The following is a 72,089-nucleotide window of genomic DNA, read 5'->3' on the forward strand; positions in this document are numbered from 1 at the left end:
CCCTCCCACCTGCAACCCTCCCCTTTCCCACTCCCTCTCCCCTTCCATTCACATCAAGAATGGTATTTTTTTAAAAAGAGCTGTTCCTATCTGAAGCCAGGAGCCAGGTGCTGCTTCTGAGTCTCCCACATGAGTGCAGGGACCCAAGGACTGGGGACATCCTTTGCTGCATTTCCAGGCACCTTAGCAGAGAGCTGGATCAGAAGTGGAGCAGCCTATAGGGGCTTTAGCCTGCTGTGCCAAACTGCCAGCCTCAGGAAAATATCTTAATCAAGAGGCAGGAGAAGTACTTTGTTTTTATGTTTATAATCTCTATAATGCACAGTTCACTGGGCTTTGAAAATAGAAACAGCCATTTAACTCTCTCCGAAAATATTTCCACCTGCATGTGGACATCAGCCAAACCCTACCAAAAACTCAAGAGTCACCTATCTGCATTAAAAAAAAATCTTGAAAAAAAAATTCCAGAAATACCTCTTTTTATTTTCCTATTAACTTGAATGGACAGAATCATTCATATATCCACTAGATTTACCACAGAGTAAAGGGAAAAAGTATTACCATTATTTGATTTGATTAATGAGTGTTCTTCCTCTGGGACTGGACACATGGATGCCCAGGCACTGTAAGAATTTTGTTGAAGGAAAAAACAGTTAATTGAGAGGTCAGTGATAGCACATGCTTCAGTTGAAGTAGGGAATCACATTATTACCTGTTTAAGATCATTACTATCTCTGAATTTTGAATGAGGTTACTTTTAATTCATTGATTTAAACTTGGGTAGTCAGAAGGAAGGAATTATCATTATATTCTTAGTAATGTATCTATGAACTATTCTGAATCTGTTAAAAACTTTAAAAAATAATTAATTAAAAAGTAAATGTCTTCTATTGTTCAAAATACTAAGATAATAGAAAAGAAAGACATAATAATTATCCCTGTTATTCTAAAATAAAAGATCAGATAAAGCATATTTTATTTTTCCCAAATAAATCATGTGCATAATATGTCTATTTAGTTTGGTTTTTGATCTACCTTAGATTTGACTTTGTTGAATTTACATCATTGAATGTATATTGAAAAATATTTTTGTCTATGTAAAGCTAATTCCAAAAAACAATATTCAATAAAGTTCAGTAACAAAGTTTAGTTTCCTTCTGAAAGGGTAGATTTCTTCAATATATTTCTACTTCTTTGTGATAGAAAAAAATAGTTTTGCTAGGATAATTACAGAATCCATAAAGGACAATTAAAATTCAAAACATGATCTTGAATTCCATGCTTTTTTCTATTTTTGTTCTACAAAACAAAAATGATTTTCTGGAAATAATCAGTATACACTAGACATTGAGAAATTTGTAATACTATATCAACAGGATTAAAAGATAGGAAAGGTGTCATAAATTAAAACTTTCTGATTTGATTAGCAAATAAAAATGAATTTAATAAAATATTGAAAGTTTTTTAACAATTTAATTATTGACTGAATCCATAACTAATCTTCAAAATAAAAATATTTATCAATATTTATTTTATAGTTGTAAACCATTCAAAAATGTCATTTTAACACATCATTTTTTAACTTTTAATTCGTAAAAATAAATTTCCAAAGTACAGTTTATGGATGACAGTGGCTTTCCCTCCCATAACTTCCCTCCCACTCACACCCCTACCATCTCCCGCTCCCTCTCCCATTCCATTCAAATCAAGATTCATTTTCAATTCTCTTTATATACAGAAGATCAATTTAGTATATATTAAGTAAAGATTTCATCAGTTTGCACCCACACAGAAACATATATTGTGAATTGAGCTGCAATAAACAATAATGTGCAGACAGTTTTTTGTTTGGTAATTTAATTTCCTTTGGGTAAATTCCAAGGAGTGGTGTGGCTGGGTTGTATGGTAGGGTTATAGACTTCCATAGTGGCTTAACCAGTTTGCATTCCCACCAACAGTGGGTTAGTGTCCCTTTTTCCCCACATCCTTGCCAGCATCTGTTGTTGGTAGATTTCTGAATGTGAGCCATTCTAACTGGGGTGAGGTGAAACCTCACTGTGGTTTTGATTTGCATTTCCCTGATTGCTAGTGATCTTGAACATTTTTTCATGTGTCTATTGGCTATTTGGATTTCCTCTTTTGAAAAATATCTGTTGAGGTCCTTGGCCCATCTCTTAAGTGGGTTGTTTGTTGTGATGTTGTGGAGTTTCTAGATTTCTTTGTAGATTCTGGTTATCAACCCTTTATCTGTTGCGTAGTTTGAAAATATTTTTTCCCATTCTGTCGGTTGTCTTTTCACTCTCCTGACTGTTTCTTTTGCAGTACAGAAACTTCTCAATTTGATGTAATCCCAAATGTTAATTTTGGCTTTCACTGCCTGTGCTTCCGGGGTTTTTTTCAAGAAGTCTTTGCCGGAACCTATATCTTGCAGTGTTTCTCCAATCTTCTCTAATAATTTGATGGTGTCAGGTCATAGATTAAAGTCTTTAATGCATGTTGAGTGGAATTTTGTGTAAGGTTAAAGGTAGGGGTCTTGCTTCATGCTTCTGCACATGTAAATCGAATTTTCCCAGCACCATTCATTGAATAGACTGTCCTTATTCCAGGGATTGGTTTTGGATCCTTGATCAAATATAAGTTGGTTCTAGATGTTTGGATTGATTTCTGGTGTTTCAATTCTGTTCCATTGGTCTATCCATCTGTTTCTGTACCTGTACCATGCTGTTTTGATTATAACTGCCATGTAGTATGTCCTGAAATCTGGTATTGTGATGTCTCTGGATTTGTTTTTTTTTTTTTTTTTTTTTGTACAAGGTTGCTTTAGCTATTCGAGGTCTCCTATGTCTCCATATGAATTTCAGCATCTTTTTTCCATATCTGAGAAGAATGTCTTTGGTATTTTGATTGGTATCTAATTGAATCTATAAATTGCTTTTGGGAGAATGGACATTTTGATGATGTTGATTCTTCCAAGCCATGAGCATGGAAGATTTTTTTCATCTTTTGGTATCCTCTTCTATTTCTTTCTTTAAGGTTCTGTAATTTTCATCGTAGAGATCTTTAACATCCTTGGTTATGTTGATTCCAAGGTATTTGATTGTTTTTGTAGCTATTGTGAATGGGATTGATCTTAGAAGTTCTTCCTCAGCCATGGCATTGCCTATGTGTACAAAGGCTGTTGATTTTTTGTGCATTGATTTTATACCCTGCTACTTTGCCAAAATCTTCTATGAGTTCCAATAGTCCCTTAGTAGAGTTCTTTGGATCCCCTAAATGAAGAATCATATAGTCTTCAAAGAGCGATAGTTTGAGTTCTTCCTTGCCTATTTGTATCCCTTTAATTTCTTTTTCTTGCCTAATAGCTCTGGCTAAGACTTCCAGAGCTATATTGAATAGCAGTGGTGAGAGTGTGCATCCCTGTCTGGTACCAGATCTCAGTGGAAATGCTTCCAACTTTTCTCCATTCAATAGGATGTTGGTTGTGGGTTTTTCATAAATTGCTTTGATTGTATTGAGGAATGTTCCTTCCATACCCAGTTTGCTTAGAGTTTTCATCATGAAAGGGTGTTGTATTTTATCAAATGCTTTCTCGGCATCTATTGAGATAATCATATGGTTTTTCTTCTGCAGTCTGTTAATGTGGTGTATCATATTGATTTATTCACAAACATTGAACCATCCCTGCATACCAGGGATAAATCCCACTTGGTCTGGGTGGATGATCTTTCTGATGTGTTGTTGCATTCTATTGGCAAGAATTTTATTGTGGATTTTTGCATCTATGTTCATCAGGGATATTGGTCTCTGACTCTCTTTCAATGCTGCATCTTTTTCCAGCTTAGGAATTAAGGTGATGCTGGCTTCATAAGAAGAATTTGGAGGATTCCCTCTTTTTTGGTTGTTTTGAATAATTTGAAAATAAATGGAGTTAGTTCTTCTTTAAATGTCTGGTAGAATTCAGCAGTGAATCCATCTGGTCCTGGGCTTTTCTTTGTTGGGAGGGGCCCTTATTACTGTTTCCATTTCTATTTCAGTTATGGGTCTGTTTAGGTTTTCTATGTCTTCCAGATTCAATTTAGGTAGGTTGCATGTGTCCAGGAATCTATCCATTTCTGATAGATTTCCCTGTTTGCTGGCATACAAGTCCTTGTAGTAATTTCTGATGATTCTTTTTATTTCTGTGGTGTCTGTTGTTTTGTTTCCTTTTTCATCTCTGATTTTATTGATTTGGGTCTTTTCTCTTTTTTTTTTTTAGTTAGTTGGGCCAATGGGGTATCAGTTTGGTTTACTTTTTCAAAAAACTAGCTCCTCATTTAGCTGATTTTTTGTAATGCTTTTTGGATTCAATCCTGTTGATTTCTTCTCTGTTTTTAATTATTTCTCTTCTCCTACTAGATTTGGGTCTGGTTTGCTGCAGATTTTCTAGATCCTTGAGATGAATTGAAAGCTCATGTATTTCATGCCTTTCCAATATCTTAATGTAGGCACCTATTGTTATAAACTTTCCTCTTAACACTGCTTTTGCTGTATCCCATAAGTTTTGGTATGTTGTGCTGTTATCCTCATTTACTTCCATAAAGTTGTTGATTTCTCTTTTGTTTTCTTCTATACATCCATTTTGACCTATATATTTAGAAAACATAAGATAGCTAACTAGCATTAAAATTGTTTTTAAATATAAAGCACTTTTATGTTACATTATCCTAATTTTTCACATCACTAGGTTTCTCAAATGTAACTTATGAACAAAAATGTGAAATAAATTAAACTGCTTTCAAAGGCTTTAACTATGCTATTTATATTTCTTTTCAAGATTAAAAATAGTTTTGTAAATGGTTTGTTTTCAAACTAAATGCTATAAATTCTACCTTGGAACTGAAATTAAAATGCATTTTAACTTAAACTTCCATTTGTCATGTAAGTATTTCAAATTGTATGATATATTACTTCCTTGTTAATATTAATATATATCCTTTTACTTCTATTCTGACACAATTGAGACTTGTAGGTAGGAGTCTAAGCAACTGAATTTAATAAAGAACACTGGAAGTGGATTTGATTTGCACAGCTAATTGAGGGGCAGTTGTTTGATATTGCCATGAAATCACTATTTGCATTTAAAACTGATTGTGCCCTTAAGCAAAAAATTTTCCAAAAATTTCATAAATGTGGAACTACTGTGCTAAAGCTAATAATAAGGACAAGTATAAGTATGACAGGCACAACAATAGTCACTTTGTATTTTTACAACAATCTTATGACATAATGTTAAAGCTGCATAAATATAAGTAGTTGACTTCAGTTAGATACTTTAATTCCAATTTATACAGTAGGATTGTTACTGCAACACAATGAGGACCCATAATGCAGAAGGAAATTGCTTTGAATGAATGTTGGGGACATGAGTTAATCACTATTTTCACTGTGGTTGGAAATATTAATATAACATGCTACACTAAAAATCACCACATCTATTTTCTAGACATGGAAGAAGATGTAATCTGGACAAAATATTCACATTACCAAGGAGGAAATTTCTGAAGCAGATAATTAAGAACTCTATGGTTCTCAGAGACCACCCAAAGAAAGGGGAGATGTTTTGGGTCATCAGTTCTAGTTTACAATAATATCTCCTTTACTTTTAAATGAATTCTGGAATTTTGTTAATTCCATTCTCTAAACTCACATAATTAGAGCTTTTTAATATCTACATTTGAGTGAACATTTCAAAATTATATGATTGTTCAAATTAAATCCTCTTGGGATAAAAATTTAAAGTTTCCTAAGATATGTCACTGCCACACAGAGGGAATGAGCCTGCCTCGAACTTCTACCTTCCTCTCAGATCCTGTTGAAATAGGGGCTCTCAAGTTTGATTTCCTGCAGAGTAAGTGTCAGCAGAATAGGTGATGTTATTAAGAAAGTTGGCACTGAAGGCACAGCCTACAAGACTGAGCTGTCTTCTTGGACTAAACATTATCATTGAAATTTTGAAGCATATCACTTGCCCTAGTTAGATATCTTCCAATGTAGAAACTGACACAAGGATTGGTGTTTACACATTTTATTTAAGGAATAATTTCAAGAAATACACAAGAATTTAGAAGACAGTAGAGGAGAAAAACATAAAATGTTTCATATTTGGCAGATTGCTTTGATTAGAAACTGGTACTCAATCAATAATATACTATTAGAAACTGGTACTCAATCAATACCATAATATACAATGCAACAATATACTATACAGTATAATAATAAACTAAGATTTCGGGCGGAGCCAAGATGGCGGAATAGTGAGGGCGCGCACCGATAGTCCGGGAAAATTTAGTTTAATAAAAGGGGAGTTACGGTAGCCGCAGAAAATAGAACCAAACAAAAATTGCAGGGGAAACCCTTCTGAATGGAGCAGGCGTGAATCGGAGGACCTACTGGGAGAACAAGGTCGCCCACCGCGTGGAAGCCAAGTTGCGGGACCCAGCCGCAGAAGCCCCAGGGTCTGCGCGACAGTGCTCCAAGGAGAGTGCATGCCACACAGAAAACAGCGGGGAGACTTGGGACGCTCAGGGCTCCGAGTCCACACATCGGCGCTGGAAGGGGAGGTGAGCTCAATAACCCGAGACATTGGTGGGGAAACGGGGGTCAGAATCTAGAGGGGGGCCGGAAAGTGCAGCAAACTCACTACCGGAAAGAAGGAAAAAAAAAAGCTTCGGGGTTTCTCTTCCCCCTAACCTTGCAAAGGTTACAAGGCCACAAGACTTAAAGAATTCCCAAGAGACAAAGAGCAGGCCTCCTCTTTGGATTTACATATCAATGGGGGAGAGTTAAGGAACTGAGTCACTACAATTCAGTAGCCTAGGCAACCCAGTGGGAGTCCAGAGGAGCCAAAGACTGGAAGCTAAATACCATCAATTCTGCACAGCCCTGCCCTGCAGTGTTACTTACCCCCTGAATAAATAAAATAAATAAATAAATAAAAAGAGAGAGATTTACCACGCATAACCTGAGGGTGTCACCTTTGCACACCCTTAACCAGGAAGAACCAGGCAGAGCTCTCAGGCCCCACCCATCTCAAGCCTCCAAGGCTCCTCCAACAGCAGGCAGTCCACTTAACACGGACACAGTATAAAAAAAAAAAGAAAAGAAAAAAAAAAAAGCGCACAGTGACGCAAGAAGAATTAACTATGCCGAGTAACAAACACAGAAATAGAGGGAGCAAGATCAACGATGACACTATGATGCCTCCAAATAAGCAAAACACCCCAAGCCAAGAGTATGAAGATGATGAGATAGAAGAAATGCAAGATACGGATTTCAAAAAATTTATGATAAGAACATTTAGAAGTTTTCAAAAGCAAATCCTTGAACTACAGAAATCCTTAATGGACAAGATTGAAAATCTTTCTCGTGAAAATGAAATTTTAAGGAAGAGTCAAAATGAAACTCAGAAACTAGTAGAACAGGAAAGTGTAATAGTCAAGAGAAATCAAAATGAAATGAAGAGCTCAATAGATCTAATGACAAACACATTAGAAAGCCTTAAAAACAGAATGGGTGAAGCAGAAGAGAGAATATCGGACTTAGAAGATAGAGCACAGGAAAACATACAGTCAAACCAAAGAAAAGAAGAGGAAATTAGAAACCTAAAAAATATTGTTGGGAATCTACAGGATACTATTAAAAAAACCAACATTCGAGTTCTAGGAGTTCCTGAAGGCATGGAGAGAGAGAAAGGATTGGAAGGCCTTTTTAGTGAGATACTAGCAGAGAACTTTCCAGGTTTGGAGAAGGACAGAGATATCCTAGTACAGGAAGCTCATAGAACCCCCAATAAACATGACCAAAAGAGATCCTCACCACGACACGTGGTAATTAAACTTACCACAGTGAAACATAAAGAAAAGATCCTAAAATGTGCAAGAGAGAAACGTCAGATTACTCTCAGAGGATCTCCAATCAGACTCACAGCTGACTTCTCATCAGAAACCCTACAAGCTAGGAGGGAATGGCGAGACATAGCACAGGTGCTAAGAGAGAAAAATTGCCAGCCCAGAATATTATATCCTGCCAAGCTCTCATTTGTGAATGAAGGTAAAATAAAGACCTTTCATAGCAAACAGAAATTGAAAGACTTTGTGGCCACTCGTCCGGCCCTGCAAAAGATACTTAAAGATGTGCTACACTCAGAAACACAGAAACACGGCCATCAATATGAAAGAAGGGAAAGGAAGAACACCTACCAGTAAAAGAGCATGGGAAGCTCAAAGCATATACTAGAAAATATTTCCGGGAAAATGGCAGGGCAAAGTCACTATGTATCAATTGTCACATTGAACATTAATGGTCTGAATTCTTCAGTTAAAAGACACCATTTGGCTAACTGGCTCACAGAACACAACCCAACTATTTGTTGCCTACAAGAAACACATCTCTCTAACAAAGAGGCATGCAGACTGAAAGTGAAAGGTTGGAAAAAGATATTCCATGCCAACAGAAACCAAAAAAAAGCAGGTGTAGCCATATTAATATCAGACAAAATAAACTTTAATACAAAAACTGTTAAGAGAGACAAAGAGGGACACTATATAATGATTAAGGGTTCAATTCAACAGGAAGATGTAACTATTATAAATGTATATGCACCTAATTACAGGGCACCGGTCTATTTAAAAGATATGTTAAGGGACTTAAAGGGAGATTTAGATTCCAATACAATAGTACTGGGGGACTTCAATACTCCACTCTCAGAAATAGACAGATCATCCGGACAGAAGATCAACAAGGAAACAGCAGATTTAATTGACACTATTGCCCAAATGGATCTAACAGATATCTACAGAACTTTCAACCCTACATCTACAGACTTCACATTCTTCTCAGCAGCGCATGGAACCTTCTCTAGGATTGATCACATACTAGGCCATAAAGCAAGTCTCAGCAAATTTAAAAGAATTAGAATCATACCATGCAGCTTCTCAGACCACAGCGGGATGAAGCTGGAAATTAGCAACTCAGGAAACCCCAGAAAGTATGCAAACACATGGAGACTGAAAAACATGCTCCTGAATGAACACTTGGTCATTCAAGAAATCAAAAGAGAAATCAAAAACTTTCTGGAAGTAAATGAAGACAACAACACAACATATCAAAACTTATGGGATACAGCAAAAGCAGTATTGAGAGGCAAATTTATAGCAATAGGTGCCTATATCAAGAAATTGGAAAGGTACCAAATAAATGAGCTTTCAGCGCACCTCAAGGACCTAGAAAAACTGCAGCAAACCAAACCCAAATCTAGTAGGAGAAGAGAAATAATTAAAACCAGAGAAGAAATTAACAGGATTGAATCCAAAAAAACATTACAAAAAATCAGCCAAGCGAGAAGCTGGTTTTTTGAAAAAATAAACAAAATTGACACCCCATTGGCCCAACTAACTAAAAAAAGAAGAGAAAAGACCCAAATCAATAAAATCAGAGATGAAAAAGGAAACGTAACAACAGACACCACAGAAATAAAAAGAATCATCAGAAATTACTACAAGGACCTGTATGCCAGCAAACAGGAAAACCTATCAGAAATGGATAGATTCCTGGACACATGCAATCTACCAAAATTGAACCATGAAGACATCGAAAACCTAAATAGACCCATAACTGAAACAGAAATTGAAACAGTAATAAAGGCCCTCCCAACAAAGAAAAGCCCAGAACCAGATGGATTCACTGCTGAATTCTACCAGACATTTAAAGAAGAACTAATCCCATTTCTTCTCAAACTATTCAGAACAATCGAAGAAGAGGGAATCCTCCCAAATTCTTTCTATGAAGCCAGCATCACCTTAATCCCTAAGCCAGAAAAGATGCAGCACTGAAAGAAAATTATAGACCAATATCCCTGATGAACATAGATGCAAAAATCCTCAATAAAATTCTGGCCAATAGAATACAACACATCAGGAAAATCATCCACCCAGACCAAGTGGGATTCATCCCTGGTATGCAGGGATGGTTCAACATTCGCAAATCAATCAATGTGATTCACCACATTAACAGACTGCAGAATAAAAACCATATGATTATCTCAATTGATGCAGAGAAAGCATTTGATAAAATTCAACACCCTTTCATGATGAAAACTCTAAGCAAATTGGGTATAGAAGGAACATTCCTCAATACAATCAAAGCAATTTATAAAAAACCCACAGCCAGCATTCTATTGAATGGGGAAAAGTTGGAAGCATTTCCACTGAAATCTGGCACCAGGCAGGGATGCCCACTCTCACCACTGCTATTTAACATAGTTCTGGAAGTTTTAGCCAGAGCCATCAGACAAGAAAAAGAAATCAAAGGAATACAAATCAAGAAGGAAGAAGTCAAACTATCCCTCTTTGCAGACGATATGATTCTGTACTTAGAGGATCCAAAGAACTCTACTAAGAGACTATTGGACCTCATAGAGGAGTTTGGCAAAGTGGCAGGATATAAAATCAATGCACAAAAATCAACAGCCTTTGTATACACAAGTAATGCCATGACTGAGAAAGAACTGCTAAGATCAATCCCATTCACAATAGCTACAAAAACAATCAAATACCTTGGAATAAACTTAACCAAGGACGTTAAAGATCTCTACGATGAAAATTACAAAACCTTAAAGAAAGAAATAGAAGAGGATACCAAAAAATGGAAAAATCTTCCATGCTCATGGATTGGAAGAATCAACATCATCAAAATGTCCATTCTCCCAAAAGCAATTTATAGATTCAATGCAATCCCAATCAAGATACCAAAGACATTCTTCTCAGATCTAGAAAAAATGATGCTGAAATTCATATGGAGGCACAAGAGACCTCGAATAGCTAAAGCAATCTTGTACAACAAAAACAAAGCCGGAGGCATCACAATACCAGATTTCAGGACATACTACAGGGCAGTTGTAATCAAAACAGCATGGTACTGGTACAGAAACAGATGGATAGACCAATGGAACAGAATTGAAACACCAGAAATCAATCTAAACATCTACAGCCAACTTATATTTGATCAAGGATCTAAAACTAATTCCTGGAGCAAGGACAGTCTATTCAATAAATGGTGCTGGGAAAACTGGATTTCCACGTGCAGAAGCATGAAGCAAGACCCCTACCTTACACCTTACACAAAAATCCACTCAACGTGGATTAAAGACCTAAATCTACGTCCTGACACCATTAAGTTATTAGAGAACATTGGAGAAACCCTTCAAGATATTGGCACAGGCAAAGAATTTCTGGAAAAGACCCGGGAGGCACAGACAGTCAAAGCCAAAATCAACTATTGGGATTGCATCAAATTGAGAAGTTTCTGTACTGCAAAAGAAACAGTCAGGAGAGTGAAGAGACAACCGACAGAATGGGAAAAAATATTTGCAAACTATGCAACAGATAAAGGGTTAATAACCAGAATCTACAAAGAGATCAAGAAACTCCACAAAAACAAAACCAACAACCCACTTAAGAGATGGGCCAAGGACTTCAATAGACATTTTTCAAAACAGGAAATCCAAATGGCCAACAGGCACATGAAAAAATGTTCAAGGTCATTAGCAATCAGGGAAATGCAAATCAAAACCACAATGAGGTTTCACCTCACCCCAGTTAGAATGGCTCACATACAGAAATCTACCAACAACAGATGCTGGCGAGGATGTGGGGAAAAAGGGACACTAACCCACTGTTGATGGGAATGCAAACTGGTCAAGCCACTATGGAAATCAGTCTGGAGATTCCTCAGAAACCTGAAGATAACCCTACCGTTCGACCCAGCCATCCCACTCCTTGGAATTTACCCAAAGGAATTTAAATTGGCAAACAAAAAAGCGGTCTGCACCCTAATGTTTATTGCAGCACAATTCACAATAGCCAAGACCTGGAACCAACCTAAATGCCCATCAATGGTAGACTGGATAAAGAAATTATGGGATATGTACTCTTTAGAATACTATACCGCAGCAAGAAACAACGAAATCCAGTCATTTGCAACAAAATGGAGGAATCTGGAACACATCATGCTGAGTGAAGTAAGCCAGTCCCAAAGGGACAAATACCATATGTTCTCCCTGATCGGTGACAACTGACCGAACACCAAAAAGGAAACCTCCTGAAGTGAAATGGACACTATGAGAAATGGTGACTTGATCAGCATAGCCCTGACTGCTAATGGACAACTTAATACATTATCCCTCATAGTATTTTTTTTTGTCTGTTCTACTTAATATGACTGGTTTAATTCTGTAATTATCACACAGTTATTCTTAAGTGTTGAAAATTAACTGAAATGTGATCCCTGTTAAACATAAAAGTGGGAATAAGAGAGGGAAGAGATGTATAATTTGGGGCATGCTCGGGCTGACTTGCCCCAATTGGTAGAGTTGGAAACATACCAGGGGATTCCAATTCAATCCCATCAAGGTGGCATGTGCCAATGCCATCTCACTATTCCAAGTGATCAATTTCTGTTCACAATTGATCATAATGAAAGGACTAAGAGTCAAAGGGAGCACATAAACAAGTCTAGTATCTGCTAACACTAACCGATAGAATAAATAAAGGGGAGAGTGATCCAACATGGGAAGTGAGATACTCAGCAGACTCATAGAATGGCGAATGTCCTAAATAGCACTCTGGCCTCAGAATCAGCCCTAAAGGCACTCGGATCTGGCTGAAAAGCCCATGAGAGTATTTCAGGCATGGAAAGCCAAGACACTCTGGCAAAAAGATCTCTGTGAGTGAGATCCCAGTGGAAAGAACAGGTCTTCAAAGAGGGAGGTGCCTTTCTCTGAAGGGAGGAGAGAACCTCCACTTTGACTATGACCTTGTCTAAACAAGATAAGAGTCGGAGAACTCAAGGGGCTTCCATAGCCTTGGAAACTCATGACTGGTGCATAGGGAGATTACTGATGCCATAAACAGGAGTGTCAATTTGTAAAGTCAACAACAGGAGTCACTGTGCACTTACTCCTCATGTAGGATCTCTGTCCTTAATGTGCTGTACACTGAGGCTTAATGCTATAACGAGTACTCAAACAGTATATTTCACTTTGTGTTTCTATGGGGGTGCAAACGATTGAAATCCTTACTTAATGTACACTAAACTGATCTTCTGTTAAAAAAAAAAAAAAAAAAAGAAACTATCAATTCCCAACTTGACTCTCACTGGGATTTAACATGACAATAGGTCTGATCTGATTTCATCATCATTTAAAAAATCATCTATTATTTTTCACTTTATGTTTCTGTGTGGGAACAAACTGTTGAAATCCTTACTTAAGGTATACTAAGCTGATCTTCTGTATACTAAGATAATCGAAAATGAATCTTGATGTGAATGGAAGGGGAGAGGGAGTGGGAAAGGGGAGGGTGGTGGGTGGGAGGGACGGTATGGGGGGGAAAGCCATTGTAACCCATGAGACGTACTTTGGAAATTTATATTCATTAAATAAAAGATAAAAAAAAATAAACTAAGATTTCTTCTGTGAAGGGGCTGAGAAGCTGTATTTGTCTACCAGCTTACAGATCATATTGTTTAAAGGATCCTTGTAGGCATTAAAATATCTGCACACACAAGCAAGCAGGAACAACATCTATGTACATACAAATGGCATGAACTCACCCTTACAGAAGTGATAACAGAAATCCACACACCTATACAATTGCAAAAAACTCCAAGTTCAAAAAACATTGTGGAAAAATGGAATTAAAAGACAACTTTATTTTCGTGTAAAAATTGAAACCAATGGATATGCTTTTCGTAATATGCATTTCCAATATACTATGTGACAAAATTTTTGCACCAAAATATACTCATATTTTAGTTCCAGTTTCCATGATTTTTTGAAGTACTTTCATCTTTCAGATCTCCAAGATGAATAGGTGAGAGGTCTGCTTATTTATATCTATGTGGAGTGCACACGGCCTTTTGTTTGGTCCCTGATTCTTGACAAAAGTGAAAAATGGCAATCTCTAAAATAAAGACACACAACTGAATAATTAGTAATACAAACTGTAACAAATGTTTAATATTTTCTGATATAAATTTTTGTGAGCCTAGAAGATCTTCAGGATAGCTCTCTTCAGTACAGCAATTCAAGAGTTTTGCCTTTCCTGCCCAACATGAAATCTTGGCTTGAATTTGTGATCCAGGAAGGGAGACCCAGGAGTACTCACATGTGACCTGTTAACCTTATACCAGAGAATGGTCCATTCAAGTTTTAGACGAATCAATTGGCAAGGGGTGATATAAAAGCTTTTTCTGATGCGAAAGAGCAAGAACTTTAGTCACCAACCTCCCACACTCTGTAACATTGGCATAAGAGGTGCTCTGGCTCCAGAATGCACTGGGAATCTTTATAATAATGATTCTCAAATGATTTTATTTGCAACTTGAAAGTAATTTAAAAAGTAAATGGGAAAGTTGAGCATATAAACTTTTTTTTTTATTTGACAGGCAGAGTTTGACAGTGAGAGAGACAGAGATAGAGACAGAGACAGAGACAGAGACAGAGAGAAAGGTTTTCCTTCTGTTGGTTCACCCCCAAAATGGCTGCTATGGCTGGCACTGCACCAATTCTAAATCTCTGATGCAGGTGCAGGGCCCAAGAACCTGGGAATCCTCCACTGCCTTCCCGGGCCACAACAGAGAGCTGGACTGGAAAAGGAGCAACTGGGACTAGAACCCAGCACCCATATGGATGCAAGTGCTGAAAGGCAGAGGGTTAGCCAAGTGAGCCACGGTGCCTGCCCCAAGCATATAACTTTTAAAACAAATTTCTGGGCTGGCGCCGAGGCTCACTAGGCTAATCATCCACCTTGCGGCGCCAGCACACCGGGTTCTAGTCCCGGTCGGGGCGCCGGATTCTGTCCTGGTTGCCCCTCTTCCAGGCCAGCTCTCTGCTGTGGCCAGGGAGTGCAGTGGAGGATGGCCCAAGTACTTGGGCCCTGCCCCCGCATGGGAGACCAGGATAAGTACCTGGCTCCTGCCATCTGATCAGCGCAATGCGCCAGCCACAGCGCGCTGGCCGTGGCGGCCATTGGAGGGTGAACCAACGGCAAAGGAAGACCTTTCTCTCTGTCTCTCTCTTTCACTGTCCACTCTGCCTGTCAAAAAAAAAAAAAATTTCTAAGATACCAAAGATTCGATGTAGATCTTTGTATCGTCAGAATGAAACAGTATTTTTTAGAGTGTGAGTTTGGAGCAGGTATTAACCAACACATAAGACATTATGAAAACATGAACCTAATTATAAATAGAGCTTTGTAATAGGATAGAACGTTTATTTCACACTATTAAATAATTATATTATTCTATATATACAGATACATATTTGGTTAAAATTTAGAGAAAACATTAAAAGTACAGCACAATCGAAGTAATATATTAACATTATTAATATATTAATAATATATATTATATATATAATATATAATTTATATATAGAAACTCTACTGCATATGCAGTAAGAATACACATAAATATCTTACTTTTGGCAAATGGAGAAATGTGTTGAGGCATGAGTCTAAACAAAGGATAAAATTGGACTTTAGACTCACATATAGAAACCAGACAATAAAAAAATACAGGATACTTGATTTTAAATGATGGATATTTAATGACTTCATTCTTTCCAACTGCTTTATGAGATATATTTTTTGTGCATTAATTATAAAATGTGTAAGCACTATTGCTTATAGAGTAAAAAACCAAAATCAATGATAGTTTTTAAAAGTGATTAAGTGGCTAAAAGATGATGCCTACAAAGTGTGAATGTATGTGAAGAAGTCTCTAAGTGTTGAATAATGTAAGAAATCAAAAATCCTTAAAATCAAATCATGGCAAATTCAAAACTTCCCTCTGACACTGAATACCATTTGTTCTCTGGCAAGTCACTTTAATGTTTCCATATCTCACTTTCCCTATCTTAAATGAGACAAGTGAATTTCAGGGTAGTGAATTTAAGATTCAGCAAAACAACTTTAATCACACACGACATCTAATAGAAGAAGCAGCTGATTATCTGGAAGCAGAAATTGACTAGAGGATCTTACTTAAGAACTACCAACAGCATTGCATTAATCAGTACAAATGTGACATTTTTTATTCTCTCTAAATTGCATCTTTGGGAAGTCATATTTAAATATTAAAATACTCAAACATATTATTCCCACACAAGGGAAAAACTGGCAACTCATGACAAGAGCCTAGGGTAATTACTGATGCCATAAACAAGAGTGTCAATTTGTTAAGTCAACAACAGGAGTCACTGTGCACTTACTCCTTATGTAGGATCTCTGTTCTTAAAGTTAAAAAAAAGTTTGTTTTTACTTTCCTAAAACTAGATAACAAATTACAAAATGGCCATTTTATTTTTATGTTCCCAACTGATATTTTTTTTTCAATTTGAAACTGTGATTTCAATAAAACTCTTCCATATGCATTTTTCCTTTTTGTTTAAAATTCAAGCTAGGATTGTAAAATATATTCAGAATATCATAGGTGTGTTTTATGACTTTCATGAAACAAACAGAAAGATGTCACATTTGTAACATTTTATGTGGTCAGCAGTTTAATGTTTATTGATCTTTAAATTCATTATAAAGAAATAATAACATCAGAAGTACCAAAACAAATGATCACACACAAAAAAAATCAAAAGCCAAAAAAATTCAAGTGGTATTTAGGATGAAATTTACACTTACCTTTTTTAAAAAAAAATGGACTACATTTGATTATATTTTACATCAAATATAAAATTTGAATTTTAGTTACATTATAATTCCAAAGCATATTTTGAATTTTTAACCTTCCTTGTTAGACTGAGATTACTTCTCTCTTAAACTAGTGATTGTTGTTTTGAAGTAAGATCTTTCAGAAAAACAAAACCAAAACTGACAGTATATGATTACATATCAACTCACTTTAAAACTTTGTGCTTAAAATGACAGGTACTTATTATCTCACAGTTTCTGAAAACTTTATGACTACTGTAGGGAAGATGGCAGATAATAATTCTGAAATATCTGTGAGAAATTCGGTTTTCTTTTCCAGCCTATAGCAGCTGCTTTCATTCTTTGGTCCTCGGCCTCATTACATTTTCAAAGTCATAAATAGCTGATTCAGTTTTCCTACACTGTATTAATCTAACTTTGACTTTGCTACCTCCCTGTTTCATTTATAAAAACCCTAATAATTGCATTGGATCCGTTTGGATAATCCAGAACAATCCAAAGTAACACAAGCTCCTTAATTTAACCACACTTTTTAAATCACTTTGATTATGTAAGGTAATATATTCCCACATTTAATGTATTCAAACATGGATATCTTAGAGTGATAGGTCACTCTTAGGACCCTGAAGATTCAGTTTCGTCTCACATGCACAATGAAATCACTCTACAGCAACATCTCCAAAAGTTTCAATCAGTTACATCAAAATTCCAAGTTTAAAATCTCATCTCTATGTCATCAATTCAAAAACCTCAAATCAAATTTTTATATCACTGAAATCAAGTATGAATGACCTTCTGGTTATATTTATCCTGGGACAAAACTCTGTGCCACATGTGGTCCAGTAAAAACAAAAAAAGCAATTAAAAATGGGAGAGAATGACAGGAAAATAAACTCATCACCAATTTACACTGTTTTAAAACCCAACTAAGCAAATGACACTAGATTTTGAAGTCTAGGTTCTGTGTTCATGGTTCTTCTGCCTTTGGAATTATCCTTTGTTTTTCAGAAATATTGCACATGCTTTCCACCGAGTAATTTTAGTTGTTTCTTACTTGCGGAATTTTGGGAGATCAACTGTTTTATTTAATCTTTTCTTTGTCCTTTTCAATCTGAGCTGACAGTAAAAATGTGCTCTCCCACGTATGTCATGGAAATTCGCCATATTAGATAAAACACTGTACCATGGATCTTTTTAAAATAATCCCGTCTCTATTCCTGACTTTCTTCCAAATGACAGAGTTGATCATTATTACACATGCCTAATATACCCTAAGAATATTCTTTGGTACTGACCACTGAAAACTTTAGTTAGATTTTAAGCACCAGAAAATGCCTTCTGCTGATATTTGTGGGATTCTTTTTAGAGTGTACTTTCCTATTATTAAGCTTACCAATTTAACATCATTTGTCATAGACAGTTTAGAACTTCTAAAATCATCAAGTGCTGGTTACTTATGCCCTACAGTTTTTCTCTCACTGTCCTTACCCCACATTTTTTGATGAGCAGAACAAGCAATCTGGCTGTATCTTCAACATAGTGCTTGGAAATTTCCTTAGCTTAATATTCAAGATCATCTTTCACAATTTTTTTTCTTTTCACGTAACTGAAGATTAAATCGATCTAAATTTCAGTTACTATATAACAAAAGTTATTTTCTTCCAGTAGCCAATATATTTATTTCTGATTTCTGTCTAAGAAAACCAGCAGTACATTTCCCTTTAAAAAAAAAAAAAGTTTTATTCATTTATTTGAAAGGCAAAGCTAGAGAGAAAGGAAGAGAGGAGCAGATTCACGCCACAGATGCCAGAATACCCGGGGTCATGCTTTGCCAAAGACAGGGGACTGGAACTCATACAGGTCTCCTATGAGGGTGCAGGGGTTTAAACATTCAGTCCATCTTCCCAGGCACATTCTCAGGGAGTTGGATCAGAAATGGACCACCTGAGATTCTAACCAGCTCTCATAAGGGATGCCAGCATTGGTGACAAAAATTTAAATCTGCTGGGGCACAATGTCATGTCCCCAAAAGCAGCACATTTAATGTCTTAATCATAAACCCACCTGAAGAGTCTTTTGTGACATGACATGTAAGGTTACTGAAATTTGCACAGAGACGTTCTTGAGCGGGGACGTTATTTTGCCCACCATAATATTCTAGCATCTCTCTTAAAATATAGATTATTTCTTAGGAGTGTAGTCTCTCAAGACAAAAGTCCAGTTATGTGCAACATCCTCCCAGGTCACATTGTGTTGCCCATGGGTTTGCAGAGAAAGGGAGTCTTAAACAAGCACAAATGTATGTTGCCTGCAGGTATTTCTTTTTTTTTTTTTTAAAGATTGTATTTTACTTTATTTTATTCGAAAGTCAGTTACACAGAGAGAGAAGGAGAGGCAGAGAGAGAGAAAAATCTTTCATCCGCTGGTTCACTTCTGAATTGGCCCAAAGGCCAGAGCTGCACTGATCCCAAGCCAAGAGCCAGGAGCCTCCTGCAGGTCTTCCCATGCAGGTGTGGGGCCCAAGGACCTGGGCCATCTTCCACTGCTTTCCCAGGCCATAGCAGAGAGCGAGATCAGAAGTGGAGCAGCCAGGACTCGAACTGACATCCACATGGGATTCTGACAATGCTCACAGCAGCTTTACCTGCATACAGGTATTTCAAATAAAAATGCCCTTTGTCTCTGAGCTTGGAATTTGATGTCTCCTGCTAGGATCAATGAAATTACAGCTGGCTCACTTTTTAGCTTGCTGCCTGCATTATTATAGTGTTGCTAAACTTTCTTGTACAGAGCGCTATTCCCTTTTTCCAATTTCCAAATTTACCTTACTTTGCAGCAAGCCCTCCTACATAGCATATTCAAAGATAATGCAACTTCTGTCAAAAGCTTCTTCAAAAGGCTTTTACTGTGATTCCCCTCAAAGTATTTTCCTAATTTCAAACCTTTGTCTACATTTCAAGTTTATTTCTCACCACTCCAATTATTCTAGTTCTAAGCATGTTTTAGCAACCTTTTACTGATTAATAATCTTAAATATAGTGACATAAACATTTTCATATTGTCTCTGAGAGTCAAGATTAATACTCTGAAGTGGTTTAGGTGGAAACTGGCATTCATGATGTTGTAGACCAAGCATTGGCTGGTGTTTTGGTTCGCTCAAGGCTCGTCTGAGACTCGTCAACCTGCATCTAGGCTGCTGCTTATGATTTTGGGAAGATTTTAGCTCTTTGTTGACTCTGGTCTGGGGATTTCTTATCCTTATCACTTAGGCTTATCCACATTTTTTTATAATGTGAAAGATTCTTCTCACACAGTGAGTAATGTGTGCAAGAGAGAGAAGCCGTGGAAGAGGGAAGAGAGAGAATGTTGAGAAAGCATCCCTCCTGTGTATCTTAATCTTTGGATAACATATTTTAATTCTCTCATTTACTATCATTTAGACCAACCCTACCTAGTAAAATGTGAGAGGAAGATGATCAAGAACTCTCTTATACCTGAGTAAGGGAAACCATGTTATTTGATAATAGTATCAAAATTAGTCTAAGTATTCCTGTTTCAAATATTTTGATAATTTTGGAAATATTGTTGATAAAAACATCTAGGTTTATCAAATAGTTTTGTTATATATCTCAGGTAGAACAAATCATAATCTTAAGTCTAGAAAAGATACATTTTCACAATATTACAGAAGAATCACATTTTGAAGAGCACTTAAATATCTATATCTTTATTTGTATATTTATAAATTAAATATATAAAATATATTTATTGATAATATTGAATAGACATACCTGATTGAAAGTCTGAGTAACACTGAAAGTTTGAGTAACATGACACGTGTGGCTGGAAGGGTGACCATGGACAGATACTTTCATATCCATGACGTGGTCCTTTCACCTTGTCTCTGTGACCTCTTCTGTTATCATCTCTACACCACCGTCACTCTTCACTCTCTCACTCTTTCCTTTTTATTAATCTCTATGCCCAATAGATGCATTCCTGTCTCAGAGCTTCCGCTCTCCTAGAAGTGATGCTTCTACTTCTAATACTCTTTCAAAAATAGCTTCAGAGCTCATTCCTTTACCTCTTTCAAATACTTGAACAAATAGCATCTTCTCAGAAAGAACTTGCCTTGTTGGAATTCACATTAATCCATGGCATGCAGCCAATTCCCAATTCCTGCTTCAATTTTTTTCATGGGCTTACAAGTATTTATAATGCTGGATCATTTACTTGTTTCTTATTTGCATTGTCTGCCTCCCATGCTGACATGTAACTTCTGTGAGGCAGAGCTCTGTGTGTATCTTCTCAAATCAGATATCTCTGGAAGTTAGATCACTAATTAAAACTTAATAAGAGCTCCCAGGGTGGCTGCTAAATGAATGAATATGTGGAACTGCTTGAGATAACAGATGAGAAAATTAACCTGAAGACTGAATAGAATATACTGGATATTTTCACTGGCCCTAGTAAGTGAATTGTTATATTGAAATGTATGAAAATGGAATTAGAAACATAGACCATCACACATGTTTATTTGAAAATTGTGCTTATCTTCTTGGTCATTGTCACATTGGGAGTTATTAAGGGAAAAGAAACTATTTTGACTTAAGCATCACTGTTGTTCCAATATTATTTTCATCAATTGATGCCAACTTTTGCTGGAGTATGCAGAGAATTGATGATTATTTAAATTTTATAAAAGTTCTTCTATTATTTTTTTTTTTTTTTTTGACAGGCAGAGTGGACAGTGAGAGAGAGAGAGAGAAAGGTCTTCCTTTGCCGTTGGTTCACCCTCCAATGGCCGCCGCGGCCGGCGCGCTGCGGCCGGCACACCGCGCTGATCCGATGGCAGGAGCCAGGAGCCAGGTGCTTTTCCTGGTCTCCCATGGGGTGCAGGGCCCAAGCACCTGGGCCATCCTCCACTGCACTCCCTGGCCACAGCAGAGGGCTGGCCTGGAAGAGGGGCAACCGGGACAGAATCCGGTGCCCCGACCGGGACTAGAACCCGGTGTGCCGGCGCCGCTAGGCGGAGGATTAGCCTAGTGAGCCGCGGCGCCGGCCTTCTTCTATTATTTTTAGCATAACTTGAAAGCAATAGATAGAAGTTATATTCTTAGTAAGTACAAAGTAGAATGGCTGTATAATACAGTTGATTTTTAGCTTTCCTGTAGAGCTTGAATTATTATTAAGGTTATATGATAATAAACTCTATTTCTCCTCTTGAGCATCATGCCAATATATGATTTTTTTTTCAGTTAATGGGATTTCTATTGTATTATATAGTAACATTTGCCAACTTGGTATCTCCTTTACTCAAAAGAAGATCAAAGGGCTTTTTGCTCTCTGATCTCTAGTTCTTCAAACATCCTTGAATGACAGTTCTCATTACTTTCTGAAAATAGCCATGGTAAGGCAGAATGTCTGCAGTATAATGTAGAATCACCTCCTGCCAAAAAGACAGAGCAGCTGAAATTATTAATGTTATGTTTTCCAGAACTGTTGTCAACAATTCTGTTACTACTTTTGAAGAAAAACACATTCCACATGATATTTTCTAAGTATTTTTCTCTTCATCCCTCAGATTCTGCTTAGCACAATTTCTTAAGCTAAACTCCTGTGTCTTCAGGACACTTTTAGATCAAAGAAATGCATGAGGATATTCGTGAGAACTACACATCCAAAATGTGCTTCAAACCAAATAAGCTTCGACCATTCCACTTTAATTATTGATGGCACAAATTAACTATCCTCTAATAAAATGAGACTCCTTTTGAGAGAAAAAAATTGAAAAATCTCTGTTATAAATTCTACCATTATATGACTGTTTGGCTTCAAAATAGTTATTCAAAATAGTATATTATAATGAAGTACTATTAAACCCAAATTCATGTCCACCCAGAATCTCATAAGACTTTATTTGGAAATAGGGTTTTTGCAGATGTAATTAGTTAATATGAGACCATATTGGAAATGTTGGGCACTAAATCCAAGTATTGACATTCCTGTAAATCTATACAATAATATCCAGAACTAAAATATCTTGTAACAGCAAAAGCAGAGATTGGAGTGATGCATCTGTAAGCAAAGGAACAAGAAGGACTGCCAGTAACCACTGAAGCTAGGAAGAAGCCAAAAGGTTTTTTCCTAGCTTCCAGAGAGAGCATGGCTGTGCTTACTTTAATTTTCATGTCCTGATTCTTCCATGACATCTCTATTTTGTTATTCTGTTCAGTAGTAGTAGACCTGTTTTCATTAATCAATACAAAACTATTATTTATATACACAATCATTTAACACATACATATATTTTATTATAAAAATATGCTCAGTTCAACTGCTAATTTTATATTTTTGCTTAGGAGTCTAAGGCTCCCAGACAACCTTCTTATATTGTTTATCTTAATTTCTTTGCATTGTTTGCTTCTCTTCATTAAGCATTTTCTTAAAAAAGAAATGTGAGAAATATAATATTTATCTTTACATGATACATATGTTTGAATTATATATGTTCTAAAGAACTTTATCTTATAATTCTTAATATATTTCTCCCTCATATTCAGATATTCAACATTTATGAAGGAAAAAACTGATTTTCATTTCCAAATATTTAAAGTATACTTTTTTTTTTTACTTTAAGATTTTTTTCTAAGTGGTAAGAATCCTGACTTACTTAAAGTTCTCCAACTTCACTATTCAGACTATGATATGATTTTTTTTTTTTATAGGCAGAGTGGACAGTGAGAGAGAGACAGAGAGAAAGGTCTTCCTTTGCCGTTGGTTCACCCTCCAATGGCCGCCGCGGCCGGTGCGCTGCGGCCGGCGCATTGCGCTGATCTGAAGGCAGGAGCCAGGTGCTTCTCCTGGTCTCCCATGGGGTGCAGGGCCCAAGTACTTGGGCCATCCTCCACTGCCCTCCTGGCCCACAGCAGAGAGCTGGCCTGGAAGAGGGGCAACCGGGACAGATTCCGGCGCCCCAACCAGGACTAGAACCCGGTGTGCCGGTGCTGCTAGGCGGAGGATTAGCCTATTTAGCCAGGGCGCCGGCCTATGATATGATCTTTGTTAGTTTTCTCCAAATGTTAAAGATAGAGGTTTTAAAAAATATAGAGGTTTTAATTTATCAAAACCATTTTTAGATGTATATGAATGCTTATTATTTTAAATATAATATCAATCTTATTAGCATCACTTGTATGTTGGAAAATGTACTTTCTTATCGACATAGCTTCTATTGTATTTTTCTTGGCCTCTGTTTATTCTCTTTTCATCTCTTACAATCTCCTATTCCAAGGAAGAATTGTTTTCACTTTTCTTATTAAATTCCTTGTATATTTTTGGCTAATGTTAATTGTGTTCTTTATTTTTTGAATAATCTATCTTATGCTACATAATATTATGATCATTACTTCACATTTTCTTGTTTCAATACTGCCTCAGCTTTAGCTTTGAATTATGAAATCTTGTCTTACAATGCAGTTTTTTAGAGTAGACTCTACAAGTATTCATCCATTTCAGTATCAACTGTGTATTACGTATACAAATCATATTATGTGTATAATAAAAGATTGAGGGTCAAAATAACACAAACTCCATAGTGAATATTTAATTTATATTTAAGATATTGCAGATATTAATGAAAAAGGAATGTGGACTGTAAACATAGACATAGGTTGACTGCTGGTTTTCACCAGTTGCTGAAAATTTTTAGTAGAATTGTTCTTTTTTTAAGATTTATTTATTCATTTGAAAGTCAGAGTTACACAGAGGGAGAAGGAGAGGAGCGGTGAGGAGAGGGGAGAGAGAGAGAGAGGTCTTCCATCCACTGGTTCACACCTTAATTGGCCACAAAGGTAGGAGCTGAGGGGATCTGAAGCCAGGAGCCCAGGAGCCAGGAGCTTCTTCCGGGTCTCTCACGAGGGTGCAGGGACCCAAGGGCTTGGGCCGTCTTCTACTGCTTTCCCAGGCCATAGCAGAGAGCTGGATCAGAAGTGGAATGAGCAGAATTGTTCAAGGATGAGAATCAACCTACAATTTTGTATCCATTAACTGAACATTATACAGTAAAGGGCCACTTCGCAGAGAAGTTCTGAGATGTTGTTACTATTTCTCGACATATAGACCCAGTTTCTGCTGCTGTTAAGTTCTTTTTCTGGGAAAGTGATGCAACATTCAGTTCTCCAGGACAATTTTCTTCTCTGATTGATTCTCTAAAACAGTGTCACTCCCTTTAATACAGCAGCATTCTCTGCAAAAGCAAGGAGACCTTTGCTGCCAGGAGTCTACCTTTTCAGGAATATTTGTCTCCTGCTTTTCTACACAGTCTGAGACTGCAATTGTTGTCCTTCTCTCTTGTTCCTATTGAGAATGATTTTTTTCCTTAAGAAAAATAATTTTAGATGGATATGTATTAATGATCTTAACATAAATGACGATGAATCATTATAAAATAGTTTTCAAAAATTATCCACTGCTCCTTACAGTGCTTTGTGAAACTACTCTCACTTTTAATTACAACCATTGTTATATAGTCTGCAGTGTTCTTTAAGGCATGAAATGAGAAGTATTTTATTTATCCATGAAGTCTTTGGTGATGCAATGAATAAAGGGATTAAAAAATTTTCCACTTATGTGCTTTTACAGATTAAGTGTTCTGATTTTTGAAGCTTATCAATTTGCTTCATTTATGCTGAAAATTTCATAATTTTAGCATACATTAGTCCCAGTAAATTGTATCTGAAAACTTTATGACTAGTTTAAGGAAGATGGCAGATAATGGATGCATTTTGTATCATCTAATATTCTAAGTCAACTGTTCTTTACAATTTAATGACAAATGGAGGTGCTGGACTGTTGGACCAAGTCTCTCCAGAGGAACAACTCCAGGGCTAAATGTCAAAATGAGCAAGAAAGTCTAATGAAGCTGAAATACAAGGAAACCTTAGAAAAATTGGAGAACTAAAGCAAAAAAGCAATATCTAGTTTTTTTAATTTGCATTTATTAAAGTTTTAGCTTTTAGTTTTTTTTTTATCTTTAGCTCGTACATATGAGGGAGAAGGTACAATCTATCTTTCTGCATCCAAAAGGAGACATAAACTTCAATAGAATATTAATGGGATACTTCAAAACCCCATGTTTGTCAATGAACAAATCAACCAGGTAAAAAATCAACAAGGAAACAACAAACAACCTGCACGGTTTACCAAATAGACCTAATGGATATCTAGGAAATTCTACCGCACAGTTACAGTTACACACTACATGTTCTTTTCATTAGTGTATGGAACATTGTCTAGCCTAGATCATATACTAGGTCATAAAAAGAGTCTCTACAAATTCAAAAAATCATGCATTTTTCTAACCATAATTAACAAATTGGAAATTAACAAAAAAGGAAAGAAACTCTAGGAAATATACAAAAACATGGAGATTGAATAGCATGCTCCTGAATGAAGAATGGCTAATAGAAGATATTAAAAGGGAAATAAAATTGTTCCTTGATTTGAAATAAAATAAAAACATAGCTTAACAAAACTTAACGATACAACAAAAGTAGAGTTAAGAGGAAAATTTAAAGCAATAACTGCCTTAAAAAAATTGGAAAAGTATCAAACAAATAATCTAACAATGCATCTCATGGACCTAGAACAAACAAGAACAAAAAAATTTTAAATTTGGTAGAAGAAAAGAAATAATAAAAATTAGAAAAGAAATAATCAAAATACTCGGAATTATATCTATGAAATTCATGAAATCTATTTTCTTAATACAATTTTAAAAAGAAATAAAAACCACTTTAAAATCACTGAAAAGAAAATATTTTAAAAATTAAACAACTGGGGCCAGTGCTGCAGCATAGTACTTTGGGCCTCCACCTGCAACACTAGCCAGTTCATGCCCTGGCTGCTCCTCTCCTGATCAGCTCTCTGCTTATGGACTGGGAAAGCAGTGGAAGATGGCTGAAGTGCTTGGGCCCCTGCACCGAGGTGGAAGACCCAGAAGAAACTCATGGCTCCTAGCTTCGGGGTTGGCTCAGCCCTGGCCACTGTGATTATTTTGGGAGTCAGCCGGCAGATGAAGACCTCATCCTCTGGCTCTTCCTCTCTCTGTCTGTAACTCTGCCTCTCAAAGAAATGAATAAGTCTTTTAAAAAAGAAAAGAAACAACTAAACAAAATTGATATAAACTATTGAATAACTAACCAGGAAAACAGAAAAGGAAGACCCATTTTAATAAAATCAGAGATGAAAGGAGATGTTACAACTGATAAACCAGGAACAAAGAAGAATCATTAGAAATTATTACAAACAGCTATATTCTAAAAAAAATCAATGGGTTACAAATTGGAAAGGAGGAAGTCTAATTATCCCTGTTTGCAACTGACACTTAAAACTTTTTACTAAGAAACAATTAAAACTGATAAGAGAATGTGCCAAATTTGCCTGATGTAAAGTCAACACACAAAAATTAATAACATTCCTATATAACAGCAATGATCTGGCAGTGAAATGCCTGACAAGATCAATCCCATTCGCAGTAGCTACAGACAATTTAAATAACTTGGGATAAATTTATACAAGGATGTGAAAGATTTCTGAAGTCAAAATTATAAACATTAATGAAAGAAATAGAGGAATTAAGATAAACAAAAATGGAAATATCTTATATGTTATAAAATTGGAAGAATTAATATCATCAAAAAATCAATTTGACCCAAAGCAATGTACACAAACAATGAAACCCCAATCAAAATTCCAAGGAATTCTTCATACAACTAGGATAAAAAATTGAAATTCATATAGCAACACAAAAAAACCCTAAATAAGCAAACCAATCTTCAACGCTAAAAACAAAGATGCTTCACAATACCAGACTGCAAGACACCCTACAAGGTTGTTATACTAAAAATACCCATTTACTGGCTCAAAAGTAGACATATTTATAAATGAAATAGGACAAAATCAATCCACACATCTGCAATCAACTAATTTTTGACAGAGAAGCTAAAATCATTTCCTGGATTGTTGTTTCTTCAACAGTTGGTGTTGGGAAATGGATTTTCAGATATTGAAGCTTGAAATAAGACCCTTATCTTACACCCTATACAAAATCAACTCAAAGTAGAGCAATGATCTAAATTTAAAATGTGAAACCTTCAAATTACTAGAGGAAGACATAGGGGAACCCCTGCAAGGTATTAGCTTTGGAAAAAACTTGTTGAGCAGGATCCCAGAAACAAGAGAATAAAAATCAAAATAGACAAACAGGCTTATATCCAGCTAAGAAATTTCCACACAGTAAAAGAACAATTAACAAAGTGAAGAGGCAATTGATAAAATGAGAGAAAATATTTGAAAACCACACATCTGATAAAAGATTATTATCCAGAATATATAAGAAGTTCAAGAAACTTGACAGAAAAAAATTAATAATCCAGTTAAGAAATGGACAAGGGATATTAACAGAAGTTTTACAAAGGATACCAATGGAAAACAGACACAGAAAATTCTGTGGATCACTAGCCATCAAGGAAATGCAAATGAAAACCACAATGAGATATCACTTTAACTCTGGTTGAAATTGTTATTAGCCAAAAAAATCAAAAAATAACAAATGGTGGAAAAATTGTGGGGAAAATAGTTTCCTAATACCCTGTTAGTGGGAATGCAAATTGGGATATCATTTAGGAAAACCACATGGAGATTCCTCAGAAACCTAAAAATAGATCCAGTGTAAGACCCAGCTATTCCACTCCTGGAAATATACCCAAAAGAAATGAAATCAACATATGAACAGCTCAGTTCACAACAGCAAATGTATGGAATCACCCAAATTTCCATCAATTGATGACTGGTTAAAGAAAATGTGGTATATATACATGATAGGATGTTACTCAGCCATCAGAAAGAATTAAATCCTACCATTTACAATAAAATGGATGCAAGTGGAGATCATATGCTAAGTAAAGAAACCGAGATCCAGAAACTGAAATATAGTATTTTTGTGGAAATTTTATATATTTTCAAACATATACTTTTTCTTTGGAATGAAAGCAATAAAACCTAACTTTTTGAAACAGGGTATATAATTGTATTATCCAATTATGCTATGGAATATCAAAATTTATTTATCTTGACTATGTATTTCTTAACTATATATACATTTCCCTATGCTTTCCTATCCTATTTTCATCCAAGCCTCTTTAATCACTACTCCCATCTTCTAAGGAGTAAACATTTTTAAGATGAGTGATAATTGTTATTCACCTTTTAAGATGAATTATGCCATAGTATCAATCCTTTATGTTCTAAATACCTTACTTTGGAAGTCCCCATATTTCTATTTAACCATCTCTCTAGTTCTATCTTTTTCTGTTTTTCTCCCTTGTTTGTTATCTTTAACATTTACTATTATCTTATTGTTTTATTTGCTTATTTTTCTTGCTTATCAAGATTTTTTACCGATTTATTTATTTTGAAAGTCAGAGTTACACAGAGAAGGAGAGGAAGAGAGAGAGAGAGAGACAGAGAGACAGAGAGAGAGGTCTTCCATCTGCTGGTTCACTCCCCAGATGGCTGCAACTACCAGAGTTGTGCTGATACAAGGCCAGGAGCTTCTTCCAGGTCTCCCACAGGGTGCAGGGGCCCAAGGACTTGGGCCATCTTCTACTGCTTTCCCAGGCCATAGCAGATACCTGGATTGGAAGTGGAGCAGTCGGGATTCGAACCAGCACCCATATGGGATGCAGGCACTGTAGGCAGCGGCTTTACCCACTACAACACAGCACCAACTCCTTTGTTTTTGTTATTTCTAAAGGTCATTTATACTATTGGCTGCACTAGAATTCTTTAAAACCTAGAACTGGGAGCAGGGAGGTGAGGCCATTGTGGCAGGGTGGATATAAGGCCACAGCCAGTGATGCTGACATACCATAAGGCACCAGTTCGTGTGCTTGCTACTCTGCTTCTGATGGAACTTTAGCTCATGGCCTGGGAAAAGCAGCATAAGATGGTACTAGTGCTTGTGCCCCTTTCACTCCTGTGGGAGAACTGGATAAACTCTTGGATCCTGGATCCTGGCTCCTGGCTTTGGCCTGGCCCAGCACTGGCCCATTGTGGCCATATGGGGAGTGAACCAATGGATAGATGATCTCTCTTTCTCTGTGTCTCTCCCTCTCTCTCAGTAACTCTGACTTTCAAATAAATAAATCTTAAAACAAAACAAAACAGAGAACTGGAACTTCCATATGCTATGTCATTCCCACTATCGGGTATACACCCAAAGACATATAGATACTGCATCAAAAAGGTGATTGCTCCCCATGTTTATAGAAGTACTATTGACAATAGCCAAAATATGGCATCACCAAGGAGTCCATCATAAAATGAAAGGATAAAGAAAATGTGGCATATATGTTGATGAGCAACTTAATATGCTATCCCTCTTAGTATTTTTTTTATTTGTTCTACTTAATACTTTTGGTTGAATACTGTAATCAATACACAATTCTTCTTAAGTGCTGAAACTTAACTGAAAAGTGATCACTGTTAAATATAAGAGTGGGAATAAGAGAGGGAAGAGATGTGCAATTCGGGACATGCTCAAGCTGACTTACCTCAAACGGTAGAGTTAGAAACATACCAGGGGATTCCAATACAATCCCATCAAGGTGGCATGTACCAATGCCATCTCACTAGTCCCAGTGATCAAGTTCTGTTCACAATTGATCATAATGATAGGACTAAGAACCAAAGGGATCACATAAACACGAATAGTGTCTGCAAATACTAGCTGATAGAATCAAAAAGGGAGAGAATGATCCAACATGGGAAGTGAGATACACAGCAGACCCATAGAATGGCAGATGTCCTAAACAGCACTCTGGCCTCAGAATCAACCCTTAAGGCATGCAGATCCGGCTGAAAAGCCCATGAGAGTATTTCAGGCATGGAAAGCCAAGACACTCTGGGGGGGCGGGGAACCTAAATGAAAGATCTCTGTGAGTGAGATCCCAGTGGAAAGAATGGGTCATCAAAGAAAGTGTTACCTTTCTCTGAAGGGAGGAAAGAACTTGCACTTTTACCATGGCCTTGTCTAAATATGATCAGAGTCAGTGAACTCAGGGGGCTTCCATAGCCTTGGCAGCTCATGACAAGAGCCTAGGGTGATTACTGATGCCATAAACAAGAGTGTCAATTTGTTAAGTCAACAACAGGAGTCACTGTGCACTTGCTCCTCATGTAGGATCTTTGTCCTTAGTGTGTTGTACATGGAGATTTAATGCTATAACTAGTACTCAAACAGTATTTTTCACTTTATCTTTCTGTGTGGGAGCAAACTGTTGAAATCTTTACTTAATGTATGCTAAACTGATATTCTGTATATAAAGAGAATCGAAAATGAATGTTGATGTGAATGGAAGGGGAGAGGGCGTGGGAAAGGGGAGGGTTGCGGGTGGGAGGGACGTTATGGGGGGGAAGCCATTGTAATCCATAAGCTGTACTTTGGAAATTTATATTCATTAAATAAAAGTTAAAAAAATGGAAAAAAAATTAATTTCTATAGGGAAAAAATCCAAAAAAAAGAAAATGTGGCGTATATACACAATGGATTTATATTCAAATGTATAAATGAGGGAATCCTGTCATTTGAAACAAAATTGGAGTATATCATGTTGAGTTAATTAAATCAGACACACGCAGAAAAATATCATCTATTCTCCCCTATATGTGGATGTTAAAAATCAAAACAAACTCAATTTGAACATAGAATGTTGATTACTAGAGACTGGATGAGAGGGATAAAATATTTTGGATGACAAAATAGGGGAACTTGGATAGGGTTCATTAATTGTGACAGAGATACTAATATGAGATGTCAAAGGGATGTGAGATGAGAGATATATGGAATTCTTTTTTTTTAAGAATTATTTTATTTATTTGAAAGAGTTACAGAGAGAGAGAGAGATAGAGCCAGAGAGAAAGAGGTCTTCCATTCTGCTGGTTTACTCCTCAAATGACCGCATCGGCCAGAGCTGAGTTCACCTGAAGCCAGGATTCAGGAGCTTCACTCAGATCTCCAAAGTAGGTTTCAGGGGACCAAGCACGTGGGCCACCTTTTTCTGCTTTCCCAAATACATCACCAGGGAGCTGGATTGGTAATGAACACCTGGGACTGAACCGGTATCCATATGAGATACTGGTGGCCACATGGCAGCTTAGCCCACTGTTCCAAATTCCAGCCCCTAAAATGTTTTCCTTAATCCAACATTAAAACTACTACATTAGAAAAGTTAAATTGAGGTCCGTATTCATGCATTGTCCTTTCCTAACCAAGTTTTATTTCTGAAAAGAACCTGGTTTTCAAAAAATTACTCTCATATGGAAAAATTGCCATTGACATATTCCTTGCGTTTATTTTTATCTGGAGCTGAATAGTACTAAAAAAAAAGGTTTCATGTTTCTCATTTATGGCTGTGATGTAGCAGACTAAATACCACCTGTCTAAAATGCTCTCTGGTTGTGTTGTCCAATTAAATACATTTAGGTTGAAATCACAACAGTTTTTAACAGGGAAAATGAGAACTGTGCATTTCATAGTCTTTGACAAGGACATGACATTATGTGCTGAGAGTAAGTTTGTGAACTGCATATTCTAAAACAAGTTTATTTTATAATGATTAAGTTTTTCTTTCAAATATATCTTTGGTGCTGGAATAATGTAACTACTAATATATGAAATCACAGTTATTTCAGTAGAGAATACTCAGCTATTGTACAAGTATAGAGAAGCACACTCCATTAACCTTTCTGTCCTTGGAAATCAGACTGACTTATTGTACAACTTCAATTAGCTTGTCAAATAAATGCACTGGCATTACAATTCTTTCTTTAGTTCACTTTTAGGAAACAGGGTGTGCCAAGAACTGAATAAGCGTTATAATTTTCTTTTCTGGGAGAAATATCAGGCAATGCAAAATGAAGTAACATTTAAAACTGTGGATATTTTTAAAGCAAATGTAATATGAATGATAATAGACATGGTTTTTGATTTGACATTTCATTCCATTTTTTAAAATAACCAGAATTATTCAGTACTTCTAACATTGAATAGGGATGGTGTTTCCATGATGTTGGCTACATGTGAAGTTAAAACTTGATTAGTTTTTTATTTGGTGAAGCCAAACCACATATATTATTAGCCATAATAGTGTAACGAAAGCAAAACCAAAAAGGAAGATGAGAAATGCAATCACTGACATAAGTTAGCATAGAAGAACGTTAGACACGTAATTCTTAAAATGGCCATAGGGCATTTAATTGACTAACTTTTTTTTTTTTTTTTAACGAGTACCCCTCTGTGTGAAAGTGATTTTTTTTTTAATCTTGACTGTCAAAGTATGTAAAATACGAATAACAGTTAACAGAAAATCTCTCTCTTTTTTGAAGACTTAGTTATTTATTTGAAAGACAGAGTTACAGAGAGGAAGATGCACAGAGAGAGAGAGAAAGAGAGAGAGAGAATCAACCTTTGTTTCACTCCCCAGATGGCTACAAGGGACCGATCTGAAGCCAGGAGCCAGGAGCTTCTTCTGGATCTCCCACAAGGGTACAGGGGCCCAAGGACTTGGACCATCTTCTATTGCTTTCCCAGGGTATAGTGGAGAGCTGGAACAAGAATATCATCAATCCTGCATGTATTATAGTTGCTATATAGGAGAGCAAAAATAGAGATTTCAATTTTTATGTGTAATGTCCTTTTCATAAAGTGCTTTTAAACTAATTCAGTAGAGTTTCCAGAACCTTATGATTTTTTCTTCATAGAAAAGATAAAAGTTTTCTAACAGGAACTAGGTAAGCATCTCTTTTAAAACTGAAAAGTTGCCATTGACAAATCTTATTTTATAACCATAATTTCATATAAGCATTTTTATCATCATACATAAATTTAACTGTGAATCACTAAATCAAAATGCTTCCTTTTTTATCTTGTAGGATACACCACAATCCATTTCTTATGTGATAAAACAATGTAATTTTTTTTAGTGTTCCCAACATTTTTAGACTTTTCTTAAGGCTATCAACATTAAGAGTAAGATATATTGAATGCCAATGATTTCATAATTTCTCTTATCATATCAAATGCCTTTTCATATTTTCTTATTTAAAGTTATATAAAATTAGCATTTTGATTAATTTTTCACTGAAAAATTTAAGATTAATTGACTCACTTTAATTTTTTCCTGTATTAGGATACATAGAAAATGAGTTTTTGTTTTGAAAAAGACTAAAGGACAATGTCATAAATAGAGAACACAAAATCACTTTTCAAAATTTGATGGCATATGTTCTGGACCAATTAAAAGGAATATTTAACATTCCAACATTCAGAATGAACTTTGGAATATATGTCAATAAATGGATCAGATGAGGAGAAGAATGAATTGTGTCAATTAAAATTCTCCAGTTAACACTAATTATTATATAATAAAAACAAATAAATGATGAATAAGTGATTTTATCAACAAAAAACATATTTTTAGAAAAATATTTAAACATGTTGTTTATGCTTTTAGTTTTTGATTTGGTTTTTAATTATGCAAACAGGCGATGTCCTTTTTGTGATATTTACTGAACAATATAAATATGTATTATATTAAATATATATAAGTACAAAGGTTTTTTTCAACATTTTTATTACTTGAAAAATATTTTCAACAATAGAGATCTTCTTAGTTATGTCAAGAACATTTCTACCTCCCAAATTTCTACTTGATGTTAGAAATGGAATGCCTAGTATCCAGAAGATTTTTAGGGCTTATTCTTCATATATAGTCAAATATTTTCAAACTGTGCCTTCTTTTTTAAATACTGAAGTTTATAGAAAGATACGTAAGTCTGATCTTTCCTGACATCTCAGTTTCAAATTATTTCTCCCATCAGTCTCTGTTTCTTTCTTTCCTAGATTATTTTACATAACACTTATGAACACCTGACAGTATATTACATATCTATTTATTTATTGTATATTCATCTTGTATCACTCAAGGATCTTAAGAGTAATAAATGGCATTGACTATTCTAATAGAGTAGAAAAAAGATTTCATTAAAATAAAAAAAAAAATCAACTCTCATGCTTGTTTGAGAGCTGGAGAATCTGTCTCAGAGTTCAACTTGATGAAGAAACATTGTCCAAGAAAGAAATGCCGTTATTGCCATGGCTTCACTCACTGAGGCTCAGAGGCCATCATTGAAATCTATCTGCACCCAAACTGAAACCACAGCTGCTCTTGGAACTTGTTCCTATCAAATTAACTGAACACTAATTTCCTTCTCTTTAGAGTTTTTTTTTTTTTTTTCCAATTTCCTCACTTCCAAATCAAAGTATCATACAAATAAGTCTGAACATTAAAGTTTGGGTTCAATAAAGATTTGATGCATTTTGCTTGAAAAGCATCTTTGTTGGCTGACACTGCCAGAGATCAGGCTACCGTAATAGCAGGAATATATTGGCTCTCAATTCTGGAGACTGGTGAGAGTCCACTTCCTAATTTGAAGGAGATGGTTTTGCATTGTGCCTTTACAGGGTGTGGTTTGGGGTGGGGGACCATATGAGGAAAATGACATTATGTAGTGCAAGTCATCTGGCATCTCTTCTTGTAAGGACACTAATTCTATCACTGGGACACCACATCATGAACCCTTTAATCCTGATAAACTCCCAAAGATGCTGTCTCCAAGTGTTATCATATTGGAAGTTGGATTTCAACATTAAAATGAGGGGAAACAAACTTTCAGTCCATGACAAGTAACTTATTTGGGAAAGAAGTTTTTCTGATGGCTTTATGACTTTATATTTATTAATATCTTTAACTGAGATTTATAAAATGAATACATTCTTTAAAGCATTCAAGACATTCTTTACAGAGATATTCCAAAAGATCATGAAGTGATTGGTATATTAATTATGGTTTCAAAAAATTTTAAAAATGAAGTTTTTAAGACTTATTTTATTTATTTGAAAGATCTACAGAGAGAGAAGGAGAGAAAGAAAACTAATGTAGAGGAAATAAGGCCATAACCAGAGACAAAGAAAGAGAAGCAGACCCCTCCTCCCAACACAGACCTTGAAAAGTGGCTGCTCTCAATTAACTAGTGAAACAACTGCCCATTGTTATCTTGTCCTAAGTTCTGCTTCTGTACATTCCAGTCATAAATCAGTCGTAATAAATCTGCCCCTGGTATCTCTTCTACAAACATACCTGGCCAACCGACCATTGGAAGTGTGGAACTAAGTCACGTAGATTGCAATTTAAACCCACCAATGCTGTAACAGCTAAGGTATGATGCTGATGAACCTATAAATATTGCAAGAAACTTAGGATTGTTGCTCAGTTCTCAGGCAATGATTCCAGCTGAGCCCGTTGACATCATAAATTACTTCAATCCTCCACTGTCTCTGGTGCCTGTTTGAACAAAGGGAGTCTTCCCAACTCGAATTTCTGTAACACTACCATCCACTGGTTTGCTCCCCATTTGGCCGCAATAGCGAGAGCTGGGCCAGATTAAAGCCGGGAGATTTTCTGGGTCTTCCATGTAGGTGCAAGAATCCAAGTGGTTGGCCTGTCCTCTGCTGCCCTCCCAGGCACATTAGCAGGGAACTGGATTGGAAGTGGAGCAGCTGGTACCTGAACTAGCACCCATATGGGATGCTGGCACTGCAGGTGGCGGCTTTACCCGATACACCATAATTCTGGCCTCCTAAAAAAGGTTTAAAGTTTATATAGGTTGTGTTAATTCAAGAAAGATCATGTAAAGTTTTGAGGAAATATTCAGTTATTTGCTCAACGCCTACCATTGTGTTGTAAGACAAATATAAGATTATGTTCAACTCCAATATTTTTTGAAAAGAATATCCAGCCGGCGCCGTGGCTCAATAGGCTAATCCTCCACCTTGCAGCGCCGGCACACCGGGTTCTAGTCCCGGTCAGGGCGCTGGATTCTGTCCCGGTTGCCCCTCTTCCAGGCCAGCTCTCTGCTATGGCCAGGGAGTGCAGTGGAGGATGGCCCAGGTGCTTGGGCCCTGCACCCCATGGGAGACCAGGAAAAGCACCTGGATCCTGGCTCCTGCCATCGGATCAGCGCGGTGCGCCGGCTGCAGCGGCGGCCATTGGAGGGTGAACCAACGGCAAAGGAAGACCTTTCTCTCTCTGTCTCTCTCTCTCACTGTCCACTCTGCCTGTCAAAAAAAAAAAAAAAAGAAAAGAAAAAGAAAAGAATATCCAATACATTTCCAAAATCTGTGTATGTTCAGAATTTGAATTGCATATTTATTGATATGTATGTTTATATATATATATGAGAATACTAAAATATGGAGAAAATATTTCTATTTTGTAATGACACATTACATCGAAACTTCACTGGAAATTTGTGATATTAAGAAATTTGTCTCAAAGAAAAACCAATCTGTGATTTAAAAAGTGTACAGTTCTTGTTACAGTGGGTAACTTGGACAGATGTTGGTAGATAACCAAACAGGTGCTAAATGATTCTCTTTTTACAAGACATTTATAAAGAGAAACAAAATTAAATGTCAAAATGATAAAACTACTCTCAGTGAGATGTAAACTTCCCTAAACTCATTAAACTGGAAGCAACAGCCAGAACAGGTGTTTACATAAGTAGGAATTTGTATTATATCATATATGGAAAATATATTCTTTCTAAAATATGATGCACATTCCAATTTTGCTTTTCACATGTAAACTACTTTACAGGAATATTTTGACAGTGGCTACTTTATGATATCTACCTGTGGGATAATTTAAAAAATATAATTTCAACATCACAGCATAAAACTAAAGCAAAATTTTGCATAGGCATAAAGCAAAGATGAAAAAATAGCTGTTAAAGAAAAATGAAAACATAATTTAAAAAATGACACTGCATTCATTAGATTACTGAAAATGCCTACATTTAGTTGTGATATTTAGAAAAAAATTTAGAAGTCACACATACACACACACACGTAAACATACGATTTTGTACAGCTGATATAAAAATAATACATAACTTACTGCCATTAACAGCAATAAATAACTATCTGGGTTTAGTCTTGTATCTCTTTCTATCTATGGGGAATTTTACATTCTACAACTGAAATGGGCAGTGTATTGACTTTTTCTTGTGTTTGGAATGAAGCAAAAAAAAAAAAAAAAGAAAATTAATTCCCATTTGATCCAACAAGTGTAGATTGCTATCATCTGATTTATGACTCCTACTATATTTTAGCTTCTGAACTGTGATGGTTTCTAATCTTGGATTAGACAACTAAATAGTAGATGAGGATTAGATAATAAAATAACTGGTAAGTATACTTAAGATACTTAGAATATGATGTTTAATTGAAATCAAAACTGAAGAGATAAATTATTCCATGTGTGTAAGAGGTCAATCATTTCAGTTTAGGGAAGTTAAATACACAAAAAGATAAATATTTGCTGAATTAATCATATACTATTTGTCTTTTAGTTTAATAATAATTCTTCATTTAGGAATTTTTTCCAAGAGATCTATTTTTTCTTTTAGCCTTTTAAATCTTAGATATTAATGGGAATGGCAAAAAAGAACTACCCAAAGCATTTGATTTAAAGTTTACTCCTAGATTTCCAAAGAAAGCATTAAATGTTGGACTAAAATTCATATTAATGCCACTCTGGTCATTTTTTTGCCCAAAGAATTAAAAAAATGTATGTTATTCATTATTATTACTTATCACAAGTTTATACTGAATATTGATAGTCACAGGAATTTCATGTTCTTAACTGCTCTACTAGATTGGCATCCTCAACATGCAAAGTGCTGATATGGATAACGTGAGTAGAATATAGTTAGTTCTCTTGATTTTCAACTGGCAATCTGGTTTGGCAAAATGGAGATAAAGAACAAAATTCCAATAAACTAATTGAGTTAATTCACTCAGTAATTAATTAGCAAATACTGACAGTGTGTCTGACCTTGCCCTGGAGATAGAAATGTACTGAAGTAGTGAAGAACAGAGTAAATATTAATCCCAGACACCTAGAATTTAGAGTATAGAGTGGGTAAAAATATTGAACTAATACAAAAAAAGCTAATACATATGCTTATTTGACTCAACTCTAAATTATTTCTTCCCAGATGTTTTTACATTTTCTCACCATGATTTGTTTAACGCACAATTTTGACAATACTATTGAAAAAAAAAAAAAAAAAAAAGAAGCTGTGGGCTTGGACAGATTTTCCCTAGAGTTAGGTTTTAAGACCAAATATTTATAGTGCAAGTTGAACAATGAGTGAAAAGAGAAGGATGGAGAAGGGACCACTGGCGACCCTGTGAGGTCGTGCAGCAGGTGAGGTTGCCCACATTGCAGCACTGAATCAAGTTCCAGTCACTCTTCTTCCAGTCCAGCTCCCTGCTAATGTTCTAGGGAAAGTAGTGGAACATGGCTCAAAAGCTTGGGCCCTGTAACCTACCTGGGAGAAAAAGATGGAGATCTTGGATCTTTGCTTTGGCCTAGAACAGCTCCTGCCATTTGGCCTTTCTGGAAGTGAACCAGCAGATGGAAGATTCTCTCTCTCTCTCTCTCTCTCTCTCTCTCTCTCTGTGTGTGTGTGTGTGTGTGTAACCCTGAATTTCAAATGAATAGATTAATTGACAATATAAAGGCTGAAGAAGGGAAGGAGGAGGAGATGGCTGATTTAGGTTCAGAGAGCAACAGGGATATACTCCTGGGGAAGGCAGAAAAACAGCAATTTCAGAAGTCTTAAGGGTCAATCAGCAATAATTCTAGGCATATTATTATATTATGTAAGGCCTTGTCAGTTACATTAACAAATCTATTCTTTAGCTTTATATTAATGGGAGCCTCACTGCAAGGAAGAAAGATAATGCTACCCTTGTTTACATGATAGAATTCTGTATTTGTTTATAATATGATATTAAGTCTCATTGCAATCCAAGTATGATCCAGTTGACATTAATTGGGCTATTGAGAAAACAATCTCCCAGAGAACAGAGAAAAGTACATTATTATGAGATAATGTGATTATTAAGGCAGTTAAACGCTAAAAGGAAAGATCATTTCCATTTCAGGGGACTTTTCTCAGCTGCAGTAATTAGGCTACTTCAACAGAAAAATCACTTCAATTTGAAGTTACTTTCTAGGCTCCTTGATTCCTTAGATGATTTTTCCACTGAGTCACTATGTGGAAGGAAAGTTTGAAAATCTAGATATCACAATTTCTTCATCAAATGGTTTTTAAAGAATGCTTAAGTTAATTTAAAAGCATGGAGAGAGAGAGAGAAAGAAAGAGAGAGAGATTTTCCATCCACGTGTTCACTCTTCAAGTGGCCACAGTAATCAGATCTGGTGCAAGCTGAACATCAGAGCCAATAGCTACATCCTTTTCTCCTAGATGGGCTCAATTACTTAGCTATCTTCTGTGGCCTCCCCAGGCAGATTCTCAGGAAGCTTACTAGAAGTGCCATAGCCAGAATTCAAACTGGCACTCTGACATGGGATGCTTAACCAACTATACCGAACACCACCCCGTTAAATAAAAATGTAAGATATTTTTAAAGAAATAGCATTGGATTTAGGCTCCTCACATCGTCTTTGAGAGAAACACTTCCTCAGCATCAGTGCTCTTTACTCTCAAGGATCTTGTGTCTAGTGATGAAGGTCTTCTGTCTCCTGGTTCACTCCCCAAAAGGCTGCAATGGCCACAGCTGTGCCAGGAGCCAGGAGCCTCTTCTGGGTCTCCCACATGGGTGCATGGCCATTCCTCCACTGCTTTCCCAGGCCATAGCAGAGAGCTGGATTGGAAGAGGAGCAGCCAGGACTAGAACCGGTGTCCAAATGGGATGCTGGCACCACAGGCAGAGGATTAACCTACTGAGCCACAGTGCTGGCCCCTTAATTCACGTTCAAAGGAGAGTGGTTAATTAACATAATTGGCTGGTGGACACACAGGTGTGGCCAGGTAGGGGCATGAGGTCATGCAGGGGCATGGTGAAGGCGTGGTCTTCGAACTCACAAACTTAATCAATTTTAACCTGCCTACATCAGAACCAGGCCTTATCCAAAGTCTATTCCCCCTGTCTTATCAATGATCCTCTCTAACACCCTCCTCCCAGAGAAGCAAAGGCAAGTTTGGGAAGGGGCTATCTCCATGCCTTCACCCTCTGTCACTCATCCTTCAACTGATCTTTGCCCCTCCCCCTCCTGTTTCAATTTTACCATAACAATAGCAAGGGGATGGTGATCCCATCCTTCTGAGCTCCCTGATCACTACAAAACAATCTAGGTATCCCACCCTTTCAATGGCTCTTCTGTTTTATCATGAGCAAACTAGATAGCATGATCAGGTCTTTTGATGGGTTTTGTCCTCATCTTGTAACTGAAAATCAAGCTGACCTGCCAGCTCTCCTCAGTTCCTACAGATTCAATTCCCTGGTTCCATTCGCGAGCATTTCCTAGATATTTTGTTGTCAGCTCCAAATTAACAGTAAAAGCTGAAACTCCCTCCCACCCTAGCCACCCTAGCATCTCTCCTGCCCTGCACCAAGAGGGCCATAAAGCCCTTTACCCAATGGTGTTCACATTACTCTGAGATATATCTCCAAACCTTTGTGAAATATTAAGACTACTGGCCCTTCAAACCAGCTGGCTCATTGGGTTAATTAATATTTTCAGACATACCTCCTTTTCCCTAAGTGTCACTAATTAACCTATCAGATTCTCCTCCATAAAAATCTCCCTCTCCAACCATCTACTCTGATAGATGCTCTCCACTACTAAACCTAACACAATGGTGAACAATCTCCAGTGGACGTCTCATTCCTGGCACGTGAGCCTCTAGTGCACAGTTGCCTTTGGGGCCTGTCTGGCAGCTGGATTTTGTTTCAGAGGCAGTCCCAAATGGCTGACTGTTGACTAGGACATCATTGTCCTAAAGTGTTTTTTTGGGTAAAAGAAAAGTAGACTCAAATTCAACTAAAATGTAAAAGGATGTCTTTGATAAATAACAATGTCATGCATGAAAATTTGATTCAACTATAACTAGACATTGGGTTTAGAGGGATTTCTCTCTTTCAAATCTAGGAAGATCACTGCCCTTAAAAATATTGCTTCATGGCCGGCCCCGTTGCTCACTAGGCTAATCCTCTGCCTTGCAGCACCGGCACACCGGGTTCTAGTCCTGGTCGGGGTGCCGGATTCCGTCCCGGTTTCCCCTCTTCCAGGCCAGCTGTCTGCTGTGGCCAGGGAGTGCAGTGGAGGATGGCCCAAGTACTTGGGCCCTGCACCCCATGGGAGACCAGGAGAAGTATCTGGCTACTGCCATTGGATCAGCGCAGTGCGCCAGCCATGGTGGCCATTGGAGGGTGAACCAACGGCAAAGGAAGACCTTTCTCTCTGTCTCTCTCTCTCACTGTCCACTCTGCCTGTCAAAAAAACAATTATATATTGTTTCATTACTTATTAAAATGATCTCACAAGTTGTTTTAATAGGTTTCTAATGATATAGCAATGGGTAATCAGTACTCAATGAAACAGCAATGCGTAATCAGTACTCTTTATATCCCCTATGGTTGATAATTTGCAATCTCCGGTTTAATGTCATTGATTTATATCTGGAGTTTTATAAAAGCATTAGAATTCCATAGGAATGCAATTTTGACCTTAATTCAGATAGAGATATGATGTAATACCAGCATCATCAATCATCCAGGTGTAATTGCTAAATGTAATTTGGATAAAGGCAAATGAGATAAAGTGTCAAAATGTAAATGTTGGTACTACTAACACCTTATATTCTATAGAAAAATTATTGAGTTTGCTAATGTTTTCATAATTTGTCCATATGAAAACAGTTCAACACTGCTTAAAAGTAACTAAGGCTGAAATTTGCTGTGTAACCTTATTTGGAAAATGTTGTCTTAACTTGAAGATTTGTAACAAGTTATTTCAAATTGTAAATCAAGGAAATCAGCAGATGAGAAAAAGGTCACAAGTTGAAAAATGTGTTTTTGGTAAGGAAGGTTAAGAAGGAAAGATTTTTTTTTAATAAAAAAGGACATGGTTTGCAAGAATTATTTTATCTTGATGGCTAGTTTACTGTAGACTGGAATGGAAATGATAGAAAGCTTCAACTAAGTTGAAGAAGGTGTGTGGAAGTCACAGAAGGTTATGAAAGAAAGAAATGTTTGTAGACAAAAGCTATTCATCCATTTTTGACATAGAATTAAAATCTGATCCTCTGTTAAAGTAATGAGGTTTTTGCAATACATATATTTTAGTAAATATTTTTGAATTGTCTTAAAAATTGTTTAAAACCTGTAGCATTTGTTTTGATAGTTTTGTTTAATTGGTGACCCTCTGTCAGTTTTCTAGACAGCTCCAGTAAGCTATTCTCTCTTCCCTGGTTCTGACTCTGTTAAAACTTTCCAAATTATGGGATTTGATCAATGCCATAGCTTTTAAATTTAAGGTTTTATTTCTGGTTTGGGAACAACCAAAGAGACAAAGATTTTATGTTCTGTTAGTAATCTATTATGTTCTCTTAATGTCTCTGTTAGGTTTTAATTGTTTAAATACAGCTGAGTTTTTTTTTTTTTATTAACAGTTATGGTTTGTTTAAATATATGCTTATTTTAAAACATTTGAGTAATCACCTTGTAACAATGATCCAATCTGGTCTATATTATGTCATGATGTTAAGGGATCTTATTTCAACCAAATATTTTAAGCCTTCTTGGCATCCTTGACAAGCATTAAAAAAAAAAAAAAAGAAAAGAAAAGAAAAGAAAAAGAAAGTTCCCAAGAATGTGGACTTTGATATTTCCAGTTGGGCCTCTGGAAATATCAAATGATATATGTCTCTCATCTTGTAGAGACACCAACTAATCAGGCTATTTGGATTATATTACAGGTATTGTCAAGATGTGAAGTGGTGGAATGCTACTGATACAAATGTCTGAAAGTTAAAAGTTCTAATTATCTTATATTATCAGGTGAGATGGTTATTTTTTATTTTTTAAAGAATTATTTATATAAAGACAGAATTACAGAGAGAAGTAGAGCCAGAGAGAGAGAAAGGTCTTCCATTGCACTAGTTCACTCCCCAAATGACTGCAATGGCCAGAGCTGAGCTGATCCAAAGCCATGAGCCAAGAGTTTCTTCCTGGTCTCCCATGCAGGTGAAGGGGTCCAAGGGCTTGCACCATCTTCTACTGCTTTTCTGGGCCATAGCAGACAGCTGAATCAGAAGTGGAGCAGCCCAGACTCAAACTGGTGCCCATATGGGATGCTGGCCTTGCAGGCTGGCACTTTAACCCACTGTGCCACAGTGCCAGCCTCTTTACAGTTATTTTAATAAAAAAGGCATAGAGGCCTAAAAGGGATAAATGTTTTGTAAAATCCTACAGGTGCTTTCAAAAATACTGGGTGGAGTAAGCAAGTGCCTTTTGTTGGTTAATGAGCTTATAATTGTAACTGTGACTATTTAAGGTCTTTTGTCATCCACAGTTTTGTATATCAGGTTGCTGCTCATAAAACTAACATTGTTGGTTCTGTTTTTAGCCGTCCTCATTTAGGTTCCAATGGACTTTTTCCAGCCACTTCTATTATATTCAGTACTTTGAGATGGCTCTATAAACAGATGAAGCCAATAATGCACTACAGGTTCCAACTGTGACAAAGTAATTTGAATCAATTGGTAATTTATAAAAAACAATTATAGATTTTAACAAACTATCACTGAAAATGCTTTATTGTTCTATCTTGTATGTTATGTTATACATGTATATATACTGTATGTCTATATGAGAAAATTTATTGAGAACTCTATTTTAATTGGCCTACAGATAAAATATTGCTCATAAATTTAAACTGCTAAAATTAATCCAATATATTTTGATTCATGTGACCTGAATCTCTATATTAGATATTTTAAATTTGTTGGTAGCAAGATACTAAAAATGTTTTTACATGTTTGTCCTTGAGTTTGCTGGTCAAACAAGCTACACCAAGTTAGATATTTAAAAGGCGTTTCCAAATACATGCATTTTTAATACTTCTAGAAGACATTGGACCTTCTGGTAAATGTTTTCATAAGTTGTTATTAAATGGTTGAAATTGGTTGTTAAGTTTTTATTTGGTATTATTATTGTCAATAAGTTATCTGGAAAGCCTAACTTGTTCCCTCATTTCTCTATTCTTTTTAAGATGGGAAACTGACTCTGTACTGAAGGACTCTCCAAGATGTACAGCTTGATCTTTAGATCTTATAACAGAAATGGCTAACATTTTCTGTAATAATAGCATACCCAAAAGGGGAGCTTAAATTGTGATTCCACTGCTAGATTTACTTCACCATGGGCACAGTAAACAGGCAAAACTTCCCTTTCAGACCAAAAAAAAAAAAAAAAAAAAAGAGAGAGAGAAAGAAAAATTTTAAAGTGCAGGCATAGCTTTCCTAATGGGCTTTGTCTACCACATATTAAAAACACTATCATTAAAAACACTCATAGAATGGCGGATGTCCTAAACAGCACTCTGGCCTCTGGCCTCAGAATCAGCCCTAAAGGCATTCGGATCTGGCTGAAAAGCCCATGAGAGTATTTCAGGCATGGAAAGCCAAGACACTCTGGCAAAAAAAAAAAAAAAAAAAAAAAAAACCCTAAATGAAAGATCTCTGTGAGTGAGATCCCAGTGGAAAGAACAAGTCTTCAAAGAAGGAGGTACCTTTCTCTGAAGGGAGGAGAGAACCTCCACTTTGACTATGACCTTGTCTAAACAAGATAAGAGTCGGAGAACTCAAGGGGCTTCCATAGCATTGGAAACTCATGACTGGTGCATAGGGAGATTACTGATGCCATAAACAGGAGTGTCAATTGGTAAAGTCAACAATAGGAGTCACTGTGCACTTACTCCTCATGTAGGATCTCTGTCCTTAATGTGCTGTACATTGAGACTTAATGCCATAACGAGTACTCAAACAGTATATTTCACTTTGTGTTTCTATGGGGGTGCAAACTGTTGAAATCTTTACTTAATGTATACTAAACTGATCTTCTGTAAAAAAAAAAAAAAGAAGAAATTATCAATTCCCAACTTGACAATAGGTCTGATCTGATTTCATCATCATTTTAAAAATCATCTATTATTTTTCACTTTATGTTTCTGTGTGGGAGCAAACTGTTGAAATCTTTACTTAACATATGCTAAACTGATCTTCTGCATATAAAGAGAATCGAAAATGAATCTTGATGTGAATGGAAGGGGAGAGGGAGTGGGAAAGGGGAGAGTTGCGGGTGGGAGGGACGTTATGGGGGGGAAGCCATTGTAATCCATAAGCCGTACTTCGGAAATTTATATTCATTAAATAAAAGTTAAAAAAAAGACAGAAAAAAAACCACTATCAGAACATGCCTGTGACTATATGCTTCTAGTTTAGGCCACCAAAGATTAGAGATGGGACTTGACTACCTCCTTGTCTTGAACCCTCTGGTCTGCTTTAACAAAAACCAGGAGGAAAAGAAAGCTAGGTACCAGAAGCAATGTAAAGATAGCTGGCAGGCCTATTAATGTCTCTTTGCACAGTGATCTGACATCAAGGAGACCCGACAGGCCAGTGCACTGCATTGGTTTATATGGAAAGCCAGGACTTCAGGAGAAATCAGCTTATGAAGAGCCCTGGTAGCTCTGCCAGCCAAGAGTTGGATCATTGGAAATGGAACTATCCTTGAGTCCAAAGAGGTCACAGCCACAGATCTTATTGGCTCTAAGCTGAAAAGCACTTCACTCAGCCCAGTTTCCAAAGTAACCACTACTGCTGAGGGGACAGCCAAGTAGGGTTACAGCACTGCAAGCAGAAATGTAAATTTCCTGTTATGTTAGAGATGCCGCCTGCCTGTACCTTGCCAGCTCTCCTCCCAGGCCAGCTAGGTAACACAAGTTAATAGGGTGTCTTCCCTAATGAGGTTCACACCTCCTTTATACTATGCCTCATATGAAGAAATATATAGAGCTAGGCATCATAATTGGCAAGGCCTTAAAGCCCACCTGATTATTATCGGGCCCCTTTTGTCAGTTTCTATTTGCCTCTCAATTGGAAAACATTCATGGCTTAGCATCTTTCTTAGGTCCTCCAATAATGACTCTGTCCTTTGTTCTAGACCCTATCTAGCCCACTTGGGGCCTCATTCCTTTGTAATCATAGCCTCTACTCTAACATCAATGGCTCTACTCCTGACCTGTGTGTATTGATGGTCCTCTCCCACACTTAATGTTATATGATTGCTCAGAATTTCTCTACAGACAAATCCCTCTATCAGCAAAAGATGAGTGGCCTTTCTCCCAGTCTTGGTTGAGATCAGTTTCAAACCACATCCATCAAACAGCCTTCACTATGGTCCAGGGACTGCCTGCCCCCCTCATTTACTCTCCTCTCTTAAATCCTCTCAATACTTGGTTAATGCCACTCTTAGGATCATTTGCAGCTATTCCCACCCTGTCTCTTAAACTACTGCGTCTGTTCAAGTGTTTACAGGATATGATAATGGAACAAACCAAAGCCTTCAGCAAACAGGAGGTCAACCAAATGCTGCTACAGGGATATACTTGACTCTCTACCCAGGAGGCAGCAGCTAGAGACATCGCCCCATGCCAGCAGAGAGTACCTCATTGCTCCATGTCAGCAGAAAGTAGCTCTAAAGACAGATCATTGTCCCTCCATCCCTCCTGCACTTTTGGGGCTGATATAATCCCATACAACTCCTGCTTTATAAAAAAAGGAGGGGGAGAATGTTAGTAAAATGGTGCCATCTTATCTGTGGCACCATCTATGCCATGGACACCATCCTAGGCTTTATCTCCTCCCCTGTCCCCTGCCGCCATTGCTAGAAGCCAGGTGACCACATGGCCCAACTATAGGTGTCGGCTCTACCCCAACCCTAATGGGATTCACTGCTCCTACTTTCTGGTCCCCCCTCCCTTGCAAAGGTTTAACAGGAGCTGGTCTCAAACATGTCCTCTCTCTCTTTCTTATGCTCTCTCCCTCTTTCTCACACTCTTGCCCTCTAACCTGGCCAATCAGGCTTCCACTACCTGACAATAAACCTTTCTTAAAAAAAAAAAATAAATTGGGGGACATAAGGAGAATTTTCTTTGAGGCTCATGAAAGATGACTATTACCTGATAATAGTTTTATCATGATTATGACTGGACAAATAAAAATAACAATTTAGAAAAAAATTATTGAATTGAAGACAGAATACTCTGCATAATTAAAATTTGTGAACTTTAAAATCCCAGATAAAACTCTAAAGGAGTTAACAGAAATCAAATATACTCCTCAAACATGCGCAGCAGATTAAAAAAAAAAAAAAACTTTTAAAACATATATTCTTGGGACTGTGCTGTGGTGCAGCAGGTTAACACCCTGGCCTGAAGTGCTAGCATCCCATAAATCTAGCTCTCTGCTATGGCCTGGGATCGCAGTAGAAGATGACCCAAGTTCTTGGGCCCCTGCGCCCACGTGGAAGACTCGGAAGAAGCTCCTGGCTCCTGGCTTTGGATCAATGCAGCTCGGGTCATTGTGGCCATCTGAGGAGTCAACCAGCGGATGGAAGAACTCTCTCTCTCTCTGCCTCTACCTCTCTGTAACTCTTTCAAATGAATAAAATAAATCTTTTAAAAAGTGTATTCTGTAAACAACAAGGAGTTTTTTCTTGTTTTCAGAAGAAAATTCAATCAAAATCAGTGTTGTTCAAACTTGAATTTGTTTCATTTATATGTATTCAGCACTGCCCAAGAGGACCCTAGAAGACCCTCATGAAGTAACTCTTGCCTGTGGATGGACTGCCTGGAGAACAAGCCCATCTTCCTTCAGATTTCAGATGGAACAGAATTCACCACTGTGTATGTGTGTTTAGAGGAGGGCTGGGATTGGGGGCAGGGAGCTGCACTTCACTCACTGATTCTGGCTTCCTCCCTAAAAAGTTAGTCATCCACAGTTCTCTACTCATGTGTAAATAGAGGTGAGGAAAGCAAAACACAATGTTCTCACACTCTACCCAACTGTTTTCTTCAACCTCTCTATTTTGTGCAGAGGCTTGTGTGTGTGCATGTGTGTTTGTGTGTGTGTAGTATATTGTTACATAGTTGTGGCACCAAACCTGCAAACCTCCATCATATTTCCAAGTCTGTTTATTCTAACACTTGTAACCTTTTGGATCCCAAACAACATAAATTTACATCTCTGGTGATTGTTTCATTTCTGGTGAAGGAGAAATACAACTACAATACAGACAAAGGGAGCAAAACAGGACCATCGAGACAACCTTGAAAAATGGCTTCTTGAAATTATCTGGTAAAACAGCTGCCCACGATTATCCTGTTTACCAAAGAAAAATATCCTAACCTCTGCTCTCTGTATCTGCATCTATAAATCTGCCTTTGGTATCTTCTTCCATAAACATGCTTGACCAACTGACCATTGGCAAATTTCCCCAAGTGGGTCTCAGGTCACATAGGCCATTTCCCCATAGGTGGTCCTAAACCACATAGACTGCCATTTGAACCCACCAATGCTCTAACAGTTAAGGCATGATGCTGATGAACCTATAAATGTGCTAAGAAACCTTGGCCAAAGGCTCAGTCTTCAGGGGATGAATAGTGCTGAGCCCAGCAGTGACTAAACTGTTTCTGATCCCCCACTGGATCCCTGGTACCTTGAGCTAACCACTTGAGCTAAGTGGTTTGTCTGCCTCAGATTATGGTAACATTGACAGTAAGTTAGTTGTTCACCTTTCTTTGTGACAGTGTAAACTAAGTTTGAAGAAGGAGATTGTAAACAGGGGATGAGGGAAAAAAGGTCTCATACACACACAAAACACATCAAATATCCACTAAAATCTTCAACACATGGAATATAAACCAAGTATTATTAGCTTATTTGTCTCAAAAGCACATGAAATCACATGAATAACAAAATTTAAATTTCTATGTGATCAATACAATTCATACTAAACACATTTAAAAGTATATAATAATGCTCCATTGAAGAAAATGAAATAGTCATGCTTTGTTTGAGTAACTATATTTAGGTTTCATTTGTTGTTAATTTGCTTATTTTGATTATTGATTATGAATATAACACATGTTTAAACATTGTTAATATGTTTTCTACTTTTCAGCTAAAAGTACATTTCAAAGGAATTGTTTAGATCAATACATTTGGGACAATAGTTATATTTGTGCATACAAGAATTCCAATGAAAATAACACTTAACAATAAAAATGACAACTTAATTCCCAGGTGCCTACCATTACATTAAAAATGAAACCTTCATTTTAATGATTATTTGACACAAATATTTGCATATTCACAAAAATATAATCACAACACCTATTAATGCATTTTTATAAAAAATATGCATATACATAGCATGTATTCTAACACACAAACATATCCTACATATGAAAAGATACCATATTTGGCGTAAAGAGATTATTGATCCCTAAAAGTGATTATCTCTAGTTGCTTTCTTAAGATAGTACAGAAAACAGATTACCATGATGGTCCAAAACAAATTCCCTGAACTTTTGAAAAGATATAATTACCATGGGAGATCTAAGAACTTATGCAGGGTATAGCAAAATGTTTATAGAAAAATGAAATTAAAATATAAGTTCATTTTGGTAGAAAAATATTTTGAAATTCATACATATTCTTTTAATAATAGGCATTTTCCATGAACTATTTGAACATCCCTTGTAGGGTCTGATATACTACTGGTTTGTTTGCTTCTCTGACATATTTTTTCTTAACCAAGCAATTGTATGTCATTTATCTTCTCCCTCTTCCTTCCCTCTCTTCCTTGTTTCTAGCAAGTTAGTATTGACTAGCTATTTTTTTTCAGGTAATTCAAATTAGTATTGGAAAGAAACATTAATTAATATACAAAACTCATCCCTCTAACTGCTTTGTTAGCAATCATTTATAGAGAACTTTCCACCAGGTTCACAATGGACTAAACTTAGTACAAATCTCTGTTTTCCTGTAGCTTTATATAGAATCATAGCAGTTGGGAATCCAAGTTACAGCAAATATGCACATAAAAATGAACCAAGCAGATAAACAGGGTAGAGACAAAGAGTATGCATGCCTTTAACTCCAAACCTGATAACTGAATTTATATTCCCAGCTGTCTTATTTTCTATTTGTTGTGTGAACATGGTTTTCAAATATGACCTTTTTGCTTTTCCTATTCTGAAAAGTGGGTGTACACATGATGAAAATTATTTTTAATCCAATCTTAGCAGCTCTGTAATTAGATTAAATTCTCCCAGTCTTCATCTAGCAACTTCCTTATTATTTATAGTTGCTAATAATTTCTTTATGACTCCATCTCTTTTAAGGTAATGAATCCAGAGATAGAAAAGAAACCTCTTTAGAAAATAGAGTCTGACAAGTCATTGTAGTTTTTACATCTCTCTGGTGCATTTAGAATATGATGTTGATATTTTTCTGTCTTTTTCTACCTAGGTATGCAAATTCCCAGTACTCAGCAAGGAATAGATGAGTATGGACGCACGTGAGTTACAAATGCAGAAGGAAGCTTTTATGAAGGAAGCTCTTCACTGCCTGAGAATTTTGAAGTGCCAAAGACTAGAATGAAGCAAAATGGAAAATCTATTTAGATAACTTTCAGTAGTGAAGAAACATGAAAAAAAAAAAAAAACAACATAATGTCACCTCAAAGTCCTTCTCTGGGCCATTTTCACATATATTTTATTAAAGCTTTGTTGTCTAAGGAAAAGAGGTTCTTTGACTCAAATCCCAGACCAATCATACACTAGTTCTCTGATGTTGAAAAAATAATTTAATGTGTCAGACCGTTTGTTTAGTCATCTAAAAAATTGAAATGTTCATCTTTTCCCTACCTGGATTAGTTTTCTATTGCTGTGTAGTAAATTAGCTAAACACTAGTGGTTTAAAGCAATGAGACAAACAAACAAAAACAAAAACATTACTGTTTTGATGCTTTAGGAATTATAAAATGGCTCAGCTGGATGGTTTGGGATCAAAAGTTTCCTCCTGCAATACTGTCAGGATTTTAATGAGAGTTTCCATCATCTGAAGACTTAATGAAGACTGGACTACCCACTTCCCAATGGTTCATTCATATGTCTGACAAGTTAATATTGGCCACGGCGAAGAGTCAAAACTCCTAACCACTGATCTCCATTGGGTAGCTTAAGTGTTCTCGTGAACACTTGACTTCTCCAAGAATGACTTATCCAAGAAAAGCCTCTTGGCATAGGAAAATACATGGCCCCATTCCCAATATATTTTATTGCTAACATAACTCTGAGCCAACTCTAACTCTCTGAGAACTATTCAGGGTGTGGATACCAAATCAGTGTTGATTTGGGGCTTCGATGTCCAACCCACATTATTGTTGTGATATTCAAATATTATAAAGGACAAGAAACACCCTGAAAGGTGTGACCTTCTCTTGCAAATGAAAACTAGGGCACCACACTAGGAAGGCTGTTCCACACCATGGGAGTCCAGCTCTTTCCTCAGAAACGACCTCCTTAGCAGGCTGATGGTAAAGATTGCTACAATCATCCAGAGTTCCAAGTGTGTCTTTGTGCATCCTGATTGTGTCTATACTTGTCACAAAAAGATATAATCAGGATCCTTTTTATTACTTTTTTATTTATGTATGGAAAATTAGCAATACACAAAAGTAGTATGTTAACTGCCTCACAGGAAAGGGCACCTCTGTTCAGTAACACTGTTTTCAATGTAACCATCAAAATGATGACTCTTCAAGAATAATAGTCACCATTCAGGGCATAAGAAATTAGATATCATAGTTTTTAGTTTTGTTTTAAGTTTAATGGTGGCTTTATAACTACACAACGATAGATACTATCAGTAGGCAATGAAAAAAGAAATAATTCATCTTGATTCTTGTATATTGTTCCAAGTAACATGGTAAAATCTTTCACAGGTCCACTGTGAATCACATTTGTCCAGTGTATCTACACTGTATGCACTATCCAACCATTAATTACTAATTAGCCATCCCAATTATCAGACTGATTGTCATGGTATTGCAGTGTTTTGTTTTGTTTTTTTTTTTTTTTTAAGTAAACCATATAGCACTTAGGAACAACCTCAAAGCACAAAAGTGATGATTCTTGTATTTTGTGTATGCCAAAGACAAGCTATAAAGTGCTTCCTTTAAGTGAAATGATGATAGTTCTCAGCTGAATGAAAAAAAATTATACCCTGTAGTTGCTAAAATCTACAGTACAATAAGATATTTTGAGAAATAAAGACTATATTCACACAACTTTATTACAATATATTATAACATTTAAGTATTACTTATTATTGGTAATCTCTTTGTGCCCAATTATAAATTAAATCTTATCACAGATATGCCTATAAAGGAATAGGCATAGTATTTATATAGCTTTTTGCACAATCTGAGATTTCTGGCATTTGCTGGACATCTTTCCAGGTATCTTCCATAGATAAATGGTGATGACTCATAGTTATAAATTACTTGATATGTTCCAGGTGTTGTTATGTTTTGTAGATACTTCTGCACCTATTTCACATAATAATATAACAAAATACACATGATTAATGTTCAGATGTGTGTGTATGTGTGTGTGTTGTGTGTGTATGGCTGTGTGTGTATAGGAAAGGAAAGCATAGAGTGATTAAATGACTTGGCCAAGTTCCTCAGGTATGGATTCAAGACGCTACACTTTCAGATTACAACATCTGGAAAAACACATGAATGTGGCTTTCAGTACAGAAGAAAAGAAGAGTAGATTATGACACAAGTGGATATGTAGATATTCTGCTAGTGGCGTAAGATTGCTTACAAAATTTTCTAGAATAATTTCATCCCTCCAAAACAATTCTGCAAATTTTAAGGGAAGGTTGCTATTTTGATGTAGAGAAGATCCTTATTTATTTATAAGATACATCTATATATCAAGTGCTAAAACTGGTTATTTTCATAAATAATTTCCTTCTTAATCAAAATTCAGACTCAAAATAAAACTCTGGAGGAATTAAAAAACAAGGGTTCAAATTCTTATATATTGAAGGATTTTGTAGGTAGTTTGATAGTTAACACCCACAGGCTGTGCTAATTTGGCAGTAATATTTAAACACCTCCTACTGACACAGCAGAAATGCTTTGTGATTACAAATTCTCCACAAAACAATAAACATTTCTGGTGATATCATTTTGGCTTTACAAAACAAGTGTTGTCAAAGTACTCAGTGTGCTTTACAGAAATGATTCTTGCTTCTTTGTTTTTTTTTTTTTAATGTTCTGATCAAAAGCACTAAATATCCAAATTCCATTTAAATATTTGAGAACATCAGAGAAAAGAAAACCAGTGTATTTCTGGGAGTAAAAACAAAACACTAAATATAACATTCCAGTAAGTAGTTTCCTGTCTTATGTCTGATGCATTCAAACATTGCTATGAATAGAGTTTCAATCCAATCAAACCAATTTCTGGATCCAACACATATTTATCCTGTTGACATATAGTGTGCACTTCCCTATAATCTACTTGTCTGATTTACGTGAAGATGGTAGTTACAGAATGAAGCACTGAAGCCTTAATTGTGGGGATATAGAATAACACAATTTAAAAGCTCAAAAATATCACTTAAAAATAAAAGAGAAAGCAACCTTAATGTTAGAGAAAATCTTGCTTTTATGTACTGACTTTCATTTATTTTCAATAACTTCTGATTATAGGTATTGGCCTTCAATCATTCATTCATTTACACATATATTCATTCACTTATCTACAACTCAATCTATTTGTTTGAGAGACAGGGACAGAGCACTTTTGAAATATGCAATTGCAAGAATTGAGCCATGGAAATTTGGGCAAAAAAACTCAATCTGCATGTCCCCTGTGAGTGGCAAGGAATCAAGTATTTGATTTATCACCACTGCTCTCTAGGGACTTCATTAGCAAGAAGCTGAGGTCAAGACCTGGAGGCCCAGGTTGAACCCAAGCACTCTGACAAGGGACATGGGTATTCTAATAAGCATCTTTACTGCTGGGCTGCATACCTGCCCCCACAATCCTTTCTATGAGAGTCAATTATGTTCCTAAAATTGTGCTGGATGCTGTGTGATAAAAAGGAAATTCAGGTCTTCATCACGTATACTTTCCAGTAGTCATTCAGATCTCTTTAAATTGACATATGATGTGTACTATATTATACATATTCTATAATATATGGTATTATAGAATAAGAAACTAATATCATTATACATGAGAATGAATTTAAATTATCCCCAAAAAGTAAGTCAGGAGTTTTGAATGATGGGATTTAATTCTCAAAGGATGTATGCACTTTATTGCTAAAATAGATGAAGCAAAATCACTGAGGTTAGTGAAATAAAAACGAAAAAACAAAATGTTTGGTTCTGATTTTTCTTATCCTTCTCCTTTCACTATGTCCCCAGGTATGAGTGTTAGGCTCCAAACAATTTAGAAGCTGTCACAAGGTGAAGTTATTTACAGGATGTTAGAACTCTGTGTGATTTCCCACAGGTCAGTAAGGGATGTCTACGGGTGAAGATCTCAGTCTGTGGATGCAACAGAACCCCTGAGAGAGGAGGCAGGGATCTGTAAGATATGACGAATGAACAGAAAGAAAATCAAGCTTGAATTCTTAAGAAAAGAAGATTGTTAGTATCACCTGCTATATATTTCCAACATTTGCTTCTGGACAGAAGTTTGTATGCATTCAATAAAAAGCAGCAAAATAACTAAACAATCTGTTTTATTCCCTATTTTATTTTTAAATGTTTATTGATTTACCTTATTTATTTGAAAGAGACAGAAAGAGATGGAGACAAAGAGATGTCACAACCCCTAGTTCATTCCCCAAAAGTCTGAAGTAGCAACAGCAGGGCTGGGTCCACCCAAAGCCAGGAGCCAGCGACTCAATCTGTGTCACCCATGTCCGGGACAGGGCCTCAATTACTTGAGTCATAACCTGCTTGCTTCCGTGTGTGCTGCAATCAAGGAAGGAGTTTGGATTCTGATTTTAGAAATTAGATTTTAGAAATTAATTTTATTGAGTTTTATGGTGCAGCAGGCTGAGCAACAGCTGGGTTACCCTGCATCTCAGAACTAAGCACCTGGGATTGAGTCCTTACTCCACTATCCAATCCAACCTCCTGCTAATATAACTCGGAGACAGCACATAACGGGTCAAGTTCTTGAGTCCTTGTAACGTACCTGGGAGACACAGAGGGAATTTGAGGCTCCTGGATTCAGCTTGGTCAAGCTCTGATTTTAGCGGCCGTCTGTGGAGTGAACTAGTGGATGGAAGATCTATCTCTTCCCCCCTCTTCTCTTTTTGTCTCTCTGCTTTCAAATAAATAATCTTTAAAAGCCTGTTTGATGTTAAGATTTTAAGAAAAAGAAAGATTTACTAGCACAAGCTTGTCCGGATTCTAGAGTCCTGGTGATCCCAAGACTCTTGAACAGGTAGACTGACCAGGCACGCGAATGAGACTCTTCCCTAGAAGAAAGAAATGAAGTCCTTAGCCACCATCCAAAGAAAGAGAGTGCAGATAGATTACATTAGAAAATACTGGGCATTACAGTCAGGATCACGATCTTGTTAAATAATGCTGTTTTAGTTGTTAAATACCTGTCAAGTTAGAATATTGTATTGGATTCAGCCAGAAGCTAAGAAGTCCTAATTGGAGAAGCACTTCAATGCTAGGCTACTTGAAGAAAAACAGCTTGAGTCATCCACGGAAAACACTGGATCTTTTCTCATGGCAGCCATTGTATTGAAATAGCCTCCAGATCTTTACCAGTGTTCCCAAATCAATTAAGTACTTTTAGAAACAGCATCATTCTTTTGAAATGTGATTTTAACACATTTACACAGAATTTTAAAATATTTTAGGAAAAGGGAGAATTATTTGTGTTTTACCTGATCCACATCACTATCACATTGTCTTTAGCTGTTCATCTTCATAATAAGTGTTACTTTTTGAGAAGGAGCCTGGCTGCCGGGAAAGAAAAGTACACCATCAAGTGTGCCCAGGTCTCAGGTAAACGGAAAGGCAAGTGTGAGTGTGGGATCGCCATTGACATCTCCCTGTGGAAATTTGTTTTATCAAAAACATGATTACAGGTAAATCTCAGGTTATGTTGTCACAATTCTTTCTCTGTTGAAGTTGGTTTCTCCAAGAATGGGCAGACCGGTGAACATAACCTCTGGCTTACCCACTGGCTGTGGTCATTATTGATGTTAACAAAATGGGTTTCTCTGTTGAAGTTGGTTTCTCCAAAAATGGGCAGACCGGTGAACATAACCTCTGGCTTACCCATTGGCTGTGGTCTTTATTGATGTTAACAAAATGGATTCCACTGAGCCATGCTAAGGCCAGAAAAGATGTCATAAACTTGTTAAGAAAGTCAGCATTTACATTAAGAAAATTGGCCAAGGGGACATGCACTGTGATGCAGTGGGTTAAAGCCCTAGACTGCAGAGCCAGCATCACACATGGATTCTGGTTCGAGTGCTGGCTGCTCCACTTCCAATCCAGCTCCCTGCTAACACATCTGGGAAAGCAGTGGAAGAAGGCCCAGGTCTTCTGCACCCATTTGGGAGACCAAAAGGAAGCTCCTGGCTTTAGACTGGCACAGCTCTAACCATTGCAGTCATTGGGGGAATGAACCAGCTGATGGAAGACCTCTCTCTCTCACTGTGTCTACCTCTCTCTGTAACTCTTTCAGATAAATAAAATAAATCATGAAAGAAAGAAAGAAAGAAAGAAAGAAAGAAAGAAAGAAAGAAAGAAAGAAAATTGGCTATAGCCCGGAACACAGTAGCTCTTGTGTTGGTTTCAGGTTGAAACATTGATAACAGGCTGGAACCATGTGCTAAAATGTCTTGGTTCAAGGGATGGAAAGTCACACATAAAATGGCAAGGTGAGTGGAATCACACTGCTTGAATCACTGAATTGCCCCTTGCACCAACTAGACTAACATATAACCTTTGTGTCTGCTCCTACAGGATGTCTACAAAATTGGTGGCATTTGTATTGTCCCTGCAGGCTGAGTCGAGAGTTGTTCTCAAAGCTGGCATAGAGTAACCCTTGCTCCAATCAACATCACAACTGTAGTAAAGTCCATTGAAATGCACTGTGAAGCTGAATAAAGCCCTCCCTGGAGACAGCATGGGCTTCAGTGTCAAGATCGTGTCTGTCAAAGATGCTTGCCATGATAACATTGCTGCTGACAGCAAAAATGACTCACATGGAAGCAGCTGGCTTTACTGCTCAGGTGATTATCCTGTGCCATCCAGACCAAATCAGTGCTAGCTATGCCCTGTACTAGATTGTCACACAGCTCACATGCTTGCAAGTGTGCTGAGCCAAAGGAAAAGACTGATGGCCTATTGCAAAGAAGCTGAAAGGTGAACCTAAATTCTTGAAATCTGGTGATGCAGCCGTCATTGATGTTTCCTTCAAGCCCATGTCTGTTGAGAGCTTCTTTGATTTGCTCCCTAGTTGTTTTACTATCTGTGATATGAGCTAGACAGTTGCTGTGGGTGTTAGCAAAGTAGTGGACAAGAAGGCTGTTGGAGCTGGCAAGGTCATCAAGTCTCCTTTAGAAAACTCAGGAGGCCAAATGAATAATACCTCCATTACCTGCCACTCCAATCTTAATCAGTGGTGGAAGAATGGCCTCTAAACTGTTTGTCTCAATTGGCCATTTAAGTTTAATAGTAAAGGACTAGTTGGTGATAACAACACATCATAAAACCTTCAGAAGGAAAGGAAAACGATTTATGTGTCTTTCTGTGTGTATGTGGGTGTGGAAGTTTTAAATAGCTAGTTTTGAACTCAATACTTTTTAATGGAAACAACTTACTAAAAATCTGTCACGCAGTTTTGAGACACATTTTAAAAAGTTTAATGAGAAAAAATAAATGAAAACAGCTAGGAAACATTAGTTCTCTGAGATTGTTCATTTTGATCCCCATAGACTCTCTTTAGAAGCTCTGCATTGCCTTTACAAATGTCATTTTTGGAGGTGGTAACTGTTAACTGTTGGCTGTTATTTTTAATGACAGTGTTCTTCTGCAATGAATTATTCCACCGTGTTTGCAAGCAGGGATGTTGAACATGATTTAAAATCTAATACAATTAACTTTTTTCTTACCATCATGTGAAATCTCATCTGCTTCATGTTTAATGTAATTCAGTTTGCTTAAATCTAACATTCTTGTTATCTGACTTAACTTTCTGTCTCATTTGAAATACAGGGGGCATGCTTTTTTGCTCTCTATATTTAATCATTTATATGTAGGATGATTACCTATTTTATTGAAAGTAATGATTTAAAAGTTAGGCTTATTTTGCTAATAAAGGCTCATTCCAAAGGCAAAGATCAGGCAATACAAAAATAAATTTTACTGCTTCCAAAACATCATTTTGAGGGTAAATGTGTACAATTTGAGGGTAAATTGCATGAAGTTGGAGTTGGTGTTGTTGCCAAGTGAGTTAAGCTGCTACTTGCAATGCTGGCGTTGCATATGGAAGTGCTGGTTGGAGTTCTGCCACCTTTGCTTTGGATCCAGCTTTCTGCTAAGAGCCTAAGTACTCCCCCCGCCCCCACCTCTGTCCCAGACCCAGATGGAGTTTCTGGTACCTGGTTTTAGCCTGGTCCAGTCCTGACCACTGCGGATGTTTGGGGAGTAAACCAATAGTTCTTAACTCTGTCTCTTTTCCCCTCTCTCTTTTTGTTGCTTTGCCTCTCAAGTAAATAAATAAGTAAAATCTTTCAAATGTGTGATTTTACTTGAAGGGTATTAGTGATGCTTTCAGGTAATCAAATTTTCAATTTTCAAATCTGTTCTTACACTAAGAAAATTTTCTTGTTACAAACATACATGAAGTTAAAAATCAGCAGGTTTCATTCTTCAAAATAAGTTTTCAAAGTAAGATAGCCAAGATACCTAATTGTTTTTTTTATCTTTGCAAAAAAGTATTTGTTATAGGTCATCTCTAGTAAGTCATTAATCTATTCATTTTTTGGAGAAATAGAAATAGCCTATATAAGGTAGAGAGTATGTATATGTACTGTTACTTGAAACCATATGACACATTTAGAAACTCTGTGATTTCCAACTATAGTCAGCCAAAATCAGTATTGGTGAAGAAAATTTAAACTCATTGGTTCACTTCTATGCCTTTTCCAAAATTTCCATTTAATGAGACATTTGTATCACGAGAATAAAACCTTTCTTCACAAACTAATTATTAACTATGGCATTTTTTCCCATATCACAAAAATAAAAGCTCAAATAAAGGTAAGAAAATCCAATGAGATGATAGTGGAAAAAAATAGGAAGCAATGGGAAGTAACGTCAAACACTGCCGTGGTTAGGGGCAGACTTTCAGCTGAAAGCTGAATAACAGAAAGTACTCATTTCAGAACTTTGGAAAAAGACCTCCCAATAGTGGCACCAGCAAATACTGGGTTCCAGAGTAACCTTGGAAAGTTCAAATTGAATAAACCAATCTAGTGTTTCTGTCTGGCAGCCTGATGGATTCATTCTTGTTAGCAAGAAAGTGAATTCAAGATTAGTCATTTCGATGCTCTTATTTTATCCCTTATTTAATTTCCCAACCTTACATTTGCTGTCTTCCCCCGCCTTGTCCACTATGTGTCTGTCTTTGCTATTAATGCAGCTCAAGCAAACATGGTAGGAGGCATGCTTACATCCTCAGGTTTGCACCCAGCTTTCCTGATTCTACCAGGCAGGAACTGATGACTTTTCTCAAGTGCGTCGCCCCACTCTCGTGTATATGTTTCTGAATTGGCCATCTGGGGTCTAAAGCTGGAATACAGCTATTTTCTGTGGAATCCACCCACATTCTCATTAAGGTTTACTTAATTGAGCAAGAGTCTTTTTCAGCCCTAAGGTATTTTATATTTCGAAAATAAAGATTTGTTCAAAGTTTATGTATTACTAGAAACTGTTCAAAATACTTCACCAACATTAAAAACCTTAATTTTCTTGACACCCCAGTGTATCAGACATAATTACATATATGTATATAACATGGATGAGGAATCTGGGTACAAGATGCTGGGTTATTTCTTCAAATTAATACACAAACACACACGCACACACACAAAGATGTAGCTAGAGTTTAGAACAAGGTAGTGTTACTCCAGGGCCCATGCTTTCTTTCTGTGGAAATTGCTGCGTGTTTCTACCTTAGTCCAAGGCAAACATTAGCCATGGAATAAAGGAAAAGCTAAGGAAAAGTTGAAAGCGCATTCACTTCTGATGGAGAATGGGCAACTTTGTTTTTCTGAGCTTGGTGAACAAATGCAAATAATTAATTATAATGTAGTATGCAGTACAATTAGTCTATGGGGTACGAATTTTAGCAACTGTATATCTATCTTAGGCATTAAAATCCAGATCAACTTGTTTACCAGTAAGAATTTTACTACATCATTGTATATGATACTTTTCCATTCAGCACAGAGCCACACAAATTTCTGTATCAATCCCAGAGACATGAGAGCCATTACATGTCAAATTTTCATATTTTCATATGAAATTAGCTCAGCATATGCTAAGTACTTCTAAAAGAAGCTCCCACAAACTGAGTGTTTGTTAAATTCTGCAGACAAGATAATGAAGAACAAATCTCAAACCCAACTAGTGCACATTAGAAAGTAATAGTCATCACTGAAATTAGCAAGAATAATTTCAATGGAGTTGTGTGGTCAAAGGCCAAAGAAAGATCAATTAGAGAGAGAAAATAAAAGAAAACAAATGTGAAGCATTAGTAAAAGAAAGGCCTTTGGAGAACTTATCTGTAAAAAGACATAAAGAATTGGGTTAGTGGGAAAAGTGAAGTCAAGTAATATGTCTTTTTATGGCAGCATAAGCAAAAACTTATTTGCCTGCTTCCTGGAATCAGCAGACCAAAAAGGAAAATTGATGCTATAAAGAGTAATTAATGAATGAATTCAGTTAATTAAATGCTATAGTTATGGATAAATTAAATGCTATAGGTATAGAAAAATTAATTGACCTTCAGAATGTGATCATGTTTTGTATCTAATCCCCAGTCTGTATTGCAGAACAGAAAGTAAAGTCTGTACAGACAGATATGTTTATGTATGTAAATGCATTACTGCAGGTTTGTAGAAATTCTCTTCTCATCACCTCATTTTCATTGTGAAATAAACAACAAGGTTGTTTGGCAGGATGGAAGAGAGATGAGCAGGTATTGGTGCTTTGAGGAGACAACAGAAGGCATTATGTATATTTTGTGTGAGGTATTCATTTTTACCTTCTAAGAACACTCAAAATATAATCAGTTGTTGTGGCTTAGTCTTGTAATCTACAAGATAATTCATATCAATAAAAATAATAGATTTACAGAAGCTCTCCCATATAATAATTTGATAAGGAAATTGATTGATTATTTATCCTCATAATTTAAGAGAGCATAGAAAGATCTTTCACTTTTGCACCAGCTTTCTTTTTAATCTGATTTTATGCTTGAGGCAAAGCATTGCATTGATTTCCCTGAGCAAATAGCGTATACACAATGATGATGGCAACAATTCTGGCAGTCTTTAGATCAATGATAACTAATAAACAGTGTCTGTGTCTTTGTGAGTTATTTGTTTGCAAGCTATGGGAACAGATCAGGCTATCTTTACCAAACTAAAGTCATTTATTAGAAAGATATGGGATAGCCCATAGAAGCAAAGCCAAGTCACAGAAAACAATTCTTGAAAAAGGACTGGAACAGGAGAATTCCTATAGATTTTATAAATCACTGGGTACTCGCCTTTAATAATAAGGACAGAATGGATTGACCCAAATGAATAGTTCGACATACCCATATATTTTACAGGAGTTATAAAAACAATAGAGCACTTGCTCATCCTTCTATATCCATTTAAGGCCACTGCTCTGTACACCTCATTAGCTCTAATGTTGTGAGAATTCATAACCATGAAAGATGGCTTTGTGATTAAGACTGGAAGGAAGCTGCATCTTCTTGGTTTTATATTTGCTACATTTTAGGATGGAGCCATAGATTATTCACTGTAATAATCACTGCAATAATATGGTAAATGTTTTAGCTTTAGTTCCTACATCTATTATGTTCTTTATTCAATAATAAAATGGTACTCTGGCATGTAGTTTGCAATTCACTTGCTTGTTCACCACTGATTAAAAGTAGATTTTTTTTGTCATTTCCCTACCTACCTCTGCTCATTACATCTATAAGGCCAGATTTAGTGTATTATTTTAGACAGAACCTGATGTAAAAATCTAAATGCTTAAACACAATGACAGAAAAATTGGGTTTTTGCCAACAGAATTTCAATAGTTTGCATCTACAAATATTTATGGCATGTGGTTGAATATGTTAGTATATTTGTGTATGTAGATGATGTACATCACTTTTTATTTCAATGTCAATAACAGTATTTTCTATTCACTCTTGTGTTTTTGCACATCCATCAGAGCTTATGGTGTGATGCTGTAGCTAGGTTATAACTTCTGTAAATATTTTTGGATATGATAATACAAGCATTCCAATCTTTTAATCATTAAAAATATTTGACATGCTTGGTCATCATGCCTATTGTGTTCCAACATGACCTAGGTTTTCTTATTGTCCAAATATGCTGATGGTTCTATTGGAAAGGAAAGTAATTACAACAGAGAAGGAAAATTTAGATAAAGTATTAAAGTATAATTAATAAACAGGCAAAGTAGAAGAAACAGGAGAATAAATAGATATAATTTGAAACGCTTGTGTAAAGGAAGTTTACAATGAGAAAAGGTATTTCTATTAGGAATCAAGACAACTTACCATCAGTGATAAAACCTTTCTGGCAAATTGTGAATTCATGAATTAAGAAAACTTAATATTATATCACTCTCCTTCCAATTATTTTAATTTTATGAAACAATTTACTTTGTAGTATACTTTTGATGCTTTAAGCATTTTATCATATATCTTTTAATAGTATTTCTAAATAGATCCAGAAAAATTATGAATTTTAAATGCATACTTTGGATATCATAGATCTTCGCATTTGCACTTGCTCTTTGCTTTCAAATCCTTCCAATCTCTATTTTGCTGGCTCCATTTCTCTTATGTTTCTCTTATTACTTTAAAGAAGTTCTGATATGGGCAAGAGAGAGACTTCTTTCCAATTCATTCCTCATCTGAGATATGAAATATGCCTTTAGTTGGCACTAGATTGTTGCAGGGAAATAATCTGGAGAGAAAAATGAAGAATCACATTTCCTGCTGTCAGTGTTTATGATGATGGCCTTGCCAAAGTAGTTTACTGAAGCTGGTATCTAAGGCAAACTACACACAGGCAAGGCCATTTTTATTTTCACATCACAGTTCTAGATGGGTAGGACTTCAATCTTCAGGTCTGCTCTGGAAATTTATTTCTTTTAAAGTTCCACCCACTCTTCTTTGATTAATGGTTAGGACAGGAAAGTCACTCTTTCCTTTTAAAATAAGTACCTCAGGGTCAATAATTTAATTTCTCCCACAGGTAAAAATTAATCAAATAAGTTCTTACAGAAAATAAGTTGCATAACATGCAACCTGAGTTTTTTTTTTTTTTTTTGCTTCAGTTTTTTCGTTTTAGTGAAGTGAGGCTGCCCCATTAGCAGAATATAGGTCAGTTGTCACACTTAAACCAAAATATTTGATTCAATGACTTATGTGTTACTTGGTTAACTTATAAAAATCTATAAATTTGTGTAAGATACTATGGTCTATATGTAGCAAACATGAAGCAATACTGACAATGTCCTTGGAAGGCATAATTTTGAGACAACAGAAGTCCATATATTTTTCTAACAGGACATAAAGTGTAAAATACTGTTTCAGTAGTATTTATAGCATTAATTCACATTGGACAACACATTAAGGCACAGAGCTAACAGGAAAAAAACAAGTTTGTTACCAGAACTCAAATTAGTGGTTTTCATTATTTTCCTTTTTTTTCTGATTTCTTTTTAAAACTATAACATGGTGAATTCAAAACATTTATTTACATGTGACCCCATCATCAAAATTACAGTAATGCTCACAATATCTCTTTCCTCTTCCTAAAACTTACTATCCCAATAAGATTGACAATATATTCCTGCTATTTGGATTCCTGAAAACAAGCTCCTTGCTCTCATCTTTTCAAAGCCTCAAAGAGCTTTTCCTTTCATTGTGTTTTGTTTCATTTTTCAGAGTAGGACTGCAATGTTTTGAAGGGTGAAATGTTATCTTAAAAATAAGTGAATCCCTCTGTAGCATCTACATTGGAAATAAACGTTTAGTAAAGAAATAGACTCATCCCTTCAGAAAAAGTGGGGAACTCCTGAATTTGGCATCTCCAGATACACTTTCAGTCTTACTTCCATATGTTAGCAACCCTGTTTCAGACGTGTTGTATCTGATGATTCTATTCTTAATAATAGGTGATTCGAAATGCAGGGAAAAGTCAAATGACCAGCAAGTCCTAGGAAATGTAGTATTTATCATATATGGACAAGCTGTATAAGGGTGCAACTTCATGGAATCAGAATTCTTGTTTTCATGAAACTGAAAGTACTTCCTTACCACCCCCAAATAAATATTAGATTCCTTTTCCTTCCCGTCATTCACCTGTGACTTCATATACTCTCTGATTAAAAAAAAAATCACTGGCAAATTTTTAATTACTATTGTTTCAGATTTGCATTATAGTCCTTGTAGTCTATTACATTTATGCTCTAAATCAAGTTTCTGATTCCACCTCCATTTCCTTCCAATCCAACTTTCAAACTATTATTATCAGTGCGAGCTTTTTAGCATAACTCATATAATCTTAAAAAAACATGATAAAGAGTTTAGGCTTATTTTTATAATAGAATTTACATACACTTCTCAAGGGCCATATTTGTTTTTTTTTTTAAATTAATACTATTTATTTATTTAAGGCAGATTTGCAGAGAGAGAGAAAGAGAGAAAGAGAGAGAGAGAGAGAGAGAGAGAGAGAGAGAGAGAAAGACATCTTCTATCCACTGGCTTCACTCTTCAAATGGCTACAAGGATCGGTGCTGGGCCAGGCCAAAGCCAGGAACCAGGAGTCTCTTCTCAGTCTCCCAGGTGAGTGCAGGGCTCAACCACCTAGGCCATCTTCCACTGCTTTCCCAGGTGCAATGGCAAGGAAATGGATCGGGAGTGGAACAGGCAGGACTTGAACCAGCAAGTGGGATATCGGCACTTCAGGCCCTGGCTTTCAATCCACTGCATCACAGCACTAGCCACTGTTAAATGTTTGTTAATTTTAACAGTTTGTGATATAATTTTGATGCTGAACATTATTTGCCCAATTGTATAATTAATTAAGAAAAGATGTGACTGGCATTGCTGTGCAGAGAGTTAAGCTACTCCCTGAGAAGCTGACATCACTTATGGGATTCTTTTCCATTCCAGCAGTTCCACTTCCAATCCAGCTCCCTGCAAATGCACCTAGGAAAGCAGTGGAAGATGGCCCAAGTCCTTGGGCCCCTGCTCCCTGTGTGACAGGCTCTAATGGAGTTCCATGATCCTGGTTTGCACTTGGACAAGTCCCAGCCTTTGTGGCCGTGTTGGGAGTGAGCCAGCAGATGAAAGTTAGCTCTCTCTCTCTCTCTCTCTCTCCCTCTCTCTCTCTTTGTTCCTGTCTCCTTTTCTGTCTCTGTAACTCTGCCCTTCAAATAAATAAATAAATAAATCTTTCAAAAATATTTATACTCTCTTGAAAGACAAGAATTATTATTTACAAATTCATTTTGAAAGAAGAAAAACAATGTTTTTTTTTTACATTTGAAGCTTTCAAATGTTATTTGAATCAACAAATTGGAAATATTAAAGATTCAATATAAAGTATAAAAGGTGATATTATTTTAAATTTGCCTCTGCTCTAAAGGAATACAAAATATATCTTCTTTGCAGAACACTGCATTCTTAGTATCTAGATTTAGCAATGGTAAAACAAATACCAATCCTAACAGTTTAAAAACAAGAGGCACATGGTATGGTGATGGGCACTTCATAATTAATATTACAGTGTGTAGAGGACCACCAATGAATACAGCAGTTCCTCAGTAATCAGGGACAATTGGTTCCAGGATTCCTCATAAATACCAAAATCACAGATTCTCAAATAAAATGAGGATATCAAGGATATAGACAGTTGAAGACAAAATAATTCTAACTGATGGAGGCTACCATTAATGTCTATATGGTTGGCTAGAGTATACTAGAAATTTAGTTCTAAAATTTATACAATCCAAAATAAGGGTGGTGGCCTTACTAGTTCAAACTTTACAATACAAAAAGTAATAAGAAAGCAATTGCACAGATAAAAAGTAACAAGGTTATTCATTTGTGTGTTTGTATTGTTTATATTAATTATCTGATTTAGTTTGTTTTTGGCATGAAGTATATAATTAATTAATAATAAGGAGAACACTTTATAGTAGAGTGTCTATACCCATGATTCACTGTTACTTCTAGCTGAACCTGGGGAAGTAGTTAACATTGCCAAGTGAAAGATCAAGCAGAGTCGGTGCCGCAGCTCACTAGGCTAATCCTCTGCCTTGCGGTGCTGGCACACCGGGTTCTAGTCCCGGTCGGGGCACCGGATTCTGTCCCGGTTGCCCCTCTTCCAGGCCAGCTCTCTGCTGTGGCCAGGGAGTGTAGCGCAGCGCACTGGCCTCGGTGGCCATTGGAGGGTGAACCAAGGGCAAAGGAAGACCTTTCTCTCTGTCTCTCTCTCTCACTGTTCACTCTGCCTGTAAAAAAAAAAAAAAAAAAAATGCATTTTTCATTTTTTTTTATTTGACAGGTAGAGTTATAGACAGTGAGAGAGACAGAGAGAAAGGTCTTCCTTCTGTTGGTTCATCCCCCAAATGGCCGCTATGGCTGGCAAGCTGCACTGATCCGAAGCCAGGAACCAGGTGTTTCCTCCTGGTTTCCCATGCAGGTCAGGGCGCAGGCACTTGGGCCATCCTCCACTGCCTTCCTGGGCCACAGCAGAGAGCTGGACTGGAAGAGGAGCAACCGGAACCAGAACCCGGGGCCCGAATGGGATGTCAGAGTCACAGGCAGAGGATTAGCCATGTGAGCCACGGTGCCGGCCCAAGCAATGCATTTTTATCCTTGTGTATCTATGGCACAAATTCATGTCCCCAGTGACTAGAGAAGGGGAGGGAGAGGAGGAGGATGGGAATATCATTAAGTTCTTTTTTTAAAATATTCATTTATTTGTTTGAAATCAGAGTTGCACAGAGCGAAGGAGTGGCAGAGAGAGAGAGAGAATGCACACACTTGCATTCGCTGGTTCACTCCCCAAATGGCTAAAAAGGCCGGAGCTGTGCTGATCTGAAGCCAGGAGCCAGGAGCTTCTTTGGGTCTCCCACGCAGGTGCAGGGGCCCAAGGACTTAGGCCATCTTCTACTGCTTTCCCAGGCCATAGCAGAGAGCTGGATTGGAAGTGGAGCAGCCGGGACTCGAGCTGGCACCCAGATGGGATGCCGGAGCTGCGTCGGCTTTACCCACTATGCCACAGTGCCGACCCTTGAGATTAGTTCTGAAAAACTAAGACTTTAAAAATCTTTATACATCAATAAACTTGAACAAAGATTAGTTACTAATTTTAAGCAAAATTCATCAGATGCCTCTCAACTTCATATGAAAATTTATTAGTAAAGTTTAAACATTGCCAGCTGTGCTTTCTGAGGTTTAGAAACTCATTATTATGTATATTTACTTTTATAGTTGACATATCTTTCTTGAGATTTTTCAACACTTTGCTCATGTGCACACTATTCTACCTCATTCTATAAATCATGACTAGCTCCAGGCAGAGGAGTACGTAATTTCACTCTAGGAGAGCATCGCTAATAATTGTATTTTAGTGAATTGGTTGACTATTGTTTAAAACATGCTAACCTGGATTATTCTGGATAATAAATTGGAGAAGCATTAAACGTGTGTTTTTCCAAACTGAAATCACTTAAAAATTTTAAATGTTTAATTAGTATAATTCGCATGCTATTATTTATGCAAATGATGATGATATTGGTTCAAACTAACATGTATTAATTACCCACTTTTTAAACAATTTGTTTATTTGAAAGGCAGAGTTACTGAGAGTGAAGAAGAGTCAGAGAAAGAGAGAAAGATTCTATCTGCTATTTTATTCCAGAAATGCCCACAAAAGCCAGGGCTAGGCCAGATGAAAACTTGGAGCCTATAACTCCATGTAAGTCTCCCATGTGGATGGTAGGGGTCCAATTTCCCAGTTCATCTTCAGCTGATTTTCTCAGTTGAACTGGGTAGGGAATGAACAGGGAACTGGATAACTGGATAAGAAGCGGAACAACCAGAAATCAAACTGGTGCTTATAAGGGATGCCAGTATCAGGTGACAGCTTAACCTGCTGTTGTCATAATGCCATTCCCATAACTACTTATTTTTAATAACATTGTTTTTATTCCCAATCTCATGCTCCATTAAGCTAAAGATAGAACTTGAAACACAGTCATTCTCACTTCTAAGCCTGTTCTTTATTCTAGGTCCTGCTATACCTAATGCAAGCAAATCATCTACCATCAGAACTTAAAATTTGTGAGGTTAATTTGTGAAATAATTTCAGGCTTTCAGACTTTTATTTATGAGTTTTGTGAAATATGCTATTGTGCTTTGGTTATATAAAGGAGGTTTACATGAAAGTTTGCTTCATTGAAACAATTTTTTCTTTTAAAGCATGTAATCTCAGTAATAAGCATGTTTTATATTCAAAAATCAATGTAGGAGCCTAGGAAAGAGAATGTCTTATTTCTGTATGTGCACATATGGGACTTAAATAGAATCTTTTGGAGGACTGCAGTCTGATCAAGGACATGAGTTCTTCCTAGTCAGTGCTAGAGACACACTGATTCATTATGTCTTAAGGTCATTATTATTATTAATATTATTTTTTTGCCAGAGTGGAAAGCCAAGACACGCTGGCAAAAAAAAAAAAAAAAAAAAAAACTAAATGAAAGATCTCCGTGAGTGAGATCCCCATGGAAAGAACAGGTCATCAAAGAGGGAGGTACCTTTCTCTGAAGGGAGGAGAGAACTTCTACTCTGACTATGACCTTGTCTAAATATGATCAGAGTTGGTGAACTCAAAAGGCTTCCATAGCCTTGGCAACTCATGACAAGAGCCTAGGGTGATTACTGAGGCCATAAACAAGAGTGTCAATTTGTTAAGTCAACAACAGGAGTCACTGTGCACTTACTCCTCATGTAGGATCTCTGCCCTTAATGTGCTGTACATTGTGATTTAATGCTATAACTAGTACTCAAACAGTATTTTTCACTTTGTGTTTCTATGTGGGTGCAAACTGTCGAAATCTTTACTTAATATATGCTAAACTGATCTTCTGTATATAAAGATAATTGAAAATGAATCTTGATGTGAATGGAAGGGGAGAGAAAGCTGGAAAGGGGAGGGTTGGGGTGGGAGGGACGTTATGGGGGGGAAGCCATTGTAATCCATAAGCTGTACTTTGGAAATTTATATTCATTAAATAAAAGTTTAAAAAAAAAGAATTACAGATCACACTGACTTGGTTAAAACAATTAAAAATTAAAATAAAAAAGGTACTTTCTTCATCATGTGGGATAATTCCTGTTTACCATTTCATGATTTCGTTGTTAGTTGAATCGGGACCTGAATAATGGATTGAGTTCTATAGAGAAAAATGATGATAAAGCAGTGATGTAACCTGTGTGAGGAGAGGTAACTAACTATTCAGGACAGGAAATGCAGTGGCTACGTTTGAAGAGGAGAAAGCACCAGCAACTTATCATCCAAGGTAAGGATTTTGGTCACTATGACTAGAGTAATGGAAACCCACCAAAGCAATACAAATGAGAGGTGACATGAGCAGGCTTTGAAAATATCCAATTACAATTGCTAAGCATAAAAGCCTATCGGGGCTAGTACTGTGGCTTACTGGGTAAAGCTACCACCTGCAGCTCCAGCATCCCATTTGAGTGCTGGCTTTTCCACTTCCAATCCAGCTCCCTGCTAATGCACCTGGGAAAGCAGTGAAAGATGGCCCAGGTGCTTGGGCCCCTGCACCCACGTGGGAGACGATGAAGAAGCTTCTGGCTCCTGGCTTTAGATAGGCCCAGTTTTGGTTGTTGTGGCCATTTGGGAGTGAACCAGCAGATGGAAGATAGCGCTCGCTCGCTCACTCTCTCTCTCTCTCTTTCTGCCTCTGTCTGTTATAAGTGCTTCTTATTCTCTATGTTATTTAGGGCAATTTAATAAACTCTTCATGTGTATGCCTCTTGTAAAACAGATAATACTAAAAACACAACACTGAGTGATGATAATTAAACAATGTTAGATTCATAAAGCACTTAACGATTTGACTGAAACATACATAATATATAAGCATTTACTAAGTAAAATCAGATAAATATTCTAATTTTTATGATTTTTAATTGAAATGTTAATTTATAAAAATATCAGTTTCCTATATTTATTGTTTGATTTATACATTGTAGTTTTCTCTAGTTTTAGTGAAATTTCACTGCATGATCACATGCTGAGAATATAAGTAAGTTGGTATTGTACGGTATAAAGTAGTCTTCTCTCACAAATTGCAACTCAAGTGAGATCATACACTTTTATAACATTTTCCCTTAAATTATTTTCTTTATCATTCCCAACACAGAAATCTGAACAATGAAGGCCTATATGGATTGACTTCTATTGATTTTATTCTATTCTACTATTTATAAATAGCAGTTTTAAAGTAAAACATTTTCAACTTCTGTAAAGTTGCATTTTTTCCCATACGACAATTAAAAATATGATGCCCATGTTTCTTTATGACTTAAAAATACATTTAATGTAATTCATGTTTGAAGTGATGCAATTTTTACTTCAAAATTTTTTTAGTTCTTTGGTGCTAGTCAAGGTTCTTCAGAGAAACAGCAGACACACAGATAAAGAGAGGAAATTGTAGATGGTTAGAATTTATGATGCTTCAACTTACAATTTTTCAACTACTTAATGGCATAAAAGTGATATGCCTTCAGTAGAACCATACTTTGAATTTTGGATTGTGAT

Source organism: Oryctolagus cuniculus, chromosome 4 (assembly GCF_051225735.1).
Source record: "Oryctolagus cuniculus isolate XC-2025 breed Fujian yellow rabbit chromosome 4, ASM5122573v1, whole genome shotgun sequence".
Taxonomy (NCBI): Eukaryota; Metazoa; Chordata; class Mammalia; order Lagomorpha; family Leporidae; genus Oryctolagus; species Oryctolagus cuniculus.